The following is a 62,655-nucleotide window of genomic DNA, read 5'->3' on the forward strand; positions in this document are numbered from 1 at the left end:
CCCTGCTTCCTCTTCTACTCTACTGCCCTCTGTTGGGCATCTACCCAAACCAACGCTTCACTCACTGAATCACCATTATGACCAGTATGAGGTCTCACTGTGTCTATACATGTAGTGTGTTGATGGTGAAGATGGCTGCCTCGCTCTCGGCTCCTGATGCTTAACGCCTACACATCTATACGCCTGCTCCTGCTCCTCGGAGCAGACGGCGGAGAGGGGAGCAGAGATGGAGGAGGGGAGTGGAAATCCATTACATACACAGATTGCCAGGCTGGCTGGCTGGCTACCCATCCAGAACTTTGAGTCATTTCCTCTCCTCCTCTTCCTCCTCCTGCCCCTCAACGCGCCACCTATTCAGTCCTCAGAAAGCAAAGAGAGACGTCTCAGAAAGGGACAGAAAATAACGCACACATGCAGAAACATTCCCAGCATTCCATTCTTCACGACCACAGACCTTCATCAGAACCACGGAGCCATCAGGAGTGAGTTCTGATTTGAAACACAAACGCAGCTTCAGGAAAAAAGTGATTGAAAAAGAGGAAATGAAGCCCAAACCCTCCTGATTAGTGCGTCTTTACAGGTCATCAGAGCAGAGCCCGTCCCTCTACTTCATATTCACCTCGTCCTGCTTTCCACCGTGTGACCATGAGACGATACTAAATGTACAATCTTGCAACGTTGACAATCTACACTGATGTTTTTATTTTTATTTCCTCCAAATCCAGTTGTTGTTGTTGTCATGCACACCACAGAAGAACAGCTAAGACTTCAGCAACATTACACGCAATTTGAAAAATGACTTTACATCACTTGATCTTTTTTTTTTGTCGTTTTTGACCTTTTCTGAAAAAGAAAAATGGAAATGATAGAAACTCTAAAATGAAAACGGCTCGTTGGATTATTTCGTCGTCGTCGTCTGATAGGAGCCTCGTGAGGCCCAACACAGCCCAGCTGTTGTACGAACGCGCCAACAACAGAAGAGAGGATGATGAAGGGAGGGGTGGAGGGGGAGGAGGGGGAGGAAGCGCTCTTACTCCAGTGTAGAAGGTAGTGCAGTTGAGTCTCGTTTACAATACGTCATTATTTTAGAATTTCCCAGGTGACCTGAACCTAACTGAGCCCAGATCAGCGTGTGCTCACGACCTTCCTGATCAGAGGTCAGGCTCTATGGGAAAAACCAGCTCCTACAACCAAACGCTGACCCTGAATCAGTGGAGAACACGCTTCAGCTTCACGGCCCGGAGCGAGGGGGGTGTCTGTACATCAGCAGGCCCAGACCGCAGCGGCGTCCTAAAAACGCAGATCTTTAATAATAATAATTAAAAAGTGAAAAAGCTGGTTTAACCCCGACTACGGTCGCTGACTACTCCAGCCACTAAAGCCGCGCGGCCTCTAGCAGACGTGGGGCGGTAGAGGGGAGGGGTGGGGTGATGTGGGGGAGGGGGGTGATGGTGCATTTATGTGAGCGTGTACATGTGAGACTCCTCAGTTCTGCATCTGCTCAAAGAACTTGTAGGTCGGGTTCTCGTAGCCGTTCTGCTGCATCTTGGACAGGTGGCGCTCTTCGGGAGTGACGGCAGCATCCACCTGGAGGTGGGGGTGGGGAGTGGGGGACAAACACGTAGACATCTGGTGAGGACACACGAGCAGAAATATCTTCTAAAGGGACATTGGATCCATTCTTTAGTAGGTTTCTGTGTAAAAGTCATTAAACATCCCTACAACTCCGAAAGCTCACGAACAGCCTCAGTTTGAAGAAATGGAGTCAATAACCGTTTCCACTGCAGGAGTTCTGGGAAAGTTCTGGGAGGGGGAAATCGAACGAGAGACCTGATGTCCCGGTCCTCTCAGCTGCTGTGTCCATCGTCCCTTTCAGGAATTTGCTGAGACATCTGCTTCGTCAGTCAGTGATGTCACGGATTATTATTATTATTATTATTATTATACACAACACTGATCTGAAATTACTAATAAGTAACAGAATCAATTCAGTTTATCCTATTACAAAAGTTTAGGGAGAAACCTTTATATCATCTAGGACCGGCTAGCGTAGCATCGTCAAAAACACCACAGTCATGAATAATAACACCAAGTTTTACACCGTTGTTATTTCCCCATCACATGAACTTCTAGGCCGAAATCGGCCCGTAGATGCTTAGATTTGTGCTGATGAATAACCACGTCGTGTGAAAATGATCATTTTTATGAAGAAACACCTCAGAAGGACCCAAACAATCCCTTTAAGATAGATCTGACGGACAAATACAGAATATTGTTTATATCTGAGTGTGTGGGAGTGTGTGTGACCATTAGAAAGGTATAAAACAGATTCTGATGCACAGATATTAAATTTTGGACCAATACCAATAATAATATAGCTGTTTTGGATGAAAACCGATATCTGCCGACAGACGTACACACACACACACACACACACACACACACACACACACACACACACACACACACACACACACACACACACACACACACACACACACACACTTGATTACCATCACCCCCACCCCCACCCCCACCCCCTAAAACTGATACGAACAATATCGGTTGTTAACATCGGCCCAGTTTTGCTCATCGGACCGATGTGTTAAAAAACGACGTACATCGGCCGATACAGATATCGACGAGGATTTATCCTGCATCCCTACTTGTGATGTCATTAAACTTGTTTATTTTCAATTCTAAAAAGTCACACAAACACAGGTCAGCTGTTCCTCACCTCGATCACTCCGTGGTGGATGGAGGTGTACTGCTTCTTCCTCAGCATCACAAGGGTGATGACGATAACCGTTGCTATGACGACGCCTCCAACCATCAGGCCGATGATGGCGCCCTTGTTGGAGCCAACATCTTCTGCGAAGAAGACCTGCGGGAGGCGTCAAAGGGCAGGTGGTCATTAGGTGACGCAGAGATCGAAGAACGAGAGTGTTGTTAATGAGATTCAGAATCTGACATGTGACCTTTGACCTGATTCACCATTAAAAAGAAAAAGGTGAAAAATCTGAAACGGACATCTGACTGTGGTAAACCTTCACATGGAAGCTGTGGAGCAGCAAGTGGGTTTCCAGAGAGAATCATATTAGCAGCGGAGTTAAATCCCGACGCACCGACTGCTCGTATGAAATGTGATCTGTAATAAAACGCAGGGATTACCGGATTAAGGCCTAAAGTGGCAGGAAGGAGGTGTGGATTCAGGTTTAGTGCTGCTTTTACAATGTTGAGATTAAAATCTGGGAGTGGAAGAAATAACGAAGACTAAAGCGTGATCAGAGGGCAGCGGCTCTTCTGGGGCGCCACAAAAGTGTGACGCATTCATTACTGCGGTCATCTCTGTGGACTCTTGTCTCCACGGTGACAACCTTGAGGGTTTATCATGAGGACGGAGCGAAGACACGGATTCTCACGTGTGGAGAAGATGTTAAAATCATCTGTGTGCGTGTGATTTGTGTGTGTTTACCAGTTTCTGGTGGTGAACTTCATACTCTGTACTCTGTCTGTCCTCCGTCTCCATCCTCAGCTCAGGAATAGCTTCCATCTTCATTCCAGTCACTAGAGAAGGAAGACATTTTTTAAATTAATTTAAAAAAAGAAAATATCTAGAATACAAGATTCTTTTCCTTCTGCTGCTCCATTACTGCGGTTTCTAATTAAAATGCCCTCTCAGCCCATTTTCATCCATCGATAGATATAGGCCTGAGGTTTATTAAAGGTCAAGGTCCAGAACAACTTACCCTTACAACTAAATGTCCTCGTCAAACCAACATGAGACGGTTTGCGCGTAAAGCCAAGCTTTTGACAGTAAACTGCATCACAGCTCTTGGATAAGTGAGATATTTAAGGTTTAAATTGTCTGGTATCAACATCAGTTAGCTAGCTTGCTAAAGCTAACATGCTATATGATGCTGCCTCAACTAAGACTTGAATCTTAAATGCCATCTTGAACCTGAACTAAAACCACTTAAAATTCAAATGAGTTCAGGTTTAACCAAACCGATAAGTTAAACATATAGAAACACACCCGTTATTGACGGAATGCAGCTAGAGTTAGGGCTGCTCGATTATGGCAAAAACAATAATCACGATTATTGTGACTGAAATTGAGATCTCGATTATTTTAGACGATTTTTCAATTAATGTTGATTTTATTTGTTTTTATTCTGTCATAAAATTGCTCAGGGCACAATCAGGACAAAAATAGATAAGAAACAAGATGATCACCAAAATAACTGCTGATTCCCAGTATAAAAAGACCAATATACTTTTAGCTCATAGTTTATGACCCAAGGGCTATAGACCTTGGTTTAACTCATTTAAGTCTAACCAGTACAGACCCAAATACCAATATCTTGCAAATACTGACAGCAAGAATTATACAGTGGCATTTATAACAAATACATGCAAATAAATTGATGTTCACAAAATTTTGCATATGTATTTAGTCATGTCAAGGTGCTGTAGGAGAGTGCACTAGCACCGTGTCCTCAGAGAGATTAGTTATTATTTATCAGCGTGAGGAAGTTATTTCTATCCGTTTCTACCTTATTTATAAACTATTTATTTACAGGTCCATCAGTTAATGTAATAATTGTCCCAACCACAGCTGCACCCCCACCCCCCAACCCAGTCTCACAGCAATCAGGGGCAAGCTGCACGTGTGTTTAGCACGCCGCACGCGCACATTTAGCTGTTTTTATCGACTCAGGAGCCCGCAGGTACGGTGTGTGTCACTCACTCTGGTTACTCCAACAGGGAGCCGGCTCTGAGAGCCGTTTCTGTAGCGACCGACACATCACTACATCATTCTCTTTCCTAATGTCCTGAAGAATGGTCCGGAGAGCAAGCAGAGTGCTTAGCTAACCTGCAGGAAACGTCAACGACAGTTATCCAGAAAGTAGCTAAGGGTTACCAGAGATGTTGCTGAGATGTTCGCCAAGTACTTTTAGGATTAAAAAAGTCAAGAAGGGGGTCTGAAAAGCTGCTAGAAATAGCGTCAAAGTCGCTAAGTTGGCAACACTGTGGGAGGAGCGCTTCATTTGCAACTCAGGGCAGCGCAAGTGGGAGGAGCAAATAATCGGCTTGTTTTGTTTTTATAATCGTTCAAAACTCAGATCGTAATTGGGATTAAAATTCGATTAATTGAGCAGCCCTAGCTAGAGTACATTTTATCCTGACATTAATTGTTTTGATTCAAACTGGTGGAACCACCACAGGGGGTAAACACACATTTACACCCAACAGAATGGCAAATATAAATAAACACATCTGGGTGAATGTTTGGGATAAGTGGGACGAACCTGGTCGTGTGGGAACGTCTCGGTCAGGATTGGGAAGAGTGTCCATCAGCTCAACTGGAAGAAAATAACAATTCACGTGTAAAACAAACCTGTGCAAAGACTACAAAAGGGGACGGTAAGCAGCGAGTACCTTGGTTGAAGCTCTCAGGGTGGTTAAAGCCGACCCCTCCCAGCATGTCTTCCTGGGGCAAAAGGTCGGTCTGGCCGTCTCCGAGCTCCTGGTCGGGCATCAGGGCGTCGTTTCCGTAGCTCACCCTCACATCTGTCTGCAGGTTGGCCAGCTGCTGGGCCATCTCGGCCTGCTCTCTCTGCAGGAGCTCTGCAACAAGGGAAGGAGGAGAATTTAAATTCAAATGTCTTTATTTAAAAAAATAATAATAATAAAAAAGAAGTTTCTAAATAACCCAGACACCTCACAGATACTGAATCATACATTATTTGTCTTGTGTGTGTTTTGTTGGGCAGGACAGAACGTGAGTCTCACAGACAGAAACAGATGGTTGGATGACGCACACAACGCTGATAAACTCACAAACCCACAAAAACCTTGCAAATGCAAGAGATAGAGGGAGAGAAGGGAGTTTATCTTCTCAGCAAACCATTTTATTTGACTCTGGACAAAAGAATTAGGCCAAACGGCTCTAATATCCTTATCAGGAAGGGGAAAAAAAGCTTTTTCTCGGGGCTTGAATTCAAAACATTTAATCCTTTTGTTGCACGTAACCCAATCCAGGCAGTGAGTTTTTCACACCCTTTACCTCGCATTTAGGTCAGCAGTTAGTGTGGATGAGGGGCTCGTAGCTATGAAATATGGTTTATGTATTTTATTCATGCACTTCTATCCATGACAGCTGCAGTTTCAGTGGAAACCTCCTTCAACCAAGTCTCATTTTCTTGTCTGTGGTTTCGTGTTTGTGTGGATTTTTCCAATAGTTACACCCCTCTGTAACCTTTAACACGTTTGCTGTGACCTGAGGCATAAACATGTTTTAATAAAAAATAAATAAAAAGTAAGTCTTGATTTCTATTCAGTTTCTATGTTGAGATATTGTTTTATAGATTGGGGGCTCGTCCGGGATCTAACCTGAATTCTTACATCTAAACCAGAAAATCACCTATAGACATTTGCTTCTTGAACTAAACAAAATTCAACCTCACCAACTTGGTCCTGGATATCATCAGCTACTCCAGGAACTTTGTAGAGAAGTCCCAGAGACTGGTTCATTCGCTCCTCGATAACGCGCAGGTGGGTGAGCACCTAAAGGAAAAAAAAAAAAAAACTGGTTCAGCCTTTCTGTTTTAAATTAGGGTAACGTACCCAGTTTTTTATTGTTTTATTTAAAACCGCATAAAGAGACTAGTGATACCTGAGGTCTGATCTGAGCTGCCTTCTTGGGATCCACCATGCGAACATGTTCAAAATGTTTGAGAGTGTGCTGCCGGTCCTTCTGCTCAGAACGCACATACTTCTTCAACAGGCTGAAGACGTGACGGGGCTGTAAAAGACACAGAAAGTCATTAAAACATACTTTGCAACTTTTTCATTTTTTTTAAGTCATTTTCTTGACCATGTGCCAAAATGACCCTTCACATGGTTAATGAAAAGTCACTCGCACCCCACCACCATATCGCACTTGCAACTTCAGAGTGCCGTTCCGGTCTCTGTTGGACTAAATAAAAAGGAGCTGACATACTGGCACTTGAGTCTGCTTCCAGCATGTTTTAGATCACGAACAGAGCTGATTTGTTCGATTTAGTGATGAACTGCTCCTGTAGAAACTAATGAAGGCCAAGGACACATTTGGGCAGTTAGATTAGGGTGTTAAAAAGATTAATGCAAAGCAAAGAGATGCGTTTCACTTTTGGGTTTACTAAACTGACACTAGGGGGTGCTACAAGCAAGCCAAACTGCCCAGTATCCCTTTAAAACAGGGATTTGGTGGGTATTAGAAATTAAGATCTAGACTTTATTGGTATATCAGATATTGGTAAAAAGCCAGAATCAATCACTATTACAAATTTACATTTTCTGTAAAACTATACAGGTGAAACTATAAAAATGAGAATGTGGTGCTAAAGTCCATTTATTTATGAATCCAGCTTAGACTGAGAGACCATCTAAAGGCTCAGGAACCCTTAGCACATTCTGGATTCATCAGCTGATTAAGAGTGTGACACTGAGTCTAGAATATTGAATCTCAATTTTGTAACTGTTTGAGATTTTGAATGTGGGGTTTTCATAAACCGTAAGCCATAATCATCACAATTAGAACAAAGGTAACGAGTCTATCTCATAATAGTTTCACCTTCTAAAATAAACTTTTGCACCAAAGAGTGGGAACATTTCAGCGTACCCTGGGTGGGTCCTGCTGTAGAGAGGTCAGGTAGCTCTCCAAAGCCAAGCGGCGGCGGTCGTTGAGCAGGGCCTCCACCCGCGCCATGTGGGTCTCCACCAGCTGCTGACGCTCGCTGGCGGCTTCCTGCTCCAGCGCCTCCACCTTCTGCTGGAAACGCTGAGGGGGATAAAACATGAACATTTAAAGTGGAGGAAACCTACATGGGCGGTTTTATTTTTGTTAGTCGTCTTACTTGGATCACAACCTTCTTGTCGGCACGGGGAAGATTCTTAGCTTCCCTCTCGGCTTCTTCCCATTCCCTCATCACCTGAGGACAAGAGAAGGAAGTCCATTTCGATTAAGGATGAGACGTTTCTACAACGCCTGATGGGGGCATTTTCAGCATTCGTCGACAGTTTCTGTTCCTGTCCGTCTACAGTCAGAGCTGCCTTGTGGCTCTCCTCAGTAACTCTGCTCCACCAAAGTGAACGACAGTGTCCTTAAGGAAGAGGTGAAGTGCCTGTAACTACTCTCTCATAACAAACAGACTTAACTAAACAATAAAGTCCTTCTCAGTGCCATCAAAAGAGTTTTATGGTTCGTGTCTGGTGGGCTGTTTGGACCTCCATTTGAAAGGGAGACGACTCATGAAATTCACCAAGTCTCGGCGGGATCAGTGTTTTCTTTTCAGATAATTACCATCCTGGATCCAAGTACCTGGGACATTCTCTCTCGGTGCTTGGCTTCCAAGCTCTCCTTGGCTTTCTGGAAGTGAGCGTGCTCGTTTTCATCAGCAGGCGTCTCCAGGTAGTGGTCCACTGCATCGGGGGAGCTAGGCGTGGCGGTGGGTACTGAAACAGAGAAGGAGGCGAGGCGGTGAGAAGGTTTTCAGACTCCGCATTCAAATCGGACACTAGGGTTAGTGTGAGTTCAAAACAGAAAGAAAACAAAGGCCGGAAGCCTCCAACAGCACACAAATACCTCAGATGACCCATAATGCTTTGCAGGAAAAGACAAAACCCCTCTGCTGTTATACAACTCCATTCAGAGCCTGAGAGCGCTCCACTGCCAAACTATTTATGCTTTCATCTCAGATACTGCCAGACATAAATTGGATAGGTTATTGCGTGAAGGTTCAATCAGTGGAAATCATCTTTCCTGAACATCTCATCAAACACGACTGGTTGTGCTGTTTGGGCCGTGTGCACGGTTGTGTGGGCATGAAGGTCGCACATCATGTGAAATTGGTTACGTCTGGTGAGCGCGTGACTGCACAAGCCACAAAAACAACTCAGACCCGAGCTCAGGGATTTGTTGGCTTTGGTCCTGTAAAGTATTTTAAAGAGGCAGCGCCGCAATAACAGCAAAGATCAGAAAAGGGTATTCACAGATCCCCGAGTCTAGAGCCGAGCTTGGTGAAATATGGGATGACTGACCTTTGACCTCTGAGGTAATCTAGGATCTGTTTGGTATATTTTTATAAGACCAAGTTCACTCGATATTTTAAACAGTTTGCAGTGGTCTCTCGTATTGCCTGATACTCATCGCTCCTCTGATTGGCTAACAGCAACACGACTACCACTGACGCAGTTTGCTCTGCAACGTTGAAGTTTTATCTCCACAAATAACAAACCTGGAGGAGTTCTGCCGAGTGGTGGAGTTGCTAATGCTAATGGTTAGCTTCTAGTAGTGGAGGCGTGCTCTGCAGTTTCCTGGACGCTAAACCAAAAACAGCCTTCCTGTTGCGAGCCAAGATGGACAAGTCCACTAATGTTAATTTTCAGTGCGACATAGAACTGTCAGGCTTTTCTAATCCAAGCATTCCCTTGTCTATTTTCTGTCAGCAGCTAATGCACAAAATAGGGGTAGGAGACTGTTTTCACATTCAGTCTGCATGTATAAGTCAGAGTGATTGATCGCATTTCAAAAATAAGTAAACACCGGTTTCTCAGGGAACTTTTTTTTAGTTGGAAAGCTTTCTATTTTAAACATTTATCAGAATTAAATGGACTCTGAGTATTGGAGCTCAGTGTCAACTCCAATTCTATTTGTTTATCACATTTTTAGGTTCGTAGTCCTTCTACCTCTTTAACAAGATTAGGACATTCGTCAAAAATCAGGAGGCGGGCTCAAGGACACTCAAGGACCGCCTACAGCATTCAGCATGTCTGATTTGTATTACTGCCGTTGCCCTGGCAGTAGGCCTTTACCTGTTGGATCAGGTAAGATCGACAGTTAAAAGCTAACAAGATGCTAAAATAGGTTTTGGTGAGAAAAATACATCTAAAAGGAAATATTTTATGATTTCAGCAGTACATTTTGTTAGATTGTGGATGTAAGACTTCATGTAGACCAACTATTTTATTTGAATACCTTTTTAGTTTAGGTTTTGTTCCATCGAGCTTCAAATAGCGAGTTAAACATGCTTTAATTTTCAGAGTGTGTTGACGAAAGCAGTTACTGTGTCTAGACTTATAGCTGAATCCTTGATTGGTATTGGAATTACAAGAATCCTACCTTTCTAATGGCGTAAAATATGTACATAAGAGTGTAGCAAAAATAGACGCTGATTTAACTTGGAAGTGTATGAGGTCCAGTCTGCAAGACAAAAATATCACTCTTCCAAAAGCTATTGGTGAAGGGATCGACCTATCATTGAAGTCGATAAATTCTTCCAATCGCCTAACCTCAACCCCCACCGCCTGCATTAGGCTGCAGGAAGGAAATACAGGAAAACGAATGGTCTTCAGGGAAACTTAAGATTGTGGCCCCACCCACTTTGGCTTAAGACCGCCCACCTAGGATCGTGACCACTAAAGGCTGTATTGATTCAGCAGCTAGGAGAGAGTAGAGCACGTCTCAGCTAGTAGAAGCTAACAATTAGCACAATGGCAACGCATGTTCAGGTTCAGCACATCAATGTTGCGATTTTTTTGTTAATAGGGAGCCTAAGTCACTTCCGCACCATGGGTCCCTGAAAGAACGAAAAAATGAACGCAAGTCAACGGGGCTAAAACGCAATTTTCTAGTTCGGCTTGTTTTGTGCCATGGATTTCACATATGATGTCTGTAATTTTAAAGACACATTTTGATACCAAGAACGCGCTTATTTTCGAACAGGGGAAAACGCTATTTTAAGTTTTGTGTGAAAATAAGTACAGGACTACAAATGCACTTCACAAAAGTGGCGTCATCGAACCAGACACGGAGAAAACTGAGGGAAAAGGGCTGTAAATTCTGCAAACTTCCACAGGAGGAAAGAACCACCATAAATCTAGTCATTTGGTGAGTAGCAGCTACGCTAGGGGAAAGGAGATTATGTGGTGACATCACATATGCGATGTACTGATTTCTAGTCAGTGGTCATGCCAATTGTGAACTTTTACAAGCTGATAAATCTCAAAGTACGTGACTGGCGTGGTCGAAAACACCCGTTATTACTTTTCATTTAAAGTGCAGTACAACACATGAGTGATCCAGGGCGTAAGGCAAAGCGGATGAGAAAATAGCCTTTTTAGCTATGTTTCCTTGCATTAATGTTTTCGTTCTTCCGGGGACCCATGATGCGGAAGTGACTTAGGCTCCCTAAGAAGGCAGTGTTAAAGTTGTGTCAATAGCCAATCCGTTGTTTATAAAACAGGCTGGGGGACCAACATTAACCCTGAGAATGTCGTCTAAGAGTCAAGCCTGCCAGGGAATTTCATTAAAACTTAACCGGAACGATCCACATCTTAAACCATAAAAGGAGCTTTTTCAATAAAAGCTTTCCAATTTTTGTTGGCAAAGTACTCCTGTTGTTGACGGACGTGAAGGGAACGATGATGAAAGCGCTTCATGAGAACAAGCTTTCGGAAAACCTTCCATTAACTGGACCAGAAGTGAATGAACATAACATTAGACCAAGACAACACCTGCCCAAAAAGACACATGGCATTTACTTAGCTGATAAGTGAGTCTTTTATGTGCTTCGTATTTAAAAGAAAACCAAAATGTCAGCTGTTAATTGACCATGCATGCAAACACAGTGAGTGCTTTGCTCCAGGGCTTTCTCCCTCCACTAACCAGCAGAAAAACACAAACGTGGGGACATTTCAGGGGTCAAATTATAAATACCTGAAGAGCAAAACCACAGATTTACAGGCTGAAATGATAACTAAACATCAGAGATCTTTCTCCCAAGGCAAGGATGAGAGAAAATAAGCTCCAAAACTTCATTCAGCTCATTTTACAACTAAATATTCACGTCCTACTCAAAGCTACAGCTAGCCTCGCAAGCCAGACTATATATGTGAATAAACGTTGCAAAGCAAGAATTTGGTCTAGTTCACCAATTCCAAATTCCCCAGATTATCCAAAATTACTGATATGAAAGTTTGCAATATTGTAATAATGGGATGTTCTTCACATTTCAAATGTAAATTACAATTAAGACTATTTGATCTGAACTTTGCAAATAAAAGGAACCATTAAGAGGAACGCAGAAGCAAGCCTGCAACATGTCAAAGACACAGAAATGACGAGCGTCGAAGCGTGGGTTACTGTAAAGAATCGTGTCTGCCCGGGTGACTTTACAGCTCATAGTCACGCTAATGTAAGACGATTAGCTGGAATCACAGGAATGAACGCTGTTTAGCCCGACTGCTCTATAGGGCAGCAACCGCGCAGCCATGGCAACACAAAAGATCACCTTCAGCCTTCGAAGCAGAACGAGAGCACCGGGTATTGGAGAATTTGCCCTTTCTGGTGTCCAGATTGAATACAGAAATCCGGTTCCTACGATCATTTGGACATTCAGTTTCTTTGTCAAATGTTTACTTTGTGTTTATGAATCACTCAAACTAACACTAAAAGGGCAGCAATATTAAAATGTCATCTAATATAAGACTACCAGTTTTTGCTCTTTCTTTACGAAACCCAACAACCATGGATGGAGACGCCAGCGTCATCCTCCACAGGCCTCTTCGTCCCTGATGAAAAACACCGGTGCTCTCCTAAAAACAAGCCCTTTGGTCACAGCGAAGACTTAGGTCTTCGCTGTGACCAAAGGGCTTGTAGTTACGTAGATAAGGCATCACAAACCTGCGCTGGTCTTTTATTTTGAAATTTTGCGGATGCTTTACTCTGATACGAGTGACTTCCCGTTTGGCTATACAGTGGACCAGGGCTGGTCTCCAGCATGTTTTAGTGGTTCTCTGCTCCAACACACTAGATCCAGTGGTTGAATCACCTGTGCAGCAGCTCATCAGGCTCTGCAGAAGCCTGTTGATCACCTGCTGATTGAAACCAGGTGTGTTCATGCAGGGTTAAAACTAAAACGTGCTGGATACTGGCCCTCGAGGCCTGGGATTGAATAGCCCTGCTGTAGACTATACCGGATCCTATCCTATAAGTTTTAGCTAGCTTAGAGGCCTAAAATGGCCCCAAAACTCCAAATCTTCATCTTGGCTTTATCGTTTTGAACAAAGACTTCTATAACAGGTCTCCGGCAGGTTTCAAACCCGGGGGATGGGTGATAAAAGCACATTATATGACATGTAAGTAGAAATTAGTCTATTTTTGACACCTTGGTGAAAATGTTAAAAAAGGACAAAGAGAAAGTGCAGACGAGGTTCAAAAGACTGACGGAAAAAAGCAGCAGAGCTGGGAGTAATTACCTGTTAGCCAGGAATGTAGCCAACAGGCAGAGGAGAGAAAACACTCAAGTGTCAGAGAGACGGCAGGTTAGGGCCGTCGGCAGGACTTACTGACGCTGCGGCAGACAGCCAGGCAGTACTCCTCTGACTCAAAGTTATTCCTGTTGCCTCCACAGCCGCCGTAGATAAACTGAACACAGCGGCCCTCCTGTCGGTCAAAGAACCAGCGGGACAGCATGGCCCGACACGGTCCAGTCTCAGCGTTGGCCCAGCACACATCTTGGAAAACACATCCACACACGTGTCATTCAAAACAGTCCACCCCTAACCCTCCACACCTCCTCCAACACTGTCTTTTCATCAGAACATGGAAAAAAAGTGTTTTGAACATCATCGACTTATCGGCTGCATTTGACACTGTCAACCATGGCTTCCTTTTGTCCACACACTCTAGCATGGGCATCACAGAGAAGACACGCCTGGTTTGAATCATACCTCACAGGACGATCATTCAGTGTATCTTGGCTTGGACAATCCTCCACTGTGCACCATCTTGCCACAGGAGTCCCCCAGGGCTCTGTACTAGGACCTCTTCTCTTTGCCATATACACCACCTCACTGGGTGAGATCATTCGATCACATGGCTTCTCCTACCACTGCTATGCAGACGACACCCAGCTCTATCTGTCATTTCCACCGGACGACCACACTGTCTCTGCACGAATATCAAACTGTCTCTCTGACATAGCAAAATGGATGAAATCCCACCATCTCCAACTCAACCTCTCTAAAACTGAACTACTTGTCATCCCAGCAAAACCATCCATACAGCACAATATCTCAATCCAAAATGACTTCCTATCTCTGGCTCCTTCAAAGGCAGCTCGAAATTTGGGTGTTGTGATTGATGAACACCTGACCTTTAAAGATCATGTCGCCTCTGTTGCCCGTTCATGCCGCTTTGCGCTGTATAACATACGAAAGATCAGACCATACCTAACACAACATGCCACCCAGCTCCTGGTGCAATCTACTGTCATCTCCCCCCTCGACTACTGCAATGCCCTTCTAACTGGTCTTCCAGGCTGTACTGTGAGACCTCTTCAAATGGTCCAGAACGCAGCGGCGCGTCTGGTCTTCAATCAGCCAAAAAGAGCACACGTCACTGCTCTGTTCATTGAGCTTCACTGGCTACCGCTAGCTGCACGCATCAAATTCAAATTGCTAACACTAGCATACAAAGTCCGAGATCTACCTGAATCCTCTTGCAAAGGCTTAAGTCTCGGCCCGACCGCTCCGGTCATCACAAGATCATCGGCTAGCAGTGTCTACACCACGCTCAGGACAATCCAGACTCTTCTCATGCATCATTCCACAAATGTGGAATGACCTACCAAGCACTACCAGAACAGGGGCTTCCTTTCCGACTTTCAAGAAACTCCTGAAGACCCTGCTCTTCAGAGAGCATCTTCTAAACTAGCACCCTCCCTGCACCCGTCCTCCCCTCTACCGTCCACTCCTTTGTTCCCTCCTCTCCATGATTCATCATGCTGGCTCACTGCCACCTACGACTGACTGGAAATTGTTTGTTGTTGTTGTTATTGTTGTTGTTAGCCTCAAGGGCAACATGCAGATTATAACTTCTAAGTCGCTTTGGACAAAAGCGTCTGCTAAATACATAAACATAAACATCATCGATGCTGCGTGTAATTGGACCTCTGACTAACTGAAGACTGAAATTGAAAAGAAAAAAAAAAGGCAGTGTTGGTTTGACTAATTCTAACTCTAATGGGACGTGGCTAATGAAAGCCGCCCGATGATAAATGAGCCCGATGACAGCTGAAAATGAATTTGAGGAGCGCCGGGTTCAGCAAAGCTGAGAAATGATTGGAATAGTGTGTGTTCTGCGTGTTGTCCTAGAAAAGCTCACATTCATCTACAGACCAATGACTGATGACAGGAATCCACACGAACCCACCTCTAACCACTTCCTCCACAGATTCCGTGGTGGTGGTTGTTGTGGTTGTCATGGCAATGCTGGTGGCAGGCTCGTCTGCATCATCGCCGTCATCCAGCATGTCGATGACGTCGTCGTCCCCATCCTCCTCATCCTCCTCCTCCACTTCTTCATCCTCCTCCCCATCCCCGTCCTGGTCGTTGTCTAGCAAGGCCTCTTCGTCGTCGTCGTCGTCCTCCTCCTCCTCCTCCTCCTCTACCACAGTTGGTTTGGCTTCCTCTTGCTGCACCACTGGTTCAGGCTCCCGCACCATACTGGGAGACGTTAAAGAGGAGGAAGATGACATAAAAGCATCTCAGACGACCGGTGTTCTCGTCCTTCTGCGTGAGCTCACCTGTTGTCAGAGTAGTCCGTCTCCACCCCGCCCCACCAGACATCAGAATCATCCGAGTCCTGCTCGGCGCTGTCAGTGTCACGCTCCGCCTCGGTGGGGCAGCACACAAACTCCACCCCTCTGAAACGGTCGATGCCACAGGGCAGCAGCATCCCGTAGTCGTGGAGGTTCATGCTGCGGTCTCCGCAAGACTGAACGGGCACAAAAGCAGAACCGCGCTCATGTAAAACCAATCACTTTGGACTAACGGCGCCGAGTGAACCTTTACCTCTTTGGCGACGGTGTGCCAGTGCAGGTGGCTCTCACACTGGTCCATCCGTTCCTGGTGGAGGAACTTACACTTGTCAGGAACAAGCAGGGCGTCGCTCACAAATTCTCCCACTGGAGCAAAAACAAAAGCAGGGTGAATTCTCTCTCCTGTTGTTGAATCCACACATTTCTGATTAAATCCATCACATGTACCCAGGCAGCGGTAGGGCACCACGATGTGCATGTGATTGTGATTGTGACACTGCTTGCGTCCCTTCTTGCACCAGTTCTGAATGCTGACTGGCTGGTTGGCTTCCACCACGTTGGTGATCTGGAGTTCTGGATACACCTGGAGAGCAGACGTATCGGGAGTGAAGCTCAGTGATTCACCCAAATATTCCTGACTAATCCTCCACCCCCGCTGGGTGTTGGGAGCAGGCGGTATCAGGCGTAACGCAGCTCTTTCAGCATTAAACAGTCACTCACCACATGATCTGAGAACAACTGAATCAGCAATTTGTCAAACTTATGATTCATGACAATGAGTTCACTTTGGTTTAGTCCTTGGAGCTTCACACCTCCAGACATCAGCTACAGCTGCTTCTCCACCAGACAAGGTATGGGTCAGTTCAGTTTTCTAAAAGTGAAACTAATCAATCATGTTGGAAGGACCGTTTTACTGAAGCAGATTTCTTTCTCGTCAGCTTTTATCTTTTTAAAAAGGCTGCAAAGCGACGCAGTCTTTGTTTACAAATGTGAGCAGAGTCCGTGCTGAGCTAATGCTGTAATTCAAAATCGATCTGAAGCCAATAAACAGGAGCGACCCAGAAGATATTTCTGCGTATTTTTATTCAATTCAACTTTATAGAACCCCAAATCACGACAAGAGCCGTCTCAAGGTACTTTGCACAGTAAACATTCCAATACAGGTCAGGTCATTAAGCTAATCACTAAAATGTTTCCTAGATAAGGAACCCAGCAGGTTGCATCGAGTCACTGACTAGTGTCAGAGTCTTTACAGCAATCCTCATACTAAGCAAGCATGCAGCGACAGTGGAGAGGAAAACTCCTGTTTAACAGGAAGAAACCTCCAGAGGATCCTGGCTCAGTATAAGCAGCCATCCGCTACGACTAGGGATGGGTACCTTTGACATTTGAATCGATCCAGTACTAATTCCCGGTACTTACGAATCGATACCGGTACTTAACGGTACCAATTTTCGATACTTTTTGAGTGTTTAATATTTTAATTCTCTTTTATAATTACATGGTATCTGCAGGTTTATGGGAGCCAAATTTAAGACATTTTAAGACCCTTTTTAAGGCCACTTAGACCAAATTTAAGCTATTTTTAAAAATAAAATTTAAGCTATAATTTCCAGCTATTGCCTGGAACCGGTGCTAACCACGTCACAAACGTGGGATTAGCCAATTAAACTTGCACTTCCCCATGGTGCAAGCTCCCACTAGCTTAACCAGCTAATGTGCTCATCTAAAAATAGCCCCCTTTCACAACCAACTGAATGTGTACGGTTCCGCTTATGCCAATATCGTACAAAAAAAACGCTGAACGCTAACGAGAAACTCACAAAAATTTTATAGAAATGAAACAATCCTGTTTATTGGGTCTTTGGTCATTTAAGACCTTTGTAAACTCTATTTAAGGATTATTTGTCATTTTTAAGGATTTTTGAGGCCTTAAATTTGGAAAAGCAAATTTAAGACTTAAGACTTTTTAAGGATCTGTAATTAGATATATAGTTTTCTCAATATATAACCATATTTGATAAATATCACGATAAATAACATACAACTGTTTGTATTAACATCGTCCTTGTAGTTTTATGAGCTGATAATTAAACTGAAGCAAACATCTTTACTGTGAACTAAATTTACTATGTATCTTCATTCCTTTTACCGTCCTTTTTCAATTGATTTTTCCTACTGGGAAGTTAGAATTTCGAGGAGAAAGCGAACGCACCATTAGATGATAACAACGGTGACATAGGAAGCTAACATATCAAGCTACGTTATCTTAAACAGTTTATTTAACTGCTGGAGCAGATTAAAACGATGATGCCTCACACTTAGATCGTTGTCGCTGGTTTCATCTTCACCCAATCACCCGTCGCATTTAGTAAAGTGAAGCCAAACTTTAGTGCGCGTTCATGTTCTTCTAGTCGGAATTTCGGAGTTCCGAGGAGAAAGCGAACGCACCATTAGTGAAACGGAAGCTAACAAATCAAGCTAACGTTATCTTACATTTTATTTACCTACCGGAGCAGATTAAGATGAGGATGTCTCACTTAGATCGTTGTTGCTGGTTTCATCATCACCCAGTTACCCAACACATTTAGTGAAGTGGACCCAATCTTTAGCATTCATTCTTTCTACCATGCTGCTCTGTTTACAACTCGCTCGCAGCGACCGATGGCATAACGCTCTTGCGCATGCGCAGCTGTCTAGGCAAGTTCTTGTTGTGAAGGACGGGTACCGAAACGAGGCACCGTTTGAAATGAAGTGAACCGGTGCTCGGCCGGTACTATGGAATTTGGTCGGTACCTTAAAAAGTACCGAATTCGGTACCCATCCCTAGCTACGACTCACTGGAGATGGAGAAGACAGACACGTTGTCACTTTAACTGTTTTAGTGATTGTGGGTAAAAATCCCTGAAGAAATGAAGGTTGTGGAATATTCTAGTCTAGCTGCTTTTTGATTGGCTGATCAGCTGGTTGGAAGAGAAGGCTATGCTGAGCTAACAATGCTAACAGTGAAAGGAAAACAAATAATCGGCTCTAAAATTATCTCAATTACCAACAACTCTTTTCTCATCATCTAGAATCTTCTGACACTGAGCCGTGGCCTTCACTGAACAGTAGTGGAAAAAGTCACTAGTGTGTTCAGAAAAAAAGGGCTGCAGTACCCAAATGTGACCACAGGATGTCCTTACTTCATTCTTACACATTGTACCTTACAGGACTTAGCTAAGACGTCAGCATATCGCAACAGTTTCTGTAGGAAGTGATGTCACTGATCTGTGCCAAAAGGCCCAGGGTCATTAATAACAAAGAGACTTTATTTTGTCCAAGTACACCGCATTTTAAGATGTTTGGGGGAATGCGTTGTAAGAGTGGCTGTGTGATGTAAAAAGCAGCATTCAAGTAACCAATTAAACGCAGTTTTTCCCAACACTCTGTAGGAGGCCATAAAACAGCGTGAATTATGGCGTTGAGTGGATTTTTGGCGTGTTCGTCAGCATTGGGAGTTTAGAAACGTCCATTCCATTTCACCAGCAACTCATCCAATTTTAAAAATGCCGGTTATTTGGCGATGTCTACCGATGTCATGTCCTAAAGACCAATGAGCGTGAGTTAGATACAAGACCCGCCCACAGACTCCACTGGGTCATACCAGAGTACCTAACCAAGATCAGGTACTCGTCTGATTCCTGAAACGGCTTAGAAAGCGGTCTTCTCGGGCCGGCCCGGTGAAATGGAGTCACGGGGAAACCGTGAAAATCAATTTACCTGGAAGTTGTGACAGAAGAAACGGGCCTCTTGCTTTCTCCGCCCTTACAACGTTTGACATGAATGTATTTCACTCGTCTTTATCTTCATGGTCCATGAGCCTTTGCACATCTGCCTCCTCCTCTCTCCTTCCTTTATGCTCACAGCCTTGTTGCTTCCTTGTCACGTTTATCTTTATCAAATCATCTCGTGTTGTGCCTCAAGGGAGGAACTCTCCCAGTCTGCTTCTGTTTGGGTTTCTGATATTGGATATTCAGATTCAGCTTGAAGCCCTGGCGAGTGTTCGTTTACCCTTCTCTAGATTCGTTATCAGTTCCAACTTTCCTGACCTTCTATTCTCTACAGGTTTATTCATCGAAACTGTAGGATTTTTCTAGCTAAACAAGGGTTTTGTGTTTGGTTTCCTTTAATTACAAGTCGACCACGGCTGTGAAAATAACGTCACACGGTCTTAAGCAGCTTGTTTACCGAGCAGCGCTCTGGCATCACATCCTGTTGCTAAATTGGGGATTTTGAGGACCAGAAAAAATAAATCTGCTTGCTAAATGTACAGATTTGAGGAGAAACACCTCTTTGTGCCCTTGGTTTCCTATGAAGCTTCATTTAAATTTAGTGCAGTTGTTCAGAAATCATCACTAATAACTTGCAAAATTCAATAAAAATACTCAATAAAAGTTTAGGACACTTAAGAAAAACAATTATTAAGATTAGAAACTAATTTAAATAGGAAAATTGCATTTTCTGCTCTGCTTTTAGGCGTTTTTACCTCCTGGCAGTACTGCAGGATTCCCTCTTTGGTCCCGATGCAGCTCTTCGTGCCCGAGGGGTCGGACTCCCACTTGCCGCTCTGAACGTTGATGTGCATGTTGAGTTTACCGCAAAACATAGCCACCTGCGGCTCGGCCAGCAGACCCATAGAAACATCGGTGGGGACCTGAAAGAGAGGCAGATTTAATCAGATACGTCAGCGTTTGAGCTGAGAAATGAATCCGAGATCCAATATTTAGTTTTAATATTGTTGACTTGGACTGGACAGTCAGGCTGCGCGGCCAAACTGGACTTCCCTACTGCAGGATGCTCGAGGATAAAAAGAGAAACCAGGCTGTTGATAGGTTATGGCTAATGAGGTACACACTAATCCTGCGTTGTAGTGCATATGCATTTTCCGATTCTCAAGTGCGGAAGTTGACCACGCCCCCTTTGCACGCCCCTTTGATCTGCATCAATGTGGACTAGCTAACTCATGCTAATTGGTCAACGTCATTCAGTACACTTTTACAGACTGCAGAGTCAACAGTAGAAATGTTGAGTAAAAATGAAAAAAATACATTTTTCCTTCTGGTTAGAAAAAAACATTTGGAATATGATAAATGACAAATGACCCGCACTTGTATAGCGCCTCTCAGAGTAAGGACTCCAAAGCGCTTTACACTACAGCGTATCATTCATCCATTCAAACACACATTCACACACTGATGGTGATGAGCTACGATGTAGCCACAGCTGCCCTGGGGCGCACTGACAGAATATTAGTGGAAAATCAAGTCTGCAATATTAGAACCAAATATTCATCATTTCCTCTTTTACCCTAAATGACAATAGTTCATTTTGAAGCCTACTGCACACTGGAAGCATCAGCGGCGTGGAACGGCAGCAGAACGTTGCTGCTTCAAACAGAATCCATTATAATCTATGGAGTGTTTCAAACCGTGGCAATTTTCAGTCGTGTCCCAGAAGCGGCACGCCGCACCGCTAAAGATGGAGTCGGGTTCTTTTTTTTGCCGCAAGACGCTTCTGGGACGCGACAATATCTACGGTTAACACGGGGCTAGACAGGAAAAAGCACAGTTTCAGTATAAAATCTCCAGTAATTTTCAAAATAAAAGCTTTTGCAGCAATGCAATTTCATATTGATTACATCAGTGCAAGTGACCTAACGGCTTATTTACTCCCTGAATCGTGCTTTAATTCTGACATCAAACAATGATATCAAACGTGATTTCCTTCTTTTGGGTTTAATAGCAGACGGCATTAACTGCATGGTGGCGCAGTGGTTAGCACTGTTGCCTCGCAGCACGAGGGTTGCAGGTTCGAAACTCAGCTGCAGCCTTTCTGCGTGGAGTTGCGTGTTCTCCCCATGCATGCGTGGGTTTCCTCCGGGTACTCCGGTTTCCCCCCCACAGATCACAACATGCCCTATAGGTTATAAAATTGTAAGTCGCTTTGGATAAAAGCGTCTGCTAAATAAATAAACATAAACATAGCTCGAGGGATGAAGTGATCTCGTGAGTCGAGTGAGGAGCACAGCGGAGAAGCTGCGTCATGGCCGAGACTCTCCCGGTGTGCACCGAGTGCAGCAATTGTCGCGAGTAAACCTTGCCACCGCGTTCCGCGATGCTGATGCTTCCGGTGTGCAGTAGGGGTAAGACGAGGAATGACACGTATCCATGCTCTGACTGTTAAGATGTAAACAGCAATAAATGCAAAAATTTGTCAAATAATTTTTTTAACTTGTCAAGATTTTAAAAAAAAAGTATCAGAGACCAACATCCCAGCAGGCGTCACAGTCAACGATGCAATGCTCACTGTCTCAATTCGACAATCTGCATACTTGTGTAATAAGCACTCGACTCCTTAAGATTGGTTTATGCTCAACGCGTCGGCGAGGTCCGTATGGCCAAGTTACTTCATTTCTAGGGATGTCCCGTTCCAATATCGATACCGGAGGTAATTCGATGTCGAACTAAAAACAGTGCATCAGGTTATAATGGACAGCATCAAAAATCTTCGATATAAGAGGTCCATTAAGGTTTCCATTTTTGTAACCAACGGGTTAAGAAAAAAAATTGTCATTTGTTTCATACCGTTATTGGCTTTTGTTCTCAGGTTGAGTAATATCACCTATTTCCACACTACAAATAGGTAAAAGTATGTATGATCAGACTGACATTGGTATTGGTCTGTACTGAAGGCTGCAATATCGGTATCGTATCTGAAGTAAAATTGTTGTATCGGGACATCCCTAGTAATTTCCGCCACAACGCCCTCCAATTGGCCTCTGCGCGGCCCCAAGTTTCCATTCCGCGCACTTAGGAAATTTTCTAACCACGCAGACGGCCCTCCACAGAAAAACATGGCGGACTGGCAAGAGCTCGTAATGGCAGAGGTTCGTAAGTACAGACATCTTTATGATTTGGCCCATAAAATCCCTGTGATCAAAATATTAACGGGCGTGACAGTCAGAATAGGAGGACAGTGAAAAAACATTAATTTCTCCTTCTACTATGATGTAGCGTTGGATGCATGCAGTAGAGCCCCATGCCGCCCCCTGCAGTCAGAGAGTATTGGCTCACAGCGGAGACGAGCCGCAGAAGGTAGGAAGGAACCATTAACGCTGCAAGGTCCGACGCACGTTCCACCCGCCCGTCTCATTTCCGAACGGAATGTAAATGCGTCAAGCATAAACCAAGCTTTACTGCACACTTCCACCAAGTGCACTTTGCAGAGGACTGTGGGGTGCAGTGAGAGTATTGGGACTGGGCCAGAGAAAAAATACAGGTGGCGTTAGGAGGAACGATGTTTCTTTGAAATGGCTTTGGCATCCACTTTGGATAACTGAGACTCTGGCTTTTCTTTGAGACATGAGCAGATAGAGGTGCTCAGGTCCTTTATTTAGAAAAACAATGCATTTGCTTATTCTACAGAGTATGGCCGACTGCCTTGTTGTGATGAATATGTCACATTGCTAGCGCTGTCCAATTGCGTGCAGAGGTTTAAAAGACAACCGTAGAGTCCGCCCCACAACTAACTGAGCTCTGTCTATGGGTCGTGGCCAGACCATATATTTACATATATAGGATGTCTTGCCAGGCTAATATATTATAGGAATCAGGAAGATATCTTTTCTTTTGCAATAATGTTGGACCGGATTTCCACGAAGCTCAAATAAATACTCCATAAAACACAAAATGTGTCAGGAATGTGTGAACTGTGGTAAATTAATTTTGCAAAAGGATCATGCTGGAAAAATAATGAAGAACAAAAGCATGGATGTCAAAAAAAAATCAATATCTTTACAGGAACAGATTAGCACAGAGAAACGGGCCTGGAGCGAACAAGCCACCCCATCATACATTTATCGTGTTCAGACACGCTGCATGTGGACGCACTCGCTCGCCCCCTCAGACCTTTGTGTCCCTTTACTACGACGGTATGGAGCTTATATAACCTGTTCTCTCTCTGCAAGTCCAGCACACACCGACAACAGGAGTGTGTGTGTGAGTGAGAGAGAGAGAGAGACAGAAAGTCCATTTTCAGCATGAACGTAGGAACTTTTCCATTCATTTCCACCCTCCTGCGTGATGATTTGTCTACATGAGACGGTTCGGTGTTGAGGTCCACCTCCAGAGAGGAGGTGCTGCTGAATGTCTGCATTGTTCCGCCAAATGAGCCGGAACGAACCGGGAGGGAAAATGGAGGAAAAATAAAACACGTAAGAGAAAGAGACCGAGAGGAGGAGATGGAGGGACTGCTGCCATTGTGCGCTCCCTAATCTTGTTAAGGGTTTAAAGGCTCTGGCAGGCAGAAATGCTCACAAACAGAAATAAATATCAAGTTGAGATAAATTTTGTCCAATAAGGCTTCATACAGATTAGAATGTCACTAAATGAAGAAAATTACATTTTTATGTTTGAAAATCTCCTTAAATAATCATAATAGATATAATGTTAAGATTAATATGAAATAGGTGCCTAATAGAATAAAAAAATCAATTTAATTTAAAAAAATAGAAAAAAGTTAGGATAGGGAAGAGAAGGCTATGTCACAATTAAATATATGCATTTATTGTGAATCATTGCAAATAATTCAAATATAAAAGTAACATTAATTTACAGTCTCACACCTATTAGTTTATTATTATTATTTCTTCCAAAACCCTGGTATTTATCATAAATAGTTATGATAAAAATGTGAGTAAATGCAGTTGAAATCAGCTCCTCCATTTACACACACACACACACACACATACACACACACACACACACACACACACACACACACACACACACACACCCTGCTGACCACAGCCTCCTCCACACACACACACACGACTGATGACACCAGCGGCCATTACTCCTGACACGGAGCCATCTGCACCGCCACACGGATTATTTACTGGCTCTATTCTCACACCACCATCTGTGAGTTGTAGCTCACACTCGTTCTCATTGATAGAAACAATCTGGTCAAATTTAGAACGCTCTAATAAAACCACTATTGTCCATGTGTACGCTGACCCCCCATTGACCTTAGATCAAACTACTTCCTCGTTGCTCTGAAGCGTTTGTAGGCAAATCGGTGCGAGACAACCGTGGCTGACATTCAAATTCTTTCGAATCATCTCCACCCATCTCATTCTCTCCTTTCTTCCTGCCAGCTCTCAGCTGCTCAGTCAGCTGTTACAGAAGGTGGAGGAGGAAATGGACCCAGCCCCCGCTCCACCATCACAAGTCACACGGTGACGAGAGTAAAACAACAGAAACCAGGCGAGGCAGCCCTGTAGAACTAGACCCAGAGAACACAATGGAACGGTGAGCCACACCAGCAGCAGAGCTAGGATTGCCTCTGCATCTCCTCTCAGCCCCCAGCAGTAATCTGGGCAGTGATTAGGACACAAGCCCGGTCAGGTCTCAATCTGCTATCACAGTCGTGTTCAAACACGGCCAAGGATGGCTAAAGTCATCTATACTTCTAAGCCTGCAACAAAAAATGGTTTTATTTATTTCTCCTATAACTAAACTCAAAAACATTCACACAAGCTAAAGCACGCTAGCTAAACAGCGAGATAAAACCAAGCACAATAGATCGGGAACACCCAAAAAGGCCTTCAACGTCAGCGTAGTAATTACAAAATGTGTTCTACCCGATGGTTCTGCCCCAAAGAGACGAACAGAAAAGAACGGACACACTCCAACAGAGAGATGATACAAGACCAACGTAGTAAAGTGATTAACGTGAGATTATCTGCTGCTGCAATTTGTTGGAGTGGTTCAGTTCCCTACAAAGGTTCATAATGAGCACGAAAGAGTCAGTGCTGCGATTCAACCGTGTGTGTGCGTGTATGCGTGTGTGTGTGTGTGTGTGTGTGTGTGTGTGTGTGTGTGTGTGTGTGTGTGTGTGTGTAAAAGAGAGAGAGCAATTTCATTACAAAAAGAGACTTTTACCATCATGACCTAAATCCTGCTGGAGCAAATCTTACAAACACGCAGCGTGGTGTTCATCAGACATCCTTTAGAGATTATCGTTTAGGACTGACTCAATATTAGGTGTGAGCTAATGTCGAGCGACTAGACAAATTCATCGATCGGCGAAAGCCCGTCACCCCTCCTCGTTTTTTTAAGAGCTTTTTGGAATTAGTCTCGTAGAAGGGACATTACACACTTCCAGGTCAAACCGGCACCGTCTACGTACGCATACACACCATACCTCATTAGAAAGCTAGGACTCATGGGATACAACCATAACTGTTGACACATTCGTCAAACCACTCAGAAATTCTATTTCACGTCCAACCTCGCCTCACTGACAGAAAACCATCGCTGACAAAAATGGTCTTTTTATTTCCACAAGAGTCCCTCCAGTAAAACAAGTCCATCACCCACAACGCATCACAACACACCACTAAATACGTATGCTGGTAGAGAAGCCGGGTATTCAGAGAAGTTTCTGCAGATGTGTTTTTCTCCCTGTAGTCGTTTAGCATCCTCGCGTTAACTTCAAATTTTGATCGACATCTTACCTGATCCAACAGGTGAGGGGCTACCCCCCCCCCAGGTCCCCCCCCCTTGCACGTGACGTCACGCCACTCATGGGACCGCCCCGTTCGCCATGATGGACGGCAAAAAGACCGTTTACACAAGTTGAAACTTTAGTGAAGCTAGTCAAAACAAGCCCGTTTGTAGCCTTTTATCACTTTTATTTAGTTGGATTCACAGTAAAATGGTAACAACTTGCTATGTGGCTGGCTGCACTGACAAGGATGTAAAGTCAACTAGTTTTTTTTCTCTTTTCAAATAACGTTGATCGAGACTGAGGACGGAGATGAACTGCAGCGATCAATCAAACGAACTAGCAGCCCTAAGGTTTACAGCGAATGTGTTTTTACCGGGTAAGATTAACGTTTACTTCATGACGAAGACAGGGACAGGGACAAATGTGATGCGTTCTTCTGATGGATGGATGGATATTTCACCATGGAGGACGCGCGGTACCGTCCACTGTAGTGAAATGCGAGATCTTTACAACATTGCTCCAATGTATGATTACGCGTGTTAAAATTATGTTATTTAGTGCGAGCGTCGCCGTTAAGAGAGATCTTGTCTCATCCCGGTGTGAGAGCAGCAGCCGAACCCGGAGACACCACCAGCAACAGAAACTGGTAGGGATCCGGACATTTTTTAAATCAGCTTTGGTGTAAAGTGAAACGCTGATTATAACATAATGTTATAAATCCAGTCGTGTGAATTTAGGCAAAGTAGGCAGCTTGTTTACATCAGTGAACAGCTGCAGAGAGAACTTAAGCTAGTAAGCTAGTTAATAACAGTTAACTTTTGTAAGTACAGCTCTTTATGAGCCCCATCTAGGTGCGCTACTTCTGATAACTGAACATTGGCTTTAACTAATAGAGGGAATGCTAAATATCGCAAAAACAATTTCAGGCTCTACTTTTCCCTTTGTTTAGTACTCATGTCACTCACTGTTTACATGCTTTTGCCGTCCAGTACGGCAGACCCACGTGATTACGTAGGTGCAAAGGGTCAATATATTCAAATCTAATAGGTAAAAAATGGTTCCCAGTGAGCCTGCGCTTTACATTTTGAATTTTTTCTCTCTGTACTTGAACTTTTCCTCGCTCAACTGAACTTTTCCATCCCTCCATAATAACATTTTCTTCCATATTTTAACTACTTTCCTTTATCAGTATGGATCTCTCAAATATTTGACATTTTTCTTCTGCTTTTTCCCCCCAAAGCTCAACCGAGACCCTTGATTTTTATCTAAAATTTTAGTCACAATTTTAACATAGAAGTTCAACGTCTTCTTGTCCCTGTACTTGCACTTCCTGTGATAAATCCAACTGCTGCGACCTCACACTTGGATATTGAAAGGCAAAAATCCTCCTCTGGTTCATGCAAAGCGTCTAAACCCCCCCTCCCCATCGGAGATCAGGACTAAAATGACTTCCATAAAACACACTGGCAGCAACAAGTGGACCCATTTACCCCAGCTGTATTCACGGTGGTGATCAGGAGCCATTAAATGTAAATGGAAGCCGTCAGAATAAAGACATATTACATCAAGGCTTACTACAGGCAAATAAATCTATTCATACACATCCCACACACCCAAAAAGACTGGGAAATTTGCTGAATGTATTCTAGTGTGCCCAATGTGCGCTCACACACACACACACACACACACACACACACACACACACACACACACACACACACACTTTGAAGTGCCCCTGTGGGCGCTGGCCCTGCAGTGCTAATAATTGCTCAGTCTTATCGGAGTGGTCCAGCACCGCCATTGGGAGCTGGGAGAAGGTGGTGGTGGTTGGGAGGGATAATCAGAGTGAAGGGGGGTGTCCGAGATCAGCTCTAGGTCCAGGGGGACACTCCCCGGAGAGCAAAAACCCAACACACACTCTTTTCTGACGCTCATCTTCACACAACGTGTTATTTAGATCGGCCGTGTAAACGTGACCGCTGAAGAAGACGGGAGCTGCAGTCGGCAGCTTGATAAAATGCAAACCAGGACTTTATTACTTTACCGTTCACAGATATTTTTGGCATTTATGGGGAGAAATACGTTGGACAATAAAATAAAACTAAACTGCGTCGCCTCAAGTAAAAATCAGTTATGGCAGCAAAGAGAAAGTCCCTGTCACCTGACGGCTGTTGATAAGTCTTGACATGTATTTAATTTGACTACACGCTGGTGTGTGTGTGTGTGTGTGTGTGTGTGTGTGTGTGTGTGTGTGTGTGTGTGTGTCGAGCGTTTTCCTGATTACAGCCTTCCTCACTTCCCCTCACACTCCTTGTCAGCCACGAGTTTAATTACTGACTAGATGTAAAGATTTAAAGGGCAAAAACAGGAGAGGGAGCCGTCCTAAAAGGACGACTGAAAGAATAAAAACTGGGCTACTGGACTTATCCTCTTATCGGTGAAAAGTTGATGTGGAGGTCATTATAGTTTAATGAAAGAGAAGCACCTCAGAGATGCAGCCTGCATCATGGCGGCCCTTCAACTGACATTTCTAGAGACAAACTGGGAGATGTATTGATCTCCTCGCTTATTTAGGCTTAAACAGGTCAGGCTGCCATGATGAAACGTTTTCTCAAACCAACACTGGAGGCTTTTAAGCACGCACGTCTTTGTTGGGTGTTTTATTTTTTTTTATTAATTCCCTCATCCCTCACATCTCAGATCAACCATCTGGCGCTCCTGATTTATTCTCTTCATGTTCAGGCCATGTCTCTCCTCATGCGGGGCCCAGCCCATGGTCTTCTAAGGTTTCCAATTTAGGTTTGTTTAAAGAATTATCTTCGTTCACATGCAGCGTGATTACGCGTCGTCTCGAGGGCTTCCACTGGAATTAGCATCGCAGACAAATCTGATTAGAAGCGTGTAAGAAAAAAAAATGTAGTGACTTCTGGCCACTTAATATGTCTAGACTGGAAGGAGGGCCCATTGGTTTCCTTGGTTATGATCACCATGGTTACACAGACTCCTCAGTCCCCCAGAGGACATCCTATTCTAACCATCTACTGGCAAAGCTGTAGCAACCTGAGGCAACAGCGCTATCATCCAACTCACCTGGGAGTGTCATCATCTGGGTAGTGGGTGTGTGATGCATCGCTGCCTCCACTTAGGAGGAGTTGTTGGCCGTTTTAAAGGTGTTAGTTTAAAAGCTCCAAATAACAACCATCATTTCAATTGTGAGTGTGTTTCTGAGCCGGTAAACCAGCTGATCAGCCAATCAAAAGGCAGCTAGACTAGAATATTCCACAACCTTCATTTTTACAGGGATTTTTACCCACAATCACTAAAACAGTTAAAGTGACAATGTGTAGTTTTTTACCATTAATCTCTGGAAATATCCACTGAAATGTTGTAAATGAATTAAGATATCCAGTTGTTGAAAAAAATTGGTGGTTTCATAACATAACAATAAATATCAGCTCTAAAACACACGGGAGCAGGTCTAAGTCTCTGGGCGACGTCATATTGGATGCCATGTTTCCTTCTACGGAAGCCCGTGAGGACAGACTGCATTTACTGATTTGTAACAAATGGTTACTGGGCTGTGCAGAGCCGCAGCAGTTAGAGCTGTTGCCTTGCAGCAAGAAGGTCCTGGGTTTGCTTCCCAGCCTGGGATCTTTCTGCATGGAGTTTGCATGTTCTCCCTGTGCATGCGTGGGTTCTCTCCGGGTACTCCGGCTTCCTCCTACAGTCCAGAAACATGACTGTTGATTGGTCTGTCTAAATTGTCCTTAGGTGTGAGTGTGTGTGTGCCTGATTGTTTGTCTTGTGTGTCTCTGTTGCCCTGTGATGGACTGGCTCTCTGTCCAGGGTGTACCCCACCTGATTGCCCATTGACCGCTGGAGATAGGCTGAGGTCCAATGTGGTCCTAGCATTTATATTAGCTCAGGGATGTCGTCTTTTCTCATGTGTGTGTGGTCTAGTTCCAGAGAGGAAGTAGAACAGGACAGAAGTAAATCATTGATGGGGAGTCTCTGATGTCATTTATTTATAGCAGTCTGATCAAAGCTGGGATAATAGTAGTTCAGCATTACAACAACTGAAGGTAATTCATACCAGATAATAAATATGACTGAATCGTTCCGATTTCAGCTTCAGTTTCAGAACAAAAGACAGAAAACCAAACCCATTACTTTGAAAAAGGTGTGAAAATTCATCTCAAACAGACACAATTCTTTGTCTCTGGCCTTTCAAGCAACAGGGACTTTCCACATAAATGCCCATCAGACTCATTTTGTTTCACTTCTGTTCGCAGCACAAACGCCGGACGTCCATCTTTATCAGGACAAAACAGGAAGCAGATTTAAAAATAGCAGGATGCAGTCCAGAATCTTATTTAAAATAAAAACCTCTGCTGTATTTGTTTGCATCTCAACCTTGGTGCCTGAAATAAGCGCTCAGACTCCAAAAGCACTCGTCATTTATAACTGACGAAGCTCTGCTGGTTAGGTGGAGCAGCTTTTATTTGTTTCTCAGATCTGAGAAGCCTGCAGCGCGTTAGTAACACAGATTTTCACAGCAAAGGCAAAAGGAAACACTTCTGAGGAGGAGGAGATGGAGGAAATGGTGAGAGATGCAAAAGGAAACAACACGGAGTGGCCTAATTATAGTCCGGGTACCAGGCACCTGTGGGGAGGGGGGGGCTCAAGAGCTATGGCAACCCTGAACACTCGGGAGGGTTAGGGAAGTGAGGATGACATCATTCCAGTTTAAAGAATATGACTTGAACCAATCCTCATGGGGTTTTTAGACGAGTTGACAGATTGAGGCAAATAAAATATCGTTAATTTGCCAATTTTATGCAAGAAGCTTAAGAAAAAAGTTTTCTCTACATTTTAAGGACTGAAAGAAAAGCTCATTTGTTTTATAATTAATGTGTCACATTAAACAGCTGGGGTGGAAGAGAGCAGGTGATGAAAACAGAATAAAACAGAAAAATGGAGCCTTTTCTTGCTATAGCTTGTATTTCTAGATGGTTTTATTTTGCGTATTTTGGGAATTTTATGACCTTTTATGGTTTGGAACATCCCAGAAATCTCAAAGACGTCTCACATTGGCAGCATAGAAAAAAAATAAAAAAAAATACTTCTGACCAATTTCCTGCCAACCCTACCTTTAGAAAGATTAGGGAGGTAGTTTAAATTTTATACTGTATGAATGTGGAGCTTTTTGGGTTACGAGGAGTGTAGAGACTGGAGAAATTGACAAGTCAGTGGGTGGTAGACAAGTCAGTCAGGGCAGTTTGGTTGGAGTCTTGAAGACATATTTTAATGGGGACATGTTACACAAAACTCCTTTTGCACTGTTTTTGTGCCTCCCCGTGGTCCTCTACCGCCTCTAGAAGCCTTAAAATGTGAATTTAAAAAAACAACCGGTTGTCTGTCTGCGTCTGGTTTCAGAAGTTACAACTCTAAAACAAGCAATTTCAAAAGTCCCTTATTGTGACATCACAATAGGGAGAATTAGCAAGTTAGCAGGTTTTTAGAGCAGAGGTTTCATATGTCTGGTGCCAAAGAATAGTGAATTTTTATTGTTTAGAATACCGAACCATTATAACCATTTTATATAGTTGATAAGTTGTCTTTTAACTGTTAACCTTATAGTGAATTTTTCGTTTTGCATTATTTTAATAATGCTCACCATCTGTTTGCTCTTGTTTTTAGAACCTTTTATCACAATTAAAACCCATTTTAAACGCCACTGTCGTATTTCTTATGTTACCCCCTCCTTCACATTTTAACATCTCATGTCCGACTTTTATCTACTCTCCATCGAAAAGCAGCCCTTATAATAAAACCCTGCATCCAACTATTAGAACAATCATGAAAAGGTTCCTGTGGGCTTTTAATTTGGTGACCCTGTCTAGTACACTTTAGGGGTATTTCATCTGAGTTTTGGAGAGGCCAATATGCAGAAATGAAGTCAAGCAAACCTAGATAGCTGAATTAGCTCTTTAATATTCCAGTCGGATCTGAGTAGAGTTATGAGATAAAGAACACATTTCTATGATAAAATGCTCTGAGCTGCCGTCGGTACACATTAGTGCCATTAGCATGAAACCACCCTCCATTGCTAATGGCTTACAATCAGTTCCCCGTTTGACACGATTTCATTGGTTTTGCTTAAACGGTTTCCTCTGAATCCCAGAATATGAACCATCATCCACCGCAACACGACACTTGTGATGGAGCTACGACGACACGGACGCTGTAGATTTGACCTTCTTTTGAGCCGTAGAATATAACGTGTTTTTCACGTGTTAGTGGAAGCAGGGTAACTCATTTCTCCATTTCTTATTCTGATTCTGTACCAACAGCTGCTAACTCAGCCGAGGTGAAATGAAGCTTCTTCATGCTACACGTCTAATATTTGCGGATATAAACAACGGCTTATTAATAGCTCTGTCTTGAGGGTATTCACTCCAATATGAAAGTAGGGAGAACGATCCTTCAAAAACCACTAAGCAACAAAGTTCAGGTTTGACTATCATAGTAAATACTTATTCGAGAGCTGCCCTGAAAGGACAGGCTGCAAGACAACATCAGTGAGAAGTCATGTTTTTAAGTGAATTCTGAAAATCGGTGGCAAAAATCTGATCATGAACCAACAAAGCTGTTCAAGATCTTGTTTTATTTAATCACAGTGAACTGAATTATCCTTTTTATCAATTAAACCAACAATACTTCAGCTTCTGAAATGAGGGAAACAACGGTTTTACAATGGTAAAATGCACTAATGTTAGTAATACTCTTACCAATAAGACCCGCTGTGTTGCATAGTCATGTTCTGATCCCAGGCAAGCTTGTACCTCTCTCTGATAGAGCGTCCCAGTTCAGACTAAATGGAAGTGTTTGTACGTGTACTAGCAAACTCTGACTCATAATAAAATCCTCTTTCACCATCCGAGGAGACGAGACGTTCCTGCTGAAGGGACTTCTCAGAAACACGATTAGCTCAACAACTTTCTGTATATTAAACTATAAAAACAACAAGCTGCATCTTCCCACTTCACTAACTGCCTCGGTTACATCAAAGTCATTCAGGACTTGTCCAACAGAAACAGGGCAAGGCAGGATTAAATGTAACTTACAGCATAAATAATGAATATATTGAGTAATCAGAAATAGTAATACTGCCATAATTTTCTTCACAATAGTCGTGATACCTACACTTATCATTTGGTCCCCATTGTTGTTCTGATACCTGATAAAACCCTTTGATGTCGGTCCGAAGAACCAGATTCAAAGGCCAGGTCGTAGAAGACAAAGCGGGTCTTTCTGTTGCCTCCGCCCAATGAAATCAGCACCACTGGATTCCTAACATGCTTCAAAAGAGCCCAACATACCACTCAAACCTATGAGGAGGTAAAATCCAGAGCAAGCTTGTGATCGGCTCGTTTGACTCACTTGAGGGAGAATTGATGGGATGGAGCCCTAAAAGACAGCATGCTCACCAGTGGCTCCCAGGTTACCATGACAACAGAACCAACAGATGCAAAAGGGTCAGGAATTCCTCTTTCCAGGACAGGGAAGGAGAGGAGGCGGCGGGAGCATTAGGGGGGAGGAAGTGCAGCACAGTCGTCGACAACCAAGGAGGACAATGAGCATTTGTAACAATTCGTTTTCACCGTCAACTTTAAGCAGCACCGCGTAAACGTCGGCAATTAGGAGGAAAAAACAGTTTGTCAGTTTGTTTTCATGAAATTCTTTTACACTTGGATTAATTTGCCACCATGTTACCAGTCATAACGAAACACTGCAGGTTTCCGATCAGCTGTTTCTAATCTAAATTCACTTATTAGACAAAGAGCACAGAATGAACCAAGTTTGGACATGTCAGGTCTGGTCTGTCCATGCTAAAACAACCACACTGGATCAATATCTATTGGGTTGTAGTTTAAAATAAGCAAATTAGGACACTCTGTGCTGGACACAATCTCATTTACCATCACGTTATGAAGCGGAGATACAGTCCTGTTCTCTGCTAATCAAATTTTTATTGACAACACACAGATGAGCTTTCCAGTAATAACAGCAGCTTTGAACTAATAGTTTTTTATTTTATGTCTAAAAACATGATCATTCAGACCCAACTTTAGAGAAAATAAAGCAACATTTGGTATTGGTTAAATTAGATTAGCAAATCAACAAACTAAGAATTTAGTTATATTTTAAATGAAAGAAAAGTGGCAGATTGGTGCTGTATCTGCAGTGATGCGGGCGTTGCACCGGTCTGTCGTGGTGAAGATAGAGCTGAGTCAGAAGGCGAAGCCCTCAATTTACCGGTCGATCTACGTTCCTACCCTCACGTAAGGTCATGAGCTTTGGGTAGTGACCGAAAGAACGAGATCACGGACACAAGTGGCCAAAATGAGTTTTCTCTGCAGAGTGGCTGGGCTCTCCCTTACAGATAGGGTGAGAAGCTTGGTCAACCGGGAGGGGCTCGGAGTGGTTTCGCTGCTCCTCCACATCGAGAGGAGCCAGTTGAGGTGGCTCGGGCATCTGGTCAGAATGCCTCCTAGACACCTCCCTGGTGAGGTTTTTCAGGCACGTCCAACCGGGAGGAGGCCTAAAGAGAGACCCAGGACATGTTGGAGGGACTATGTCTCTCACCTGGCCAGGGAACGCCTTGGGATTTCCCTGGAAGAGCCGGCCCAAGTGGGTGGATGGATGAATGGATGGATGGGATGGAAGAAATGTACAATTTGTGGTTCATAAACGTCTGAGTTTGTTGTTCTTTTACTTTCAATACTACATGGCTATCCCATGATTGGCATCGAGTTTGGTGAAAGAGGTATTTAAATGTCAGAAATGGTGACTGAAGACCTTGAAAATGATGATTTAACTACATCTGAGAAACTGGATGTTTGCAAATTTAAAAAGATCAAAAAATGCTTAACAGCTTTGAGCAGAGATGGAAATGAGCAGCCTAATGAGTTTGGACATTTCATTCATTCTGTGGCCAAAATACAGTAAAAAAAATTAAAACCCCAGATTCACGCATCAAAGTTGTAAAAACTGCAGCTTACTTCTTCTAAGTAAACGCAGGTTGGGTGATAAGTAAACCGTTAGCTACAGATGGTCGTCAGTCCAACCGAAGATCGGCGATATGATCACCCAGGCAACCTTTAGACGTTTTGTGGGTCCGACACGCAGAAATCCACCAATCATGATTATTCTTCACCATGTCAAGGATTGTCATTTTCCTAATTTAATTGGATATTCCATGCATCAATCATATAACTTGGTGCCATTAGTTCAATTTGCACATGAGAGATTTGAGGACGGCACTTTGGACTCATCAGCCAATAGTTGAAGGCTTTGCCACAGTAGAGGGAGTAACCTTTTACCTGCTGGATCAGGCAAGATTCCAATGGATAGTTTTAAGCTAATATGAGGATGCTAACGGGAGTTATGGTGAAAAAGACATCTGAAAGGAATTATGGGCTTTCTGTGGTATTTTCTGTTGATTGTGGATGTAAGACTTGCTGAGACAAATTATTTTGTTGGGGGTACATGTATTGGCCCTTTGTTGATGTAAAATCGTTGCTTTTTCAGAGAATGCCCTGTTCTGTTAATGACAAGGCTTTGAAGGAAAAGTTGGACATTATTTGGAATTTCCAAATGGTTGGACAACGCCTTTACTGATTCTACAGATATGGTTATATCCTTGATTGGCATATATCATTGAGATCAAGAATCTAATGATGAATAATAGATACATGTACAAACCGTTTTACAAAAAAAGAAGCTGATTTGCCCTGGAAGTGTGCAATATCTCATTCACTCGGCTAAAACAGGCATAATAATAAGCCTTGCTCTCATCGCAGATGGTTGATTCATTCGTCAAACGGTCCAACCTTAGTTGAAACTGCCTGACGCCAAAAGTTCGAACTTTACCAAAAGGAGACCAAAGTCCATTTTGACTCATAAAATGTAAAGATCCTTCAGAATGAAGGTAAAATAGCATGGAGCTGGAGGAGACGTGTTGATGTCAAGTGGCTTCCTCCTTCCAAGGCCTGAAACTACAGCGTGAGCAGCAGGAAAGGTGCCAGAGAGAGAAGCATTGGCAGCGCCAGCAGGCATAATGGCATTAAGGCTCTCTAATAGGAGAAGAGGGCTGGTTCACCCCAGGCTGAAAGACTGCAGTATGCACACAAACAGGCTTGTCTGCAGCCATCCAAGACCCATTTTCCCCAACGCTTACAAGCGCACAAAGGCTGGCATCCTGCTCTCACGCTCCACATCACGACCTGCCTGTACAGGGCGGGCTTGTCACGAAAAAAGCAGCTTCCTTGGGCTGTGTTTAGAAGTGTGTGTGTGTGTGTGTTTTGTGCTCAGTCATGAAGGCAATATTCAAGCACCAACAAGATCAAAAACTTGCTACATCTCCTTTTCAAGTTCGATTAAATCTGGCCAATATTTTTCCAAGTATTTAAGCACGCTAAATCACATCTGATTACTTCTGCCTTTGATGTTGAAACGAACATACTGGATCCAGAGAGAGCAGAAGTGACCTCAGCAGTGGATTAAGAACAAAGCCTTAAAGCATTCATCCTCTGTTTATAGAGCAGGAAACAATGAAGATCTGCTGCTGCTCTTCTCAAGTCAACGGGATGGCTGGCTGGAAAACGGTCAAAATGGCAAAAACAAACACACCATAACCACAGGTGGGCATTAATTAACAGTGGTATATTAACATGACAACCAGATATAACACAAACTGCTCTTCAAACAAAATTATACCTTTAAAGGAGAGACTTCTGGAGGTTACAGGAATGTGTAGTCCCCTACGGAGGTCACATGGGAAATAAAATCCACCCGAAATCAGAAGTTTCATCGTTTCACTTGTATTTATTGGTCCAACAATACCATTTGTCCTTTAGGGGATTTCTTCATGCAGGTTCCTCATCACTGATTATTATAGCAGCCTGTCTAAGCAGAGGAACTAAAGCATCTGAATCAACCGATTAAACTTCTGAATGAACCCAGATCAGTTAAAAAAAAGCTGAAATAGTCCTACAGCTTTCCATAAAAGCAACACAAATGTTGAAAACTGCAAATAAATGAAAACCAGCATCTTTTAATGAAATGTGATTATCTGGTTGTATGCTATTGCAAGAGATGGTCACCAACCACGCAATGGAGTTATTTTCCTCGTTGAAGACATAAAAAAACTTCCTAAATGAAAAAACTGGTCTGTGGTAGCAGTGGATATGGCCCTGTGTCTGTGTGGTAACGGGTTACAGAGAGCTGGGGAGAAGAGGTACGCTGCAAGTAAAACACACATTTAGCCCTAAACACCGAGTTTACAGAATAAAGCCAGTAAATCGGCTGAACGTCTTTTGAGCATGTTTATGACAGAAACCACAATTATGTGACGAGTCAAAACAAACAGTAAGTCTCAGTGGAACAAGAGGAAGTGAGCTAGTGTTAGCCTCACCTTCTGGTAACTCGAACAGAGAGAGAAACTGGTTTATTTTGGACCTTGTTGCAGAATTAGACATCCTACTAAAAATAAAATAATGCCACGAAAATCAAAACCTGCCAACTACATACTGGAGAACATGGAAGTAAAATTCATAAAAATCAACAAGCGAGAATATTGTCATCATTGATACAAAAATCATGATACAAGCTATGGCTTTGTTGAAATTCATATGAAACTGTGCTTTTAATTTGGCTTCATGGCTTTTATTGTTTGAAGATGTTTGTTTGTGTTTTAGCATGTCTTTTCATTGACCAGAACTTTATCCTGTTTGTGTTGAGACGGGACAACCCCTCCCCCGCATAGTCAGGAAACTCCTACGGAGTGCAGCAAGGCCAAAAAGGCCATTCAATTCAAAAATACTTTATTAATCCCAGAGGGAAATTGATTAAATTAACCCGAGCAGATCCTGTACATATACCGCTTCGCTGCCATTCCTTTACGCTGATGCTTGCAGTGTGAAACCGGTGTCGGTACAGGATCGGCTCGGGGTCCTTCGACTGCCGATGACGTCAAAGTAGTTGATTGGCTGAACATGAACCTTACGGAAGTTACGTAATCACGTTACGTTGGTCCAGGCAAATTTTTCTGTTGGAAAGATGGACAACTTTTACAAAGAAATCCATCATTACCTCTTTGAAAATACACTTTTAGCATAGAGCTGCATGTATATTAGGGCTGAACGATTAACAGCATTTGCAATTAAATTGCAATGTGACAAAAGGAGATTTTCTAATCGCAAAGGCTGCAATTTGGCAGCGAGGGGTTAGCGCAATACTAATATACGTGGAAAAACCCATAGGAATGCTAATGCTAATATCACCGATTACATTCTGACAAATTATGAATTAGAAACGAGCCAAATGATGACATTTGGAGTCTTATAGAAAGTAAAACTACCATCAATCAAATAAGTACAGACAGGTATTTTAGTAAAGCCAGAACACTTTTAACTCCAGAGTTTTGGCTAGCAGCTATGAGCGTAACTGAACTACGCATGGACAAGACGTCAAAAACTCTAAACACAAAATACTTCAATAAACGGGACACACTTCTTTCCTGCAAATACAATTTCACAGGTGTTGCTAATACCTATGATTCTTCAAGGGATGTGCTCAAAGAGGAGTTCAACATTATGAATACAATATAGTGTTTTATTTTACAAATACCATTATAAACACAAACTTACGTCGTAAGAAACATTATTTTAATATAGGAACTGCTAAATTCTTTCCAGCAGTATAGATGTGTAGTGTATTTTGTCTGAGTGGGTTTGCCGTACTTTGACGTCATCGGCAGTCGAATGACCCCGAGCTGATTTTGCACCCTAGCAGATCTTGCACCGACACCGGGTTAGGCTCCTACAGGTCATAAATCACTCCCAGGCGGACATGCCTGATTTAAATTAAGTGCTGAATGTTCCAACATGAAACAATTTGTTTTAAAATAATCCAATATTAATTACCCTTTTTTTTTTGCCTTTTAAGTTAATTGCTTTTTTTTATTAATCCAAAATGTATTTATGTGGGGACAATGTTTAAAATGAGGCACAACAAAACATATTTCACAGTTAACTAGCTACAATAGGTGACGTGGTGGAAATAGACATTTCTTACAGTGTAGATCCACAAAGCGACGTTCCATAAACACACGAGCCGTGATTTCTGGGCAGTTATTTATTATTTTCTGTAAAGTCATAAGGCATAGCACAAAGGTAGGGTGTGTGTTAAACCCTGTGACTGAAGGCTGATAAGTAGGTTGAAGTTTAAACCTCCTGTTGGCTTCCCGACCCTCAATGCTGCAGTGCACCGCCGCCATCTTACCTCCCTATTCTCTAACCGTGGAACTGAAATACGAGGGCGTCAGAAATGTTTGTTCCCTAAATTAACATCCCATTTCTGATCGCCATTTGCACTTCTCATCAGAACCTACACAGAATAAGAAACGTTTTCATTCAACACGATTAAATAAACAAACGCGATTCTGTTAACCAAACACGCCCACACCAAAATATTAGACCTGTGGTTATGGAAAATGAGACAATAAATGGTAACCTATCTTTATTCGCTGCTGTTATTTTTCCACTGATATTAGTATATATAACGAACAGTAATTATACGAGTATTGTCAACAAACTTGGATTAAACAACTTGTCTCCACAATAAAAATTCACAGAGACGTGCTGTCGCTTTGATCAAGCCGCAAACTTAACGCAAGGTAATGTGGTCGCACCTTTAAAACAAACGTGGCGGATATTACTTGCATTGTAATTGTCTAACTGAATAAAATAAATTACAGATTTATTCACAGGCTTGTTAGAAGAGGAGCGGCGCAGATGTTTATTTAGTGAGTTATTGTAAAATAGCTGCCGCTTCTAGGTGCATGGGTTATGGGAAAAGGATAACAAAAAAAATACTGAACATGTTTCATAAGCCTAAAAAAACACCTGACCTCAAGGTACAAATTCCAAAGAATTCCTGTAGTGTCAAAATATGAAGCTTTAAATGAAACATCCGGTTTGAACTTTTCAAATATAAATGAATGAACGCGCTGGTTGAGAACTTGCGTGCCTATATTAACATGTGTTTTAATATCTTCTTAAACAAACATTAATTAAATTGGTTGTAAGTGTAGTTCAGTGGCATATTTGTGTTTTCTTTCACTTACATAATGAAGAGATTTAACTTTGAAGGTACAACACATCAGCTTCCGGTTAAGCTTTAGCTAATGCTAACTCGCTTCACTAAGCTAACAGCAACAATACGATCGAAAATTTTAAATGTACGCCATAGAAAGCCATGTTTTTCTTACCTCCAGTGCCAGAGCCGACGCCGCTACAACCAGCAGCAGTAAAGCCACTTGCTCCCCCATGACGTTTCGCTGAAAAAACGCTCCTAAAGGCGACGTTTTCTCCAAAAAGAATGCGGTTAGGAAAAAAAGCCGTGTACTCGCCGCCGGTGACTCCCGTTGTCTGACGGTGAGCGGTACTGAAACAGCACAGCTGCTCCGAGTCGGATCACCTGACCGCAGCCGAGTGGGATTAGAACGCACGCGCAGCCTCCATCACGCACGTGTCTTCTTCCTCACGAGTCATTTATTGTCAAATTTCTGACATTCAAAAACACCAAGAAACTGTAACCAGTGTTTATTTAAAAAATCATCTTTGATTCACAACAGTCATAAACAAGTAAAAAAAACATTCACAGTTAAATCATTTCAGATTATGTGTGACTGCACAGCACACATCCAGGCCTTGCACATCAAGTTTCTCATTTAAAAACCACTCCAGTCGTTTAAACGTCACGTTTAAAATCAGCATGTGAAACAGAAAAGTCTGTCATCTGCTCAGAGTGACTCCAGTGGTGGTGACAGGCTCCCCTTCCTTGGTGGTGTGGTCTTCACCTTCATCAAAGCCAGGCACAGCTGGTTTGGAGTCATTTTCATTATTACTGAGCAGCAGCAGCCTCCTTCTTGACCCACATTTTCCTTGGATCATTATTTCCCATCATTGCTGCTCATACTTCAAGCCTCTTTTCAACATCTGTTATTCAAGTTTTCTAAAAGGATTAAAACAATGTTGGATGCGAAGCCGCCTCCAGGTCCAAATCCAAAGGATTGGGATTCACTTGAGGGTGTGTCCTGGGTAAGGTGGAGGTGGGGAGTAGCTACGCTCCGGAGGAATATCTGGGGTGTAGGGTGGGGGGTGCACAGGCTGGGGGTACATCTCGTAACTGTAACTGTATGGCGGAGGAGAATCTGAGATAGGGAAAAAGAAAGACACACGTGGTTATTATACCAGAGTTTAATGTGTCACTACCTCCATCTAGTGGTGGAAAAGAGAAACAACGCTAACCTGAGCAGACATGAAACTTTGTTCTTTATCAAGTCAATCGTTATACATTATAATAAATCAAATACATATTAAAGACGGATACTTTACAGGAAAAGAGAAATTGTGTTCAGGTTCTCTTTGACAGAAAGTCAAACACACACACACGAGCATTCATGCTGCAGCAGGTCGAGTAGCGCCTTCGAGAAAAACTATAACGGCTGCAGGGAGGCGTGAAAGGAGCTCACCCCGCACGCCGGGAAGGAGATACACGGCTCAGAATGAAACATGATGAATAAATAATGGAGAGATATATCAATGCTAAGGTGGGCGGGTGTGACAAAACACCAGCTCTGAAGTGTAGACGATGGAAACATAGCTGCTTCGTTCCCTCAAACAGGTACTGACTACATGTAACAGGAGAGGAGAGAAGAAAAATGGCCACGTTTGGTATTTCATACTGGAACGTGTTTGTAAAAGAGGTGGAACGGTGAAGTTACAGGAGGTAAAGACGGTAGAGGACTTTATGTACTTAGGCCCAAAGAAGTGTGTGAAGCAGGGTGGAACAGGTGGAGAAAAGTGTTTCAGCACAAATGAAAGGAAAGGTGTAGAAGACACCAGAGAGGAAGACCTAATAGGAGATTTATGGATGTGGTGAAAGAGTGTGAGGGTACAGAAGATAGGGATAAATGGGGACAGATGATTGGCTGTGGCGACCCCTAAACTAAAAAAAGCCTGAAGAGAAGAACAATCGTAATCGTGGATGTTTTAGAAAAAAATCCCCTTTGCATTTAGGATTTTTTTTCCTCGCAGCCACAGATATTACTGCAGAAACATTTTCAGACATCTTTGGAAGCGGCTGCTTAGACAAAGATCTTTTTATTTCATTAAATCTTGAAGTGAACAGCGACATGGCCAAAATAGGCAAGTATCGAAACACAGTTACAAGAATTAGTTAAGCTCGGGGACAAAAAGTGATGACATTTACTAAACCGAACAGAGCTGCAGCAGTCTCAATGAAACTGCTGCGTGCCTCAAGGACGTTTGGTTCTGATTCAAAAGCACTCAGTGTAACTTTGTCCTTTTCGAAGCCGAGGGGGCTGAGTGGACAAGTCCTCTTTAGCAAAGTTCAAATCCCGCAAATCAAACAGAAAACAAGTTGACATTAAATTATGTTAAATTCAACTTTAAGACAATTGGCAGGAAGCTTTATTTTACTTTCAGTTACAGCGCAGGTCATAAAACTAGAATGGGGTCGCCAACCTGGTGCCCCCAGGGGGCCTATGAGGTGCCCTCAGGCCTGTTATAAGAACAGCACAATTCACCACTCAGGTTTAAAGTAATATTTTCTGCTGCTATTTTTACTAAAAACATGCCAGCAAAGATGATTGTGTGGAGTACAAAAGAGCAAAGCCAATGAGTCATACAACGAAGCTCTGGGAAAGAGTGGTGACAGCTAGGGTTAGAAAAAGCATGATGGTGCTGAGAGAGGAGCTGTGGTGCACGAGGAGGTCTGGAGTAGCAGAGAAGTAAGTTAAAGTGGTGAACAATGCTGCGAGACAGCAGTGAGGTGTGCTGCAGGAGTGACAGAAGAGTTGGTGGCGGAGTGCATCAAGGATAAGTTCTAAGCCCCTTCTTGTTTGCGTTGGTGATGGACAGACTGGTAGATGTTAGACAGGAGTCTCCATGGAGAACTCTCCCTGAGTTACCACAAGGACCAAGGACCAATTTGGTGTGCCACTCCAAAAAAATTCTTTGGCCCCGTCTGGCCACCCCAATAAAAATTTTCTGGAGACGCCCCTGTGTGTGAGTGGCATCCTCTCCGAAGCAACCTGCCGTGATGGGACTTCACTGTGGTTGTAAGCTCCGACCCACCTGGATAGCCCTGGGTCACCGTGTTGATGTAGGAGGTCCGGAACACTCCGACCCGAGTGCCACGCCTGTTCTTCAAGCACACACACATGCACAGGAACAAGGCCGCCACCGCTCCCATCAGAAACACCACGCCGAACACGATACCGGAGATAGCAGTGCCCCTGTAACACACACACACGCACACAAACACACGCACACACATACACACACACTGAGCCTCCTAAAACATTCCCTCCTCTGCCATTACTTCTACATTTGCTGCCATGGAGATAACATCTCAGCGTATGTAACTCAGCTGTGTGTGTGTGTGTGTCTGTAAGATGTTCGTGATCAGAGTTAGTCAGCACGTCAGATTCAGCCCTCGCAGACTTCAAAATCACGAACTCAAGATGTTCCAGGACGAAGGAAAAATGATTGAAAATAAGAGGAGAGAGTTTGACAATCGCAGCTTTGTCTTCAGGGCAAACAAAAGTCTGACAGCTAGCGCTGCAGCTGCGGTGATGAGTAACGACAGCAGGAGATCAAAAGGTCAGATCCTCTGCAGCGCCTTCTGGTTTGTTGAAGGACAGCTGGTGTGTGAATTAGTTCTCTCTAATCTGAATCTTTCAGCCAGAATCGAAAGAAAAAATGTTTCATATATCTGCTCACCAACCGGTGGCTTTTAAATCCTAAAACAGAAAAATGAGCATGGAGAAGTCACTCCTCCTCCAAGCTGAGTGGGAGCAGACACCAGATAATGCACTCTGGACTTTTTATTTCCAGCAGGAGATAATAGAAGGCTTCCAGGCAACCAAGGCTGTTATAGCAGCTCAAATGAGCCCCTTTCCTCCCCGGTCTCATGAAGGTGTCTGTCCAGATTGGCCACTGACGTCAACCGAGATTTACATTAAAAAAATCATCATTTACAGCCATTTCTTTACAATACGTGTGGATAAAAGTGAAATAAATCCCTAGGTGAATGAATTCTGTGATGTTTTTGTGGTTCAAAAGGTTCAGAGAAGCAACAATTCAATGAGATGTGAACTTACGAGAGGACATCCCCCACATAGGCGTAGTAGGAGCAGCAGAAAGGTGGTGATCCATCACAGCAGTACTCTGTACAACCTTCACAGTGGGCCTCCGTACCACCTGCAAGAACACGTCCATATATCAGCTGCTTATGTAGATAAATGTTAGTACTGCAGGGTATGTGCAGAAGCCTCACAGTCAGTTTCAATACCTTTACAACAATTCAAGAGCTACGAAAAAGAATTATGACGTTATCAAATCCCTCTTCTAACTAATAGTCGTATTTTGTGACTGAAACAAAAAAATCTATTCTGAAATCAAAACTTTAAGGCAAAGTTTATTCATATTTGTCAAAGTAAATAGGGAGCCTTAAGCCTGGGGCACACCGGAGGTGCCCGTGGTTTTGAGGAGTCAGGTGGTCACCCAGGACGCGCCGCGCCGCTGAGCGCTTCTTGGAAAGTCGTGCGATAGTGACAACATCACGCGGGACTTGAGAACAAGAAGCAACTCGTGATCAGACTTGCCGTCATGTTTTGTGAGACTCAGGTTCATTAAAAGTGGGTAAGTACGCTATTTATTAAAATATTCTAAGACCAATAGTACTTTAAAGTAGGGATGGACAATATATCGACATCAATATTGAAATCGACCGATGTTAGTTATTTTTTAACATATCAGTATCGGTTCGATGAAAAAAACCGGGCCGATATTAACAACAGATATTTTTTCCGTCTTGTCTCCATTTGTTTGCCTGTTTCAGAGGGTGAGGGGGTGATGTGTAGTTGTTTAGTCATGTGACAATGAATGAAATCATCTCAGAACTGTGTGTGGTGTGTGTACATAATAACGTAAATTCAACTTTAATAAATTTCATTCTATACAAAATCTGCTGATTTTAGAAGCATAAATGTTCACACCTTGACTTTGTTTTTACTCCTGATTTTGGTTACTATTGTTGTCACTGCTATTGTTTTTATGATGTTTTTATTGGTTTGAGGTATTTGCCCTGATTTTACTCATGCTGTACAGCGCTTTGTGATTTATATCTGTGAAAGGCGCTATATAAATAAACTTTACTTACTTACTTACTTACTAATGTGTATATCAGTATCGGCAAATATCGGTTATCGGCCATAACTGATCTTTATATTGGATATCGGTATCAGCCCAAAATTTTCATATCGGTGCATCACTACTTTAAAGTTATCAAAACTATGGTTGGGTTTGTGCAGTAAAGTCGCTTCGCGTCGTAACCTCTGTTGTAAAGTACTCCACAACCTTGTTAACAGCCGCAGTGCCACGGCACTTGAGATAGAACTAGCGCCTATCTTATGCGCCCCAGTGCTTCTGGGATGCGGCGCGTCGCCCCCGTGTGCCCGCTCTCATTAACTATAATGGCTTCATTTAAAATGGCGCCGTGTTCGCCTCCGGTGTGCCCCAGGCTTTAAGTCTCCTCCCCCCTTCCAGTCGGCTCATGGGGTTCCCGGAAGAACAAAAAAAAATGAATGCAGGCCAACGGGGCTAAAATCGCTATTTTCTAATCCACTTTGTCTACACCCTGGATCACACATATGTTGTACTTTAATTTAAATGAAAAGTAATGATGGGTGTTTCGACCACGCCTGTCACGTACTTTGAGTTTTACCAGCTTGTAAAAGTTCGTAATTAGCATGACTACAAATCAGACATCCGCACTTCACATATGTATTACCACAGAATCTCCTCTCCCCTAGCGTAGATGCTACTTACCACATGGCCAGATTTATGGTGGTTTGTAATAAAAATGAACTTGTCATCTGTTGTATAATTGCTTTATACAAGTTATTGATCACTACTGTTTGTCAATCACACTTATCATGAGGATAATCATGGTAGAGCCGAACATAATGTGATCATGAGGATGTAATCAAGGTAATCTTGGTGGAGGTGTGCAGCTTTGCACGCACATCAGGGAATGTATAAGGAGCAGAGCAGAGCTCAGAGCTGTTAGAGCTGCTTGTTGGATTCTACCTGACGAGGTTCATGGATTACGTTTTCTAACTGGGGTGTTCAGCTCTCCACCCATAAGCAACGGTAAGAGAAATGTTTCGTTCATGATTGATAACTTGTATGAATGCCGGTTGAATAAAGCCTTGTTGTTCATCTGATATTCAAGTTGTGTTTCATTGTTTCTGGCGTCGACTTGACAACGATCCTGATTAAATAAATATAAAGTGTAAAAAGAGACTTTGAGTCTTTTAAGGTAATTAAAATAAAATAAAACATTTTATTTTAGAACATTTTTGGCGTCACGAACAGGATCAGTCAAGCTATTCCAGCAACAATGAAGTGTTTTTGGAGAAGCAAAAAGGAGCCGAGTGCTTCTGGGGAGGGAACGCCGATTCCCGTGCCGATTCCCGGCTGGGAAACGGAGGAGTTCCGAACCATTGGTGATATGTTAAGGCAGCGCGGTGGACGCCCTGGGCCGTGGGGAGAGTTAAATGGAGTGGTCAGCCCCGCCGTGGTGCTGGACCGTTTGACGCGGATAGAAGTTAAAGAAAAAGCGCCGCTGGCAGGAGTGAGAGATATGATGTGGCTTTTTGCAGAAGCATGGAAAAAACAGGAGTTAGAATTGAGCAGTTGTAGAGAGCGAGCGGCGCAGGAGAAAATCCATGCTGAAGAAGTTGGAAAATCATGCTCAGAGTTTGAGCAGAGAGTGTGTGTGATGGGGAAAGAGCTAAAGCATGCTCAGAATGTTTTGGATAAAACGCTGACTTTTGTGTCTCGAGCGCAAAGGAAGGAAAAGAAGCGACCTCGTAGAACAGGTCCTGCTCAGATCCGGGCGTTTGTAAAGAATGTTGGTGAAGATTGGAACCCGGAGAAATGGAACGGGGATCTTTGGGGGGATGATGAGGAGGAGGAGTGGGCGATTAAACCTGACCCACCACCTCAGCCCTTGTATCCATCATTACAGGGGATAAAGATGTCAGAACAAAGACCTATTACTAGGCGTCGGCGAGAACAGCAAATTATTCCACCAATACTGGTAGATATGGTGGATGATCAGGGACGGCCGGAACTCGATGAGGCGGGTAATATAAGAAGGATGTTACAACAGCAGCCACAACCCGCCCCTAGGCTGCTAACAACGCTAGAGGATTATTCACAAGATGAGTTAAATCACATGAATGGGAAGCTGAAACAGCGCCCAGGCGAACCAACTGACTCCTGGCTTAATCGCCTTATGGAGGATGGCACGTGTGATATAGCCATAGATGCCGGTGATGCCATGAGATTTTCAGGATTAAGTACTGATGCACAGATAAATGCTGAATACCGGGCTACAGTCCGGGCATTGCCAGCTGATGAAGATTTCAATGTGGGGGATGCATATGCTCTGGCATGTCATGTAATCTATCCTACCACGGCGGACTGGTCTGAGATTAAAGGGCAATGGCAGACAGTGAGAGATGCCATTCAGCGGCTCACCAGACTCACTATTAGAGAGCAAGTGGCTCGAAACGGGGGAGCTGGAGTGGTGGACTGTAACATCTCTAAGGCAACTAGAGATCACCTCATCAGACATGCCCCACCACATTATAAACCCATGGTGACCAGCTTGTTGTTTGGCGCGGCAGACCAGACTTTTGCCGCGATAAAAGATCGTCTTGGCGAACTCACCACGCTGGGTGATTGGTCTGAGACGAGGAGAGAGGGAGCTAGAACTGAAAATAAACCCAGGATTGATCCACATTCAAGGGGTCGTAAAGGGGGGGCAATGGGCCCCTCTAGAACAGATCTGTGGAGGGCACTGCGACAAGCGGGAGTGCCGTTTGAGGAGATTGATGGATTGCCCACTAATGCATTGATGGAGAAATGCAGCCAAATGGGACTGAAGGTCCATTGTCAGTTCAGACATTGTCCTGAAAAGGACGACAGGATGTCTGTGTCAGAATTGGTTGGAATGTTGCAGAATGTGATCAGGGAGGTGGCGTCGAAGCCTGCTGAACCTTCCGCCCCTCCCAAGGAATCTTCAGAGGAGGAGAGTTCAGATGAGTGTTATCAGGTGGCGGCAGTGAAGCGTAGAAAGAAAAAACAGCACCGAAGGGAACATGATGATGAATAGGATGAAGGTCAAGCTCAGGTTGTTGCCAGTGCCTCAGGATGGTCAATAAATGATATCAGACCACATGTGGAATTACAGATTTATTGGAAAAAATCAGTACAGACAGTAATGGCATTGGTTGACACTGGGGCGGAGGCCTCGGTAATTCATGGCAATCCTGATAAAATAAAGGGAAACATTGTAGAAAAAGGAGTATCAATGCTCCACGAGCAAGTGGCAGACGTTCCAGAAATGGATGAAGTGCCTTTTGAGGTAAAACCAATCCAGGATTCTCCTGTGAAACTGGGGGTAAGATGGAGCGAACTCACCCCAGAGCAGCAGGAGCGAGCCTGGTTCACTGATGGTTCCTGTCAATATGTGGCAGGAACCAGGAAATGGAAGGCTGGGGCATTTAACCCTGGTACACAACAAGTTATGGAACTCACAGGGACAGGAAAGAGTAGTCAATGGGCGGAGTTGAAAGCAGTACACATGGTAATAATGACGGCTGGGGTGCAGGGAGTAAGTATTTATACTGACTCCTGGTCAGTAGCCCAAGGAATGTTAACTTGGATGCCAACTTGGCATGCTACACAATGGAAGATACATTCAAAAGAGGTTTGGGGAGCTGACCTATGGAAGGACATTTGGGAGAAATGCCAAAATATTCCTGTGTCAGTATTACATGTGGATGCTCATACTAATAACAATGATCCTGAATCCCTGCATAATCAGACTGTAGATAAGATAGTGAAAATTCAGGCTGTAAGACAATCAAGTCCTGGATTAGCCAAATGGGCTCACGTTACTGCTGGACATTGGGGTGTGCAGGGAACATTGAAATGGGCGAGGGACAGAGGAATAGATCTCATCATTGATGATATTAAAACTGCCATAGAAGATTGTGAACCTTGTCAACATCAGGAAAAGAGAATCCCTCGACATATACAGGGACAGATACATCGAGGTAAACAAGCGGGACAGTGTTGGCAGATTGATTTCATTGGACCATTGCCAAAAAGTAAAAACTGTAAGTATGCATGCACAGCCGTGGATACGGTGTCAGGGGTACTGGTGGTGCATCCGTGTCATAACGCCAATCAGGAGGCTACATTGAAATGTCTGTCATTAATAGAGACCTATTATGGACTACCTTTGCAGGTTCAGACTGATAATGGTACCCATTTCACTGGAAATAAGATCAAAGAATGGGCAGAGAACAACGCGGTAGAATGGATCTATCATGTAGCATATCACCCGAAAGCTAGTGGACTCATTGAGAGAATGAATGGGTTACTGAAAGAGAAACTAAGGAAACTATCGGTTACTAATTCTTTGGACAAATGGAGAGATTATTGCACAGGGAAAAGATGCTGTGGTAAGTGTATTGTTCCCCGGAGAGGAAAAATGGATTAATATTCCGATAAACAAATGTTACAGGAGAGAAAATTAATGCTTGTCATTCTATCTGCAGTTTTGTATGTATCCCATAGGCGGGTGTCTGAGTGACGGTGGTTGACTGGGTCCCCTTCCCCTACAAAAGGATTGAACCCTTGTCGAGGCGATGGATGGGCTCCGCGGACCTGGTGGTGTCGGATGTTTGGTCATCGTCCTCCATGTCCTCGCTGTCATCGCACTGAGGGCACATTTCTGTTGGGGGCTCACGGAAGGACAAGTGTTGGAAGAAGGGGTCATGGGCCATCTGGAATTGGTTAGCAGTATGTCCAACCGCACTCAAGGCACATTCACATGCAGAGCAAATGACGCTTGCTACTTGGGAAACCTAACATCTACCGGTAAGATGTACTGGTGCAGAGGATGTCTTAAAATCCGAGGAAGGGTGATCAGCCCGGGGGTGTTGGTTCAAGGATCAACAGTAACCTTTAATTCTGCAGCGCGCATCTGTGCATACCATCAGGGGAATGGTACTTGCATACAAAATGGCACAAATTGGAGTATGAAGGTTGATCGCGATTTCCGGATCAGGAATGGAACTGTAATCACAGGAGGATACGCCTATTTGTACATATTCTGGGTGCTGCCCGACACAGCTAGAGCTACGCAGACAGCTGTAGCTCCCCTGGTTCACACTTGTCAACAAATGGGACAAATAAGGGTAGCCGAATATGTGCGATGGACTGTGAAATTCCCTCCTATTCCGCCTTGTAACAGGAGGAGGCGAGCATGGTATGACACCGTGCTAGGAGGAACTGGAACTTTGTATGGTCTGGCTAACACAGCAGACAATGAGGTGACACGAACTATGCTGTCCAACACTGGAGAATACACCGCACAAGCTGTCACCAAGACTGCAAGATGGATGCCTTCGACTGTATCTAGTCAGTTAGAAGGAAGTGATGTGTGGAAAAGTGTATTTAAATGGAATCTAAAGCTTTGGAATGAAACTTATGATGCATTGCATAATTTGTCACACATAGGTAATTGGACAGTCTGTTCCTTGCAGACTATTCATGCTGAGACACAGAGAAATAGGTTTCAAATACAGGTAATGAGTAATAACTATCATGCATGGCGAACATTATGGAACATCAGTAGTTCATTATGGCTACAGCTACATGCAGAAATGACGATTTGTAATAAATCTATGTGTACTGGATACTGGGATCAGTATAATATGACATCAGTAATGACTGTGTGTAGATATCAGATACTGCCGGTGATAACCACTAAAGGGTTTTGGTATCTCCATGTTAGTGGAGAGTGGTGGGATGTTAAAACAAATCGAACATATGAAGTAAAACACTGTGATGAGACTGATAAGGGTTTAGCCTGCCCATTGGTAAAAGGACATAGCAATCCATGTTTCACTGATTCAAGGGTCGTACTCTGTGATTGGACGGTCACACCCCCAGAGGAACAGTTTTGGCAGGTGGGTCCTAACACCTTATGCGTGGCTACAATGACCAATTCCCCACAGGTACCTTCAGTTCCCTTTTCAGGTTGTCTCAAGGGTATACATATGTGGGAATGGAATAACGTGACCTATTGGTTGAGTAATTACACTGTATCTAGTCGGCTGACTAAGATACAATGGGAGGTTTTACACTCCCCTTGGACACTCTCACTGGAACAATTCAAATGCGCATTGGATGGTTCCACTGAAGTGGCAAAATTGATTGACTCTCATAGGTCCAACCTTTCCAGGCTCATGGTGTCTACTCTTGTGGCACAAGGGGAAATAAAACATGTTGCTACATTGATTGAACAGGCTTCCGCTCATCATTGGTGGGATATATTTACAGGCATGTCGAGTACCGCTAATAAAGTGCTAATTCCACCTATGATTGCAGCATTAATTATAATCAGCATTCTAACATTGTGTATGTTATTCGATTAAGAAGAGAAATAAATTGGGTAATAATGCAAAGACTACGATGAAAATTAAAGTGGAACTACAAGGTATGTTATAAATGACGATGGTTTTGATGGGGAAATGGTGATGGATCCATGATGTTACATAAATTAGATGAAAAGTTCAAGAGTGGAATGTAATAAAAATGAACTTGTCATCTGTTGTATAATTGCTTTATACAAGTTATTGATCACTACTGTTTGTCAATCACACTTATCATGAGGATAATCATGGTAGAGCCGAACATAATGTGATCATGAGGATGTAATCAAGGTAATCTTGGTGGAGGTGTGCAGCTTTGCACGCACATCAGGGAATGTATAAGGAGCAGAGCAGAGCTCAGAGCTGTTAGAGCTGCTTGTTGGATTCTACCTGACGAGGTTCATGGATTACGTTTTCTAACTGGGGTGTTCAGCTCTCCACCCATAAGCAACGGTAAGAGAAATGTTTCGTTCATGATTGATAACTTGTATGAATGCCGGTTGAATAAAGCCTTGTTGTTCATCTGATATTCAAGTTGTGTTTCATTGTTTCTGGCGTCGACTTGACAACGATCCTGATTAAATAAATATAAAGTGTAAAAAGAGACTTTGAGTCTTTTAAGGTAATTAAAATAAAATAAAACATTTTATTTTAGAACATGGTTATTTCCTTCCGAAGGAAGGATTTGAAGTTCGCTGAACTTAGTTATTTTTTCTCTGCTCTTCTCCGTGGCTGCCACGATTAGTTAAATCTTTATAAGTAAAAGCTCCGACTTATCATGAGTGCAAATTAACACTTAGCAATGGTACATTCACAAACCATAAGAAGGGTTAAATTGCTAAATGCTTTTTGGCAACGAGAGGTTTACGAAACCTAGCAAAATTTTCAAAATTTACCTTTACCCAACAAGGTCAAGTTCCATCACCAGATGATTTTTTTGTTTAGTCACATAGGACTGTTGATTTTATTTTTTTTTAAATCACAATTATTTAGATCAATTACTTACTGAGTTATGAAACACTATCCAGAGTTCACATTTTAAAGCTGTCATGGCACCAGTCGCCATTTTCTAGGGTTAGGGTCAGGAAAATGGCGTTTTTCTTTTTGGGTTTCTTGTAAAGTTTAAGTGGTAGCAGCTGGCTGTTTCTCCTTCTCTGAAATTATTGAGCGGATAATAGGGATCGGTATCAGTGCCGATACGATACTGGTATTCAATACTGGTATCGGTATCAGCATCGGTTATAGTTAACCGATACCAGGAACCGATACCAATGCAGTTGCCTGAAAGTGGCTTCACTGTAACTTGTTATTTCTGTTTAACTAATATTTTAACTTTATGATTGTTTTTATTAATATACTGTATTTTATTTTGTATCTATCTCACAATATTTTCCTGCTGATATCAGAGGAAAATAAATCCTGTATTCCAATTCATTGCATTTTTTTGTGTGGTAGATGTATGGGTATCGGTAATCGGCATCGGCGAGTACTCAGATCCAAGTATCGGTATCGTATCAGTTTGGGAAAATGTGGTATCGTTGCATCCCTAGCAGAGAATCATACTGTCCCAATATAATTCAGTAAACTACAGATAAATACAATAATGTGCTGCTAGTTTTACCGCTATGTGTATGTATTGATATAACCGATAGCTTACCAGAATGAATCTTACTGATGCAGGAGTAACCCGTTAAGTTTGACTAGTTGTTTGCACTAATCCAGGATAGCACTGAGGTTCTGCCGGTTCCAGGAGGATCTATTGTTGAATTACGGGGATCACCTTTTAGATTATATCTGTGTGTGTGTGTGTGTGTGTGTGTGTGTGTGTGTGTCGTAGCTTTCCCAAATGACTCGTTTTTCCCTTAACGGAGCTAGCAGTGTTGCTGCAGTCATGCTAACGGGACTGGTCTGGAGTATAGAAGGAGCGGTGCAGTTCCAGATGGGTGTGGCTCCAACCTATTTGACGGAGTTGCTGCAGCCATATGTTCCGGCCCGGTCACTTCGCTCTGAGAACCAGCTGCTACTTGTGGCTCCTAAGGCCAGGTTGAAGTTGAGAGGGAACAGGGTGTTCTCTGTTGCGGGTCCGAAACTGTGGAAAGCACTGCCCCTAACCATTAGGGGCTCTCCCTCGGTAGCGGTTTTTAAAATGAGGCTGAAAACCTACTTTTACGATCTGGCTTTTAATTCTGTGGGTTAGCAATTGCTAATGTTTCATATTTTGTAATTCTTATTTGTGGTTTTAATTACGCCTGTGGCACGATATGTTTTATTGTTTTACTCTTTTGTTGTACAGCACCTTGGTGGCATGCTCATACCTGTAAGGTGCTTTATAAATAAAGGCTGATTGATTGATTGATTGATTGAAAAAAATAACTAACTGAACCCAGTTAATTTTTATGTAGATGGTAAAGTGTATTTATACTGCATTTAATTAATACTGAGTCTGGCCAATACCTTTAAACATTTAATTTAAAGTTAAAGTCAACTAGTGGGACTTCTAAGTAAACAGAGTCAGTGGTAGAGTCGCATTGCTGTTATCCAGTCAGACACAAATATTTATGAGTAATACTCTAAATCCTGTCGGGTTCTGCCCCCAATCCTCCAGCTACTTCCTGAAACAGGAGCGCCAAAGCTTTTCCCCCCACAGAGAACAACTCGGGACAACCACAGTTTTATTGAAATAATAAGTGTAGGCCCACAAAATGTGAAACTACCTCAGTTCAGAGATGGAGCATAAATCTGCACATGGCGGAAGCAGGAAAGTGAGATTCAGTAGCTAGATTAATTAAGTGTGAGATCATTAAACTAGCCAACAGCATGATGGGCGTGCACAATCGGAGGGTTAAATGGAAATGATTTTGGAGCTTTTTGAGACTTTGTGGTCATTTATAAACACCCTACTGCTGCTATGAGCTGCCACAGCACAGGATTCTTCAGCTGCTTTAACGTGCACGTGTGATCACCGATGCTGAAACCTCATCTCAGGTAGAGGTCTATTTATTCAAAGGCCTTGTACACACGCCTGCCTCTCTTTGTCATGACACGAGGTTGTGTGGTGTGAAGATTTCTCTAGAAACGATTTTTTTTTAAACTTCTCTCTGCAGCCTGTAGTCTGTCAGAGTCCAAGGATTACAAAAAGCAGCGTGCACGTGTCTTTGCTTGGGGTTTCTGCTTCGTCTCAGCGATCGCTCACACTGGAGTGATTTGTACCTGCAGGCAAATGTGCACATTTCAAAGCAAGGGGTTCAGACACAGGTAGAAAAAAAGTTGTATTTAAAGAGACTGGCCAGAGGCTAATTTCCTTTGAATCACATGTGCAAAAAAGTAATCTGACCTCGGCTGAAATTTGTTTTGGGTTTCCACGGCTGGATTTTTAAGTAAATCAAGTGTTTTTAAAGAGCAAGGTAAAAACAGAAGTCGGTTTTTGGTTTTGGCGCTAACCAGCTGCTTACGTCTCACAAGGGACTTCCCTCAGACAGCTAGCGTAAACAATCCGCGGCTCTGTTTCTCAATGTTGGCACAATAGCAGATGGCAACATTTCGTCAGTGTGATGTAGCTTCTGAAACCTCTGCTAGTCGATCAGGTCTTCTTTCTCTGGAATGTGACGAGGAGAATGGATGTCAGAGAGCTGGAAGGATTCTTCTAGGTCACCCAGCCGAAGGATGGTGAACATCTTCAGAACCAAAATCTGTACGATCTGTATGAGCCATTTGAGGTGGCCCAGGCAATCTGGACGCCATCCTGGTTCACGTCCAACCAGGAGGACACCTAAAGGTAGACCCAGGGCACGCTGGAGGGACTTTGTCTCTCGGCTGGCCAGGGAACGCCTTGGGATTCCCCCAGAGGAGCTGGCCAAGGGGCTGGGGAGAGGGAAGTCTGGGCCTCCCTGCTGGCTGCCCCTGTGACCCAACCCCGAATAAGCAGAGGAAAATGGATGGATGGAATCTGTACGATTTATTTACTTTTATTGTGCGCTTGCTTTATTTCTGTGCTAAAAGACGAGCTAACACGGCATTCAGAGCCTCAGCTGCACCGGGCTGTCCCAGAATAATAACGGATAACTTACCAGAATGATCCGTAGCCCTGCAGTCACGCCAGCTATGCTAGCTGGGGTTGTTGTTTCGGTAGTAATCCACAAAGGTATGGAGTTCAGTCGAACTCAAAGGGATATGTTGTTGAAATATGTGGATCATTTCTGTAGATCGAACCTCTGTGTGTGTCGTGGCTTTCCCCAATGACTTTCTCATCCTTACCAGAGCTAACACGGTTAGCTGTGCTGCTGCAGTCACAGACATGTGGATCTTGCCACGAGGCCAGAATGAGCGGTTCTATCGGCCCCAGATGGATTTAAAGTTGGAATATTACTTTTTTTAAATGCAATCTCAGAGGGAATAGCCCTGACCAGCTCCTGTAGTCTGAATCAGCTTTGCTCTAAATCAGTACATTTACATGCGTGTCAGAAAACCGAAGTATTTCCCTAAAATGGGTATTCAATTCTGGTCTTGGAGGGCCAGTATGCAGCACATTTTAGAGGCTCTTTGCTCCAACACACTTGATTCAGCGGTGGAATCACCTGTGCAGCAGCTCATCAGGCTCTGCAGAAGCCTGTTCATCACCTGCTGATTGAAATCAGGTTTGTTGAAACAGAGTTAAGGCTAAAACGTGCTGGATACCGGCCTTCCAGGCCTGGAACTGAATTCCCCTGCCCTAAAGACACGCATCGTTTTTTTAAATGCATGTAAACACGTTAGTCTGGCTGACAGTGGACCGGTTCTAATCGAGCTGAATCGAGCTTGGGTATAAACGAGTCAGTCGAACTGAACTGGCTGAACGCTCGCACTCCGGAATAGGGCTGAACGAAAATAATTTTTGGAAAATAATCTAATTGCGATTTTTTTCTTCAATATTGCAATTGCGATTTAATTCAAAATTATTTTCTCAAGGGGCTTTTCTCATTTTTTAACTAACGGAAGCAAAAAAAAAAAGATCTATGTAACTTGTACTGAATATAAACAAGTTTCAGCCATTGTGCATATCCTGTTTCAGTTTTGTCTGCTTTACTCCCGTCAGCCTTTGTTTACTGCTTGTGTTGCTATAAGCCAGGGGTCGGCTCTTCCATCCATCTGATGCGGCTCTCTGTGCTTGTAAAATAATGAATGGTTGTTTGAATAAAATGCTTTATATTTTACTGCATAAATTTTACATCTGAATGCTAATTCTAAATGTAAAGATTGTCTGCGTAAACCTGAACAGGTCCAACCCGGTCTTACTGTGAGACCAGGTTGACGCGTCACGCTTGTGCGTAATCATAGGCGCTTTCTGAGCTGAAGAGGATGTGAGATTCTGGGACTCTCCTCAGACGGCTCCTGGATGTGTCGCCACATTGGAGACAGGAACAAGCGCTATTCAGCCAAAGTTTCATAATCAGGGAACATTTTCTAAGTGACAAGCCTCTCTGAGAGACCGGGTTTGGAAAACGCTCGCTTCAGTCGGAGGAATCTTCCCGCATGCGCTCTGGTTCTGCGAGGCGTTTCAAGCGCCTCTCCACATCTTCAGCTCGCTGTGCACCTTACATACGCGCTGACGGCGAGCTGCGCTGAGAAGTGTCCAGCTCAGATCTTCAGAAGGAAATCTTTTCTTGAGCGATTTAGCTACATCTGCGATGTGCGTAACGAATAAAATGTCAGTTCGTATGCATGCGTCGGGGTAATTCTTTCTATTCTTTCTCCCTCAAAATAAACGGTCAAATACGGGAACTATCCGGTCAACACAAGCCCTGCTTTTAACTGTTCTGTTTTCTTGTGAAAATTGTTGCAAAGAGATATAATTTAACTTGATTAACACCAGAGCCAGGCGCACTGCGCCGTTATCTCCGTCACTGTAAATGAGGGAAAAACAAAATGATCGGATCATTTTCTGACCTTCCCCACCTACAAAGTTTAATTACAACAATCAAACGTGACAGAGCCTGGATTTGTATTCTGAACAGTCTAAACATGTTTTAAAAGAAACGTATGACAAAAGTGGCACCTGCTCAGTAAAACCACCAACAGGGTGAAAAATATCAAAATATTGTCGGCAGAGACGGGCTACAACTTCTGGATCCACTTTATATAAATCGTTTTATTGATTATCTTCTTATGAAAGATAACTTTGACGTACACGAGCGACCGGTACTGGCTGCTGTCACCTGTTGTGGTTGGTTAAAGCAGCTCTCAGATGTCTGAGGGTAGGCCCCGCCCACAACGCCGCGGCTGCTGTGGCTCCCAGTGTTTTCTTTACTGTGGGAAACGGGTAATAATGGCTCTTTGATGGGAACAGGTTGCAGACCCCTGCTATAAGCTAACCGGAAGAATGCTGACAAGAAAAGGGGCATTACGCCACCTACTGTACCGGAGTGGATGGAACTTTATTTGAGAGGCCGGTTTTCTAATGTGCATGTAAACTAGGATAAAGACTATTACAACAGGATCGACTTTGATGCAACTGCACTGAATGAGCTCTGCAGATCTGGAGATATGAAGTGTTCTCACTGACTACGTTTACATGCAGCCAATATCCGGGTTATGATCGGGTTAAGGTCGGGATTTGGGTTTCTGAGTTGATCAGAATAACCCGTTTACAAGCATAAATTGAAAGAGTTACCTCTAACTTGCATAACCCGATTTAACTGCGGACGTTGGGGTTGCGTCAGGACGTATGGACTACGTCCAGACGCAATATGCGTCATTTCCGGTTCTTCGTGTTCCGGTATCCGTGAAAACAACAACATGTTTCCCAGTTAGGAAGAGATAGCGACCGCGTTTGTTTGCGCTTTAGTTTCCTCGTCACTCAAAGTGTGGTGCTGTGCCGCGACTCGCCATTTTGCCCCCAACTTGTTGTTTACTTCCGGTGTTCTGGCGCATACAAGACGTCTCGCTACTCAAAAGACCAAGATTCCTTGCGAACAGAGCATGCGCAGAACACACGCTTTGATGGGGATATCCCGATATGCGTTTACACAACCAAACATTCGGGTTAGAAAAGGGTTACCCCAGGTGTGGTAACCGGGTTTTTAAAAACCCGGTTATGAGCATATCTGGGTTTTTGGCGGTGTTTACATGGACCTGCGGAACGGGTTATTGTGAATATTCGGGTTTTAAAAGGGTTACTGGCTGCATGTAAACGCACTGACTGCGATCCTCCTCACAAAGTCACCTTTTAGGAGAGAATTCTCTCCTAAAAGGGGGGAGAGGTGGGGGGGGGGGGGGGGGGGTCCTTCACAGCAGCGACTCAGCCTTTTAATTTAACACCACCTCCCTGTGGAATAGCTGTGACTTGTCCCACTGGTAGGTTCCTGTGGAGCTCAGGCTGGGTGGTCCTCAGAGGTCCTGGCTCCTGTCTGTCCACACGCTGAGAGACAATGGGCACCATGTCCTCTGCCCCCCCTCCTCCCTGCCCTTTCTCCAGCTCAGGGGTCTGCAACCTGCAGCTCTTAGGATCTTTCACTAAAAACTTCGGTTTACAAATTTTAAGTATAGATATTTTTTAAATGCCCGTTTAAGCCGATTTTCAATGGGTTTGTGGAATAATTTCATGTAATTTTCTTGACAGGACTTTATTTTATTTATTTATTCTTTATTTAACCAGGAAGGTCCCACTGAGACCGTTTTCATCATTTTATGCAAATATAAACATATTTGCATGTGTTAGTTTTAAAACCTAATAACATGGGACTTGTGCTTAAAAAAATACTGCTAATCTTCTATAGTAAATATTTATGCAAGAGAAAAAAAATCCAAGATTTGACTTTAATCTCAGAATTATTTTGTTATTCTTAAAATTCTGAGGGAAAAAAAATATATATATATTTTTTGGTCATTGGCCCAAATCCTCTTCCGTAGATTTTATGCAAGATAATACCAAAGGTCTTATTTTTTACAAAAGCTCCTGTAACAGCTATGGCTCTAACATGAACCAGGACTGTAAAGGTTGCAGACCCCAGGCCACTCTTTCACAGTAAAAGCCCCGCTCTCCCAGCGTGTTGATCTGAGGTTATCTGATAAATTAATAAATATAATTAAATACAATTGTAATTGAATAAAGTGTTAAACCTACCAGATAATAAACATAGCAGCAGCGAGTTTCTCAGCCATTTACATCCAACCGTGCTCCATCTGCTCCAGTTTTCCATCATGCTTTTATTTTCTTAATTTGGCAGAAGTTGGTAGTCAAAAAGCCCCAGTTTCTCTCTAAATACGTCAAAAATGTGTCTTCTGGGATGAAGTTGATCGTTAACGAGGCAGCAGCGAGTTCCGCGCGCCCCTCCGGAACCTAAAGAAGCGGAGCTCGGCGCTTGTTTTCCCCCGACATGTGAGCTTCTTTTCGGTTAGCACACCTCCACTGTCTGCCGCTGAGCTTTTATATAGCTCCCCTCTCCACCTCCAGCTTGCTCAAATTACTCCGTTTACACCGGATGTAAAGTCAGACGCAAAGCGGAAGTCCACCTCTGATTTCACTTTCAAAATAAAACAAAAATAAACTAATAGCCAAATTTGCTGTTTAACCAATATTTTTTCAGTTTAATTATGAATATGTGGTATTATTTATTACATGTCATTATCTAAAAGGTTTTTTGGGATTTTCAACTGAAAATTACACGCAAATTGGAATTTCAATATTTTTCACACTGATTTTTTAACCTAATTTATCTTTATAGTCTACTTCAATTTTTATAGCTGGATAATAACTACAAAAAAAACCTCAACATCTGGAAAACCATTTATTCTTCTTCTTCTTCTTCTTATTATTATTATTGTTATTATTATTATTATTATTATTATTATTATTAATTTATGTATTTTTATTATGACTATTGTTATTATTATTTTTTTTTGAGAGCTTTATTTTTTATTTGAAGGGGACTTGAATCTTATCCCGGTTTGGCACTTCAGCTTCTGCACTAGAGACATTTTTTCAGTGATTTAAGTATTTTGGTTCTCCCTGTGGTAATAATAAACCTATGGTTGAACAGACTGAGGGATTCTGAGACGTTACTGCTCTCCATACCTTACATTTATGTGTCATACATCTGTCCCTGTAGAACTTGCCCCGTTTTGTGCTTTTGTTTTGAAGGCAGCCAGAGATTTCCTGTGTTACGCTGGTAACGCTTTCCGGCTTGATTCAGCGTACCTGCACGTGTCATCTTCACGACCTCTGTGTGGAGAACTCAGGCTGTGATGACCTGTGGGGCTAATGAAGCAACCAACAACAAAACAAGGAGTTCAGAGAATGTTACAATGCTCCACCATGTCATTAACAGTCCTACGGGACACCATTATCATGTCACTACTCTTCAAGGGTCAACTCAATGAAGCGTTACTGGACCAGGACCACAAAATCTCATCCTCACTGGTCAAATTTGATAAAAACATAAAGGGCTCCTACCTTTAACCACATGTTAGGGTCTAAAACCCCCCACAAACCTCCCAGGTGCTGAAAAGAACCCCCTTCTGCTTCGTCTAGGGTGACTTAATTACTTCATGAAACATATAATTTAAACTCTTTTACAATTCAAACACAAGTAACATGTCATTAGCAAGGATTTTATGTAAAAAGTCATTAGAGTTTGGACCTTAATTATCTAATTTAAAGTTTGATGTTTCATCGGAAATTCCCATTAATGTAGCTTCTGGTCACATGTTTCCCTGTAGTTCACAATAAATAGAAAATTTCAAAAATGGATTTTCTTCTTCAAAACTGGAGCAAAAATCCTGTAATTAAAATGTTTACAAGTGAAACAGAGGGTGGCAAAAGGGTGAGGATAATTTAGTTCTCGGAAATGCCACCCACATGGAGCAGCAATGATTTGTAATGCCTTCCAGATGTTTCTTTTAAGTTGTAACGAAGTGCTGAGTGAGACATGTAAGAACAAGCAGGTAGAAAACTGCAGAGTCTTTTCTGGAAATGCAAGAAAAAAACATTTCCTCCCAAATGCTGCAGTTTTTGTTCATCATCATCAATTAAACATACAGGAATGAATAAAAGGAGAAAAAACAAGGTAACACAGGTTCATTGTGAATTGGGGATAGCAAATTATAATAACTAAATCTTTTGGAATAATGTTCTATGATAAACTAGACAAGCACCAAAGTAGTTTTTGGGTAAAAATAAAAGACTATAAGGCACCTTATAAACACTGTCAAGCACGGTGGCAGAAGGGTAATAATCTGGGCTTATTATTTCAGAAACCCAAAGTGGAGATACTGCTGTTTTGTCCAGAATAGAGTCAAATGTTTGTCATAATGACTTACAAACGTACAGTTATGATCTCATTTTGCGTCATTGTTAGCATAGTGTTAGCTTAATATTTGACTGTTTATTCATTTTTTTGTCATAACAATATTGTTTATTTATATGAAGGAAGGGGGGTTTAAAAATGATACTGGAGGGAGCCACAAGGAAACACTTCAACTCCCTGGTTGCATTCAGGTGTCAAGCTGCTATTTACGCACGGTTAGCTCTCGCCGATGAGTTGATTTGATTTATTTTTTTGAACGGGACAGTGAAAGTATGAAGAAATGTCGTAAATATGCCGAATTTAGCAAGATGCTAATTTCCATCTAGGGTCCCATGAAACAAACAAAACACAAGCCCACTTTTGCTCTTCTGATTGTTAAGGTGGGCGCCCACTGTCTGACTTTTGGACCATTTTGAACAGATTTTCCTCTCGGGCGAGAATCTTTGAAGTCGGAACAAATTTTCCATTGTGTGGCTCGTAAATGGTAAATGGCCTGCAT

General features: G+C 43.0%; 2 protein-coding genes across 3 annotated transcripts; both read right to left on the reverse strand.

Annotated features, from left to right (window-relative positions):
• Positions 1–1,285: 1,285 nt before the first annotated feature.
• On the reverse strand, positions 1,286–40,735 carry appa (amyloid beta (A4) precursor protein a). 2 transcript variants are annotated; one of them, XM_015952595.3, is made up of 17 exons: positions 40,537–40,735; positions 20,176–20,343; positions 16,095–16,230; positions 15,901–16,013; positions 15,633–15,823; positions 15,260–15,552; positions 13,393–13,560; positions 8,366–8,499; positions 7,902–7,976; positions 7,667–7,825; positions 6,680–6,808; positions 6,471–6,570; positions 5,443–5,631; positions 5,313–5,366; positions 3,476–3,567; positions 2,738–2,884; positions 1,286–1,587 (listed from the first exon to the last, which is right to left on the reverse strand). In XM_015952595.3, exons 1-17 carry the CDS (start codon positions 40,594–40,596, stop codon positions 1,486–1,488), a joined length of 2,310 nt encoding a protein of 769 aa, XP_015808081.1. In that variant the 5' UTR covers positions 40,597–40,735; the 3' UTR covers positions 1,286–1,485. The 2 variants fall into 2 exon arrangements, with proteins under 2 accessions (XP_015808081.1, XP_015808082.1); XM_015952596.3 differs by lacking the exon at positions 13,393–13,560.
• A 476-nt stretch (positions 40,736–41,211) lies between these two features.
• Positions 41,212–60,254, reverse strand: cyyr1 (cysteine/tyrosine-rich 1). The gene is made up of 4 exons (XM_015952597.3): positions 59,975–60,254; positions 44,458–44,557; positions 43,430–43,590; positions 41,212–41,481 (listed from the first exon to the last, which is right to left on the reverse strand). Exons 1-4 carry the CDS (start codon positions 60,051–60,053, stop codon positions 41,348–41,350), a joined length of 474 nt encoding a protein of 157 aa, XP_015808083.1. The 5' UTR covers positions 60,054–60,254; the 3' UTR covers positions 41,212–41,347.
• Between the last annotated feature and the right edge of the window lie 2,401 nt (positions 60,255–62,655).

This window comes from Nothobranchius furzeri, chromosome 14, assembly GCF_043380555.1.
Source record: "Nothobranchius furzeri strain GRZ-AD chromosome 14, NfurGRZ-RIMD1, whole genome shotgun sequence".
NCBI classification, from domain to species: domain Eukaryota; kingdom Metazoa; phylum Chordata; class Actinopteri; order Cyprinodontiformes; family Nothobranchiidae; genus Nothobranchius; species Nothobranchius furzeri.

What these genes read in the sequence shown, in the direction of transcription:
- appa (XM_015952595.3), bottom strand. Translation starts at nt 40,596, where the DNA reads ATGGGGGAGCAAGTGGCTTTACTGCTGCTGGTTGTAGCGGCGTCGGCT. An exon ending in GGCTGTCTGCCGCAGCGTCA is followed by an intron (nt 8,500 to 13,392) that starts GTAAGTCCTGCC and finishes TCTCTGTTTCAG; the next exon opens with TACCCACCGCCACGCCTAGC. An exon ending in CAGCTCAGATCAGACCTCAG is followed by an intron (nt 6,571 to 6,679) that starts GTATCACTAGTC and finishes TTTTTCCTTTAG; the next exon opens with GTGCTCACCCACCTGCGCGT.
- cyyr1 (XM_015952597.3), bottom strand. Translation starts at nt 60,053, where the DNA reads ATGATGGAAAACTGGAGCAGATGGAGCACGGTTGGATGTAAATGGCTG. An exon ending in GCTGCTATGTTTATTATCTG is followed by an intron (nt 44,558 to 59,974) that starts GTAGGTTTAACA and finishes GTGTTCTTGCAG; the next exon opens with GTGGTACGGAGGCCCACTGT. An exon ending in GGTGACCCAGGGCTATCCAG is followed by an intron (nt 41,482 to 43,429) that starts GTGGGTCGGAGC and finishes TCCCTATCTCAG; the next exon opens with ATTCTCCTCCGCCATACAGT.